Here is a 60,948-nt window from a genome sequence, read left to right on the forward strand (position 1 = left end):
CAAATCTACAAACCAAAAAAAAAAAAAAGAGAAGAAAAGAAATAAGAAAAAAAAAAGGATTAATGATTGCCAGGGACTGGAGAGAACAAGACAGTAGTGACTGATATAGGATACAAGGTTTGTATTGGGAGTTGATGGAAATGTTCTGGAGTTGAATAGTGATAACGGCTATCTAAGCTTATGAAGACACTTTGAATTGTACACTTTAAAATGGTGAATTTTGTGATATGTCAATTATATCTTCGTGAAGTTAGACAATATATGTTGAGAGTGGGCCAGAAGTTAGGAAGAGAGGAATATGTGAGAAAGACTTCAGGGTCTCCTCTATGGAGGAGTGACCTGGACTGTGCCCAAGGGCACAAATCACTTTTCTGACTGTAGTGATGATAGAAGGCCGGACTCTGGCACTGTCCATGGTGCTGACCTCTAGAGCTTTGTAAACCTCCCTGGGCATTAATTTCCAATCAGGGCTTGTATTCTTTATCTCAGTCTGTACTCTTGAACACTGTCCCCAAGACAGTCTCCTAATGATTGTGTGTCTGATGCAATAGCTCACATACTTTTTAATAATTCCCATTGCTCCTTTGCCCTCAGCAGCCTGAGCCCAATTTCATCCAAGAATTAAATCTAAGTTTTATTCCCTGAGTGATGTCCCTTCCCTTAAAGCCAAGCCTGTATGTGTTCCTGGCCTGAACGAAGAAAAGAATGGAGCTGCAGAAACAGGGCAGTCTAGAAGATGGGAGGCTCTAAGTCTCCTTGGCCAGTTTGGGCTGGAAGTTGGTGATGACTCTGATGTCTTTCCATGGCAAGTCAACACTAAGAAGGCTCCTGTCAACACCCATAGTGAGACAAGTATAGGGTGGAAGGAAGGTATGGGGAAATCACCAAGAAAGAATGATAGAGGGGGACTGGGCTTGGTGGTACAAGCCTATAATCCCAGTTACTTGGGAGGCAGAGATCAGGAGGATGGCATTTTGAAGCCAGCCCAGGCAAAAAAGTTAGCAAGACCCCCATCTCAACAAATAAGCCAGGCGTGGTGGCATGCACCAAGCTATGGGGGAGGCAGTACAAGTCTGGTCCTGGATAAAAAGTGTGAGACCCTATCCAAAAAGAAATAACTAAAGCAAAAAAAAAGAAAAAGACTGGGGTGTGGCTCAAGTGGTAGAGCACCTGTTTAGCAAGCACAAGGCCTTGAGTTTAAACCCCAACATCACAAAAAAAGGATGTTAGAGGAATGAGATTTGGGAGACAGTTGGCTTTAGTTGGAACTAAGACTTTTGTCTGTACTGGTTTATGTGTTAGGTAGAATTTAGGACAGAGGGTTGGAGGGACAGCAGAATATAGACACACACTGTTCTCTCCCCCACCTCCCACATCCAAACTGCAGCTTCCTCCCACACCTAGGAGAAAACATAACCAGGTCTTATTCTCACACTTCCCACTCTCTAATGTTTCCATTTTGATCCTTTTCTCTTCCTCCACCTTCCTCCTTCTATCTACCACCTCTCCCACTCAGTCCAGATTTTCATCCCTTCTTTGTTGCCACTCCTCCACCTTATCCTTTCTGCTGTTAAATCTTGTATTTAATAAAACCTATTATTGCTCCCAGGATGACCACAGACCAGATTCATTCTTATTTTTTAGACAGTCTTATTTCTCCTCCCCTCATGTTTCTTAGTCCTATGTAGACCAATTTCCTAAGAACAAAAATCAATGGAAGACATGATTGAGTAACAACAGAAGAAGGGAGTCTGGAATCTTACCCTTCTCCATACATATCCATATCCTTCCCCATAGTTCTTTATTTTCTTTCCTGTCTAGGATCCCTCTAAATCTACTCTCTGTGCTTGTAGGTAGAGAAAGCATTTCCAGATTCTTATGAATTTATGGAAAGAATGTTAACCTTTGCTAAGGTGATGCTTCTAAGTTCACAAATATGGTCGCATTAGTACTTAGGATTCTTGGGTTCCCTTTAATGTCTCTTAAACTGCACTCATTTATCTGGTATCTACCCTCTTTTCTCAACTGTCAGTATTTAGCTCATTCCAGGACTCTATCCACCATCAAATACTCAAGCATTCTTTTGGGAATCATTCATGTAGAAGGCTCTGTGTGTGCTACGTAGTATGCAGCATATTGGATTTGCATTGATGTTACAACACACATGAGTTGAATGAGCCATCCTCATGGAAAAATACCAGCACATGGAAATACTATAAAAAAACTAATTATTCTTGAACCTTCAAAGAGTGCTAGAACTCATATAGGTGACTAAAACCAAGACAATCCAGATGGCACTGACCAGATGAAAGGCACTGAAACTGGAGGAACCAAGGAGATTAGTTGGGTTAAAGCTGAAGAATCTTAGATGGAAGCAAGGAAGAAGAGCATATAGTTAAGGGTGCAGATTCTGGGATCAAGCAGACTTGGTTTGGAATCTTATCTCTGTTACTCATTCTCAGTGTGATCTGAGGTCATTACTTAACCTCTTTAAACCTCAGTTTATTTATGTGTAAAAGGGGAGATAATTGATAGTACTTATTATACGTTTATAAGCATGCAATAGGATAACATATATGAAATGTTTAGTATAGTAGCACTTAGAAAACATTCAATACATGTTTACTACAATGATGACAATGACTACTACAATAACAAAAATGATTACAATTATCACTAGTAAGTGGCTGATAGGTCTAGAAAGATCGGTAGAAGTCGGTTTGTGAGGAAACACCTGAAAACCCATCTAAATGTGAATTCTTTCCTAAAGACAATAATCAGCATGCAAAAATTTTGAAAGTATTTTCAACTGAAGAGGAAGACGTCTTTTAGAAAGTTGCTGTATGTACTGTGCTGCTTAGTATGGATTGAACTGGAGCACAACCTAGAGGCAGGAGCTGAGGTGGAAGCCCAGAGCAACACATCAGGTAGGAGGATAATCTGGCAGTAATTTCAAAGGAAGAACTAATATGCACCAAGTGCAAAGGAGAAGAAATCTATCTAGGTGAGATGATACAGGCAGAACTAGGAGAGCCAGGTATAAATTTGAGTTTGGAGTAAAGAAGGAAAAAGAATGATTATGACAGACAGATCACAGTACCACATGGAGCAGGGATATGGAAGAGAAAGGACCCATGGTTGCTGATAGAGTCTGGCCATGAAAACAATGCTGGGAAGTGTGAATGAGAACTGGTTATCAGGAGTCAAGGAACTGGGTGGTTCTTCGATGGTCCTGGGAATGTCTTTTTTTGTTCACAGGGGAACAGTCCTTCCCACTGCATGGCCCTCTCCTTTCCTCCCCTCCTCCCTTTTCCTCTTCCCTGTCTCTCCTTTCCTCAGTGTTCTGAGGTTTCTTCTTCCCTGAATTCTGCCCCTTACACATTTGGTCAAGTGTAGCCTTCGACAGAGTTGGTGCTGAGCAATCCTAAGATTTTCAACTGCCTTTTTTCCTTTTTACTCTCATGTCATAATACTTCCTTTATTTTTTTAAGTTGAAATTTTATAGCTATTTCTAAAATACAAGGCACACAATAGGAGAAAAATATATTCAGTCAATTCCATCAACCAGATATAAGAATTTATATTTGTTAATATTTTGATCTTTCATTTCCTTCTTTTCCTTTGCCTTTATAACATTGTAACAAAACATTTTGCAATTCTCTTTAAAGCAACAGCATTACATAGTAAAGTAAAATCCCCATATAGCTAAATTTCTTTTTATAATACCAATTTATTACTAACTAATATTCCATAGATACCATATTTTATTTAGCCAAGTTTTACAGTTGTGCATTTATATTGTTCTAGTTTATAAATATAATGTTGTGATGAACATACTCAAGCATGAATTTAAAAATTGGTTTTTATTGTTCTCTTAAAACAGATACCTAGGCAGAGATTGGGAGGATCACAATTCAAGGCCAGCTTGAGCAAAAAGTGAGACTCCATCTCAACAAAATGAGATGAACATGGTAGCCTGTACCTGTCATCCTAGCTACCTGGGAGACTGTAGGTAGGAGGATCTTAGTCAAAGCCTGGCCCCAGGTAAAAAGTGAGACCCTATCTGAAAAACAACCTAAAGCAAAAGGGGTTAGAAGTGTGACTTACAGGAAATTCAAATGGCCAGAAAACACATGAAAAAATGCTCACCATCTCTAGCAATAAAGGAAATGCAAATTAAACCACGCTAAGATTCCACCTCACCCCTGTTAGAATAGCCATCATCAGCAACACCACCAACAACAGGTGTTGGCGAGGATGCGGGGAAAAAGGAACCCTCTTACACTGTTGGTGGGAATGTAGACTAGTACAACCACTCTGGAAAAAAATTTGGAGGCTACTTAAAAAGCTGGACATCGATCTACCATTTGATCCAGCAATACCACTCTTGGGGATATACCCAAAAGACTGTTACTCCAGAGGCACCTGCACATCCATGTTTATTGCGGCACTATTCACAATAGCCAAGTTATGGAAACAGCCAAGATGCCCCAGCACTGACGAATGGATTAAGAAAATGTGGTATCTATACACAATGGAATTTTATGCAGCCATGAAGAAGAACGAAATGTTATCATTCGCTGGTAAATGGATGGAATTGGAGAACATCATTCTGAGTGAGGTTAGCCTGGTCCAAAAGACCAAAAATTGTATGTTCTCCCTCATATGTGGACATTAGATCAAGGGCAAACACAACAAAGGGATTGGACTATGAGCACATGATAAAAGCGAGAGCACACAAGGAAGGGTGAGGATAGGTAAGACACCTAAAAAACTAGCTAGCATTTGTTGCCCTTAACGCAGAGAAACTAAAGCAGATGCCTTAAAGCAACTGAGGCCAATAGGAAAAGGGGAACAGGTACTAGAGAAAAGGTTAGATCAAAAAGAATTAACCTAGAAGGTAACACCCACGCACAGGAAATCAATGTGAGTCAATGCCCTGTATAGCTATCCTTATCTCAACCAGCAAAAACCCTTGTTCCTTCCTATTATTGCTTATACTCTCTCTACAACAAAATTAGAAATAAGGGCAAAATAGTTTCTGCTGGGTATTGGGGCAGGGAGTGGGAGGGGGCAGAGTGGGTGGTAAGGGAGGGGGTGGGGGCAGGGGGGAGAAATGACCCAAGCCTTGTTTGCACATATGAATAATAAAAGAAAAATGAAAAAAAAAAAAAGAAGTGTGACTTACGTGGTAGAGCACTGACCTAACAAGCAAAGGGCCTGAGCTCAAACCCCAGTACAGAGAGAGAGAGAGACAGAGAGAGAAAGAGAGATTTACTGGGTCAGAGATTATAAGCAATTTATAGAGTTAGTACATATTTTCAAATTGTCATCAGAATGATTATACCACAGTGATTTGTCTGTTTTCCTAAACTCTCAATAGTGGTAAGTATTATAAGCTTTAAATATTATTTATCAATGTAATAATTTAAGAAATGAATTGCCCCTTATATATTTTAACTTCAGTTCTTGGATAATTAAAGAATACTAGCTTGAATTACTTTTCTACAGGTAATAAGAAGCTATGAACATTTTTTGAAAGATAAGTTTTAAATCATTCAACATTTCTGAATTTTGGTGGCATCTCCTAGCATCAGGACTTGGTGTCTATTACATCTCTCATAATCATAAATAGTTCTCAGAAACAGATGGAAATTTATTTACACTAACAGGTAAATTGCTGACAGGAGCCGAGAGTACAAACTTGGTACTTGGGAGGGGGTGGAGGTATTGATGGCAAGCTTTTTCACTTGTGAATAATTATTTTGTGAGATTTTTATATCTAGTAAATTATAAACAAACTTTATGTATAGTTTTATTACGAAATAGCACCCTATGTTTCTAGGTGACAAGATTTCCTTGTATTTTTTAAATTTTCAAATCCTTTCCTTTCATTATGATTTATGCATAGTTCATTTAAAGTAAAAATGCCCAAATAACACAAAGGCATCAGAACTAAAGAATGTATCTCTGAGACCTTCCATTTTATGTTTTATCATGGAAGTATTTATACATCCACAAAGCAGGGAGAGTAGTGCATTGAACTGTAATGTACCTATCACTGTTTTGCAGCAATTACTAGCAGTTCACCAATTTTGCTTTGCATTCTTTCACAGAATATTTTAAGGCAAGGCTAAGACATCTGTTCATCCATAGTGCACGTCTCTGACTGATAAAGGCACATAAAAGCATATGGTGGTTGTAGTCTTAATAGGGATGAAGGTTGTAAGATAAAACAACAAAGTTTGCAGTTGGTATTTCAGGAGTCAACAGATCAAATAGGAGGTTAGGGTTGAGGGTGTGGAGTCAGGGATCAAGGACTTTCTCAGAGAGAAGCCAGGCCATTAAGGTGCTGCCCACCCAGTCTAACCTTGATCATGTGACAGGGCAAGGACACAACGCTAAAGACAGAAATGTACAGTCCTCTGTTGGTGTTGCTCACACAATGCCTCCAGAAGTATCTGCCCCACTTCTGCCTATCTCAGGGCTTCCCGGGGTGCTGGCACAACCCAATTCTAACCCTGTTTTATCACATCACTTCCCACTGAAAAGAGTTTGCAGAGGTTCTCAACTGTGCATGGGGGCATTTTTCAAATGGTCCTAGGCTAAGAGTTGGAGAAACCACAGAATAAAAGATAGTGCATCTTTCTGGAGCATCATTTGTACACAAATACTTGAGGATAAATATTAGTCTTATATGAAGACAAGCATAATAATATTTTGGGTATTGTAATTCTGTTTTATATTTCTCCACGGAGGTTGGTAGAGATCTTTTTACAAATATTTGTTCAATTCCCATGTAAGAACATCAGTGCAATTATTTTCTCCCTCCTATTTATCAGGTGGGAATCAGTGAAGAGAGATCTTTTCAAGTTCTACCATCTTCACAGGACAAAATCTCAGGAAAAATTTTCCTGAACAATTAGAGAAAATAATTCTGGGAAAGTGTAACTCAAGGAAATGGGTTTTAAGATTTAAAAACTCAGTTTATGTTTCCAAGTGAATGTCTTCTAGAATTTTCACTTAGTGAACTAAAGAAATGTTTTTCTCCTCTTGTCATCTATTTTTTGTAAAACTTTGATCTTGCCAGAGTTTGACAAACCATAATTCTTAAATTTTTAAATGTTCCCAAAGAGTGTCTACAGATATGTGTATTATAGGAAATTTGTGCAAAAATCTAAACATACAAGTGAGAGTCCAAGGAAAATTTGTTTGTCCTTAGCTTCTTTGAGTTATCCCTGCAGGTGGCCAAGAACAACAAATATTAGAGAAGTATTTACATGAAAAGTGTGACATGCACCAACCATTCCAGCTTCACCATCCCAAGATCATCTGCTTGCTTTTCTTCTCATTTTTACATGAATTTGTATATAACAATTTCTTCTAACACACACCTCTCTTCCTTCAGAAATGAGCCCTATAAAGCCTTTTAAACTCTTGCCACAAAGAAGTATCTATTTATAATCATTAGTCTCTACTTCCTCTCAAGATTTATGCACAAAGATTGATGAGGTTTGCGGTCATGGGTACATACTGACATATTCATTCATTCATTCATTCATTGATGCAGGTAAATTTGTGGACTCTGTGGTTCACAGGCATCATATTGGGCACAGTAGATATGAAAAAGAATTAAACATAAACCCATGCACTAGTCCAGTGGGTAGGAGGTACTTTTTTGCCCATGAATACCTGTGTTGTGTAGGGTGTGGTTAAGGACATAAAACTGTGGGAGTATTGGGGGTATATTTATCTTCACGAAGGTTCTCCTAAGCTGCAATTGGAATAATTATGATCATTCAATCCTGACACTACAAAGAAAAATGATTAGTTTCATGACTTTGTTTTGCATGCTTTCTCTCTAGGCACATGGGGAAAAGCTCATGGAATCACAGAACATCACATGGGTGTCAGAGTTTATCCTCCTAGGGTTCTCACAGACCCAGAAACTCCAGAAATTCCTGTTCCTGGTATTCCTGCTTGTCTATGTCACCACTGTGGTTGGAAACCTCCTTATCATGGTTACAGTGACTTTTGACCCCAGGCTCCACATGCCTATGTACTTTCTGCTCCGAAACCTGGCAGTCATAGACCTCTGCTATTCCACAGTCACCTGCCCAAAGATGCTAGTGGACTTCTTTCATGAGACCAAGATCATCTCCTACCAGGGCTGCATGGTCCAGATCTTCTTCTTCCACCTCCTGGGAGGTGGGACTGTCTTCTTTCTCTCAGTGATGGCCTATGACCGCTACATAGCCATCTCCCAGCCCCTCCACTATGTCACCATCATGAACACTAGACTGTGTGTGGGGCTGATCATGGCTGCCTGGATAGGGGGCTTTGCCCACTCCATTGTTCAGCTGGCTCTGATGCTCCACTGCCTTATTGTGGCCCCAATGTCCTGGATAACTTCTACTGTGATGTCCCCCAAGTGCTGAGACTGGCCTGCACTGACACCTCTGTCTTAGAGTTCCTCATGATCTCCAACAGTGGGATGCTGGTTCTCATCTGGTTCATCCTCCTACTCATCTCTTACACTGTTATCCTGGTGATGCTGAGGTCCCACTCAGGGCAGGCAAGGAGGAAGGCAGCCTCCACCTGCACCACCCACATCATCGTGGTGTCTATGATTTTTGTTCCCTGTATCTATATCTACTCCCGGCCCTACACTCCCTTCCCCTTGGACAAAGCTGTGTCCATCAGCTACACAGTCATGACCCCCATGCTGAACCCCATGATCTACACCCTGAGGAATCAGGAGATGCAGGCAGCCATGAAAAGATTAGCCAACCACCTAATTAGTTGCAGCAGGGAGTGAACTTCAAACAGGCTGACTTTTAAATGACAGATCTTCTCTCTGAACTTGTCGTATGCTAAGTGAAAAGTGGAGCAAAGTCTTTATAAAGTACAATAAATTGGATTACACTAATATTTCTTCAAGACTTACTCCTGAGTCAGGTACTATGTTAGACACTTTCACACTTTTATCTCATACCTTCCCATAAAACTGACAGCAGATAGTTATTACTACTATTGTTATTACACTACCACCAACCACCACAACCACTACTACTACTTATTATTATTATTATTATTATTATTCTTGTATTAGCTCAAAGGTGAATAGCAAGTGAGTAGCAAAAGTTGGTTCCACTGACTCCAAGTTTAGATGCACAGATACGGAAGGTACTTGACACTTAGATTCTTCCACACCCACTTAGAAAACCTAGAGAATTCCTCATCTGTAGATTCATATCTATGTTGAATGGTTACATGTTTCTTTTTTTTTCTTTTTTTATTATATTCGTACAATGTTTGGGTCATTTCTCCTCCCTTCCCTCCGCCCCATCCCTTACCCTCCCATCCCTTCCCTTTCCCTCCCTACCCCCTCGCTACGAGGCAGAAACTATTTTGCCCTTATCTCTAGTTTTGTTGAAGAGAGAGTATAAGCAATAATAGGAAGGAACAAGGGTTTTTGCTAGTTGAGAAAAGGGAGTTTTGCTAGTTGCTATACAGGGAGTTGACTTTCCTCTACACGTGTGTTACCTTCTAAGTTAATTCTTCTCGAACTAACCTTTTCACTAGTTCCTGGTCCCCTTCTCCTATTGCCTCAGTTGCTTTAATGTATCTGCTTTAGTTTCTCTGCATTGAGGGCAACAAATGCTACATAGTTTTTTGGGTGTCTTACCTATCCTCATACCTTCCTTGTGTGTTCTTGATTTATCATGTGCTCAAAGTCCAATCCCCTTGTTGTGTTTGCCCTTGATCTAATGTCCGAATATGAGGGAGAACATATGACTTTTGGTCTTTTGGGCCAGGCTAACCTCACTCAGAATGATGTTCTCCAATTCCATCCATTTACCAGCAAATGATAACATTTCATTCTTCTTCATGGCTGCATAAAATTCCATTGTGTATAAATACCACATTTTCTTAATCCATTTGTCAGCAGTGGGGGCATCTTGGCTGTTTCCATAACTTGGCTATTGTGAATAGTGCTTCAATAAACATGGGTGTGCAGGTGCCTCTGGAGTAACCTGTGTCACATTCTTTTGGGTATATCCCCAAGAGTGGTATTGCTGGATCAGATGGTAGATCAATGGTTAGCTTTTTAAGTGCATCCAAATTTTTTTCCAGAGTGGTTGTACTAGTTTACATTCCCACCAGCAGTGTAAGAGGGTTACTTTTTTCCCCGCACCCTCACCAACATCTGTTGTTGGTGGTGTTGCTAATGATGGCTATTCTAACGGGGGTGAGGTAGAATCTTAGTGTGGTTTTAATTTGCATTTCCTTTATTGCTAGAGATGGTGAGCATTTTTTCATGTGTTTTTGGCCATTTGAATTTCTTCTTTTGAGAAGGTTCTGTTTAGTTCACTTGCCCATTTCTTTATTGGCTCATTAATTTTGGGAGAATTCAGTTTTTTGAGTTCCTTATATATTCTGGTTATCAGTCCTTTGTCTGATGTGTAGCTGGCAAATATTTTCTCCCACTCTGTGGGTGGTCTCTTCAGTTTAGAGACCATTTGTCTTGTTGAGCAGAAGCTTTTTAGTTTTATGAAGTCCCATTTATCTATGCTATCTCTTAGTTGCTGAGCTGCTAGGGTTCCATTGAGAAAGTTCTTACCTATACCTATTAATTCCAAAGTATTTCCTACTCTTTCCTGTACCAACTTTAGAGTTTGTCATCTGATATTAAGATCGTTGGTCCATTTTAAGTTAATATTGGTATAGGGTGATAAACATGGATCTAGTTTCAGTTTTTTGCAGACTGCAAACCAGTTTTCTCAGCAGTTTTTGTTGAAGAGGCTGTCTTTTCTCCATCATGTATTTTTAGCTCCTTTGTCAAAGACAAGCTGGTTATAGTTGTGTGGCTTCATGTCTGGGTCTTCTATTCTGTTCCACTGGCCTTCATGTCTGTTTTTGTGCCAGTAAATGGATACATGTTTCATCTTAACTCCAGGACAGTCACATTTTTTTCTGCTCCTTGTCTTCCCAAATCATTTGCTACTTTGGTGTTTCAGTAATCTTACTTTAGACATTTTCTGTGGGTTTTTCATAATGGCACTTGCCCTTTGCTTTTACTATTTCTCTAACAGATTCTTTTTGGATAATCTTCAAATCATAGTATGAATGTGTCCAACAGAAGTTTACGTACTTGGAGAAATTTAATCCCCAAATTCATCTGTTGATGGTATTTCAGGAGAGGATTTAGAGAGGTATCTAGGGTCATATGAGGTCATGAGGATGGGACCCCCATCATGGCACTGTGGCTTTATAAGGACAAGAAGGTTGATGTGAGCTGACAGGTACAGCTCTTAACCTTGTGATGTCCTCTGCCATGTCGTGATACAACAAGAAGTTCCTCACCCAATGCTGACACCTTGATAATGTTCTACCTAGCCTCAGAACTGTGAGAAATAAATATTGTGACTTTATAGTTTATCCAGCTTGTGGTATTCCATTATGGAAGCAGAAAACAGAATAATACAATGGCCAGTGTAATAGTATTAAGAGGTAGAGCTTTTAAGAACTTCTCAGACCATGGAGGCTCCTTTGTGAATGGATAGCTTGTCCTTTGGCTTTCTGCCAGGTAAGGACTAGCATTCTTTCCCTCCAATTGATCCAGCAATGGGATTTATCTTGGAGGTAGAGAGAAGCCCTCACCAGGAAACTAAGTCTACTGTTCCTGGATTTAGGGTAAAAGCCTCAGCTCCAGCAGGACGTGATGGTCTGGGCTCAACCACCCTGATTGTGGAAAGACAATCAGAGATGAATGCTGGTGAAGGCAGGAAAGAAGCTTTGTTCTCAGTGTGGCATCCCTAAGAACAGAGGTCTCCGGACCTAAGATCTGTCTTCAAACTGCTTGCAGCAGTCTCAGTGTTATGTAGAAAAGAAACAATGGCAAGGGCTACTGGTTCCCATGATAACAGTCCAGGTTATCTTGGTCTGGCCATGGTCTGGTTGATTGTTACTTCAGGCATTATCTCAGAATGGTCATGCAGAGCTTTGTTGGTGCCATGAAGGTCACTGGTCCTTGGGGTTATTTTTCTTCTTTGGTTTTATGAGGTTCATCAATCAGGCCTTTTGTTCCTGATTCCAAGGTACCTAGGTGAAAAATTCAGGAGAACTCTGAAAGAAGGAAAAGAAACAAGATGGAGTCAGAAAAAAATGGAGTTAACCGTTTCAGTGACTGGGCTCCCTTCATTGTCAGAGCCTTGATTATGGACTCCCTGCCTCCAGAATAAATTTCTTTTCTTTGTGAATTACTCAGTCTCAGGTATTATGTTATAGCACATTTCCAATATAATATTTCCATCATTTGTATGGTCTGACTGAGTTGAGGGTGGCATAATACAGTTGGGGAACCAAGGCCAAGGAGGACAGTGCCATGCCTTTTAGATCCCCAAATTTAGGTAGTGAATTCTGTTCCAGGCTTCTGTATTTTTTGTCTTTTTTCCTTGACTTCCCACACTAGAACTACATCTCCTTCAGGGCAGGGACCATGTCTTATTCCTTTTTAAATTCTCCGAATGCCTTGACAGTATCTGACATAGAGAGGCATTTTTACTTTTTTTGCATCCTGTTCTTTCCCTATTTAAATTTCAAAATCTATGTTTTATTATGTCTTTATCTCTATGTATTTATTCTCTTTGCCTCCCTTAATGTATGCATCACTTTGTAAGGTCTCAGTATAATATTGATCCAAAGTTAGATACACAGTGCAGAAGCTTTCTGTTTTACACTACCCCCAAAGCACCCATCCCATGCAAGAAATGAAAGTGGTATTCCCTTTGTGGTTTTATCTAAGCCATTGTGGCAGCTCTGAATTTATCCTTTTTCTAATTCTTCCCCCCTGTTTTTATTTCACCATTTATTCGTATTCACACTCAATGTTTGAAATGAGAGGAACAAAAATTGAATCAGTTTATTATCTGATCTGTGTGATCTCTCACAACAGTTTTGCCCTTTTTGTGTTAAAGCCTTTTAAATACCTAGTGACAGTTTTCACATCCTCCAAACTATCTCTTCTCCAGATTTAACATCTGTTTTCCCTCAATAGTTCCCAGTGCCACAGGTTTCCTGACTCCGCCACCCTGGTCAAATCTTCTGTATTCACTCTTGTGTGACAATCCCCTCCACTCTTAAAATGTGACACTGTATGACACTTCTGTACGGGGGTGTGAGAATTCTTTAGAAAACAATGATTATCTCTTTTGAAATATATATGACAATAGGATGTTTTTTAATCAAATGGCAGTAGTTTACCTGTTGAGGAAATTATTTTCTTACTCAAGTAGAAGACTAGAGAACAAGCAATTTGAAGTTGGTGAATTCAGTTGCTCAAAATTTTAAGACTTTGAGTTGGCTTTTTCACAATTCTTTACCATTCCCTTCATGATGAATCTGGATGCCAAATCTCCAAGTATCATGATTTTAGATTTAAGAAATTTAACAAAAAAGAAAGAGAAAAACTTTTTCATCCTTTAAGCGGGGAGAGGGGGAGAAATTTCCTAGAAACATCTCAGTAGAATCCTCTTTTGGCCCATTTAGCCAGCACTAAATACTCACGCAGTCTGTATAGGGAAATGGAAAGGTAGATGTCTGGGTATTCAACCAGGGCAAAGAGCACTGGGAACAACAAACAGTGTCTGCCATGTAGGAATAAGCCTCTGGCAGCAGGAAGGGATACCATTGACTTGAATAAAAAATCCTGATGATAAGAAAACTCTGTCATGGACAGAGGCCATCAAATCACATGTCTAGTGAGATGACAAATAACATGAAGAAGGTGAGGAGGCCCCGTGGGATCTAAGGTGAGCTGTAGAATACTTATCAAGGCAAAGGGAAATACAATTCCTATCCTCACTCACCAAGGCAGAACTCTGATGCCTATGCCCTAACACAACTGTCAGAGGATTTTATTTAGAGATACTAAAGAACCCAGATAAATAGTTCCAGGCCATTTCTCCAATTGACATTCAGGGAGTTTCTGACAAAACAACTGACCTGATGATTCCAGGAGAGATCTAGGACCTTGCAAGCTTGGCTCATACACACATTGCTTCCAGTGAGTGTTTGAATGGTTTGATTTTAAATACTAAAATTAGCTATAGACCACCAAACAGAAAAATTCCAACATAAAAGATAGACACTGAAACAAAATAAGATTTTTTTTAAAAAATGGAACTCCTGGAAAACAGAGATAATTCAAGAAAAAGAAAATGCTCAAAAGCTGCATGTTTTCTCTCATACATGGAAGATAGATCCAAAGATAAACATATACACAAAAATAAGCATAATCATATACAAACGCAGATGTAGAATATGTTTGTAACAGTGAAACTACTCTATGGAACTCATGGAAAGACGGAAAGTAAAAGAGAATGATAGAGCAACAGTAATATCACATAACACAAGATGTGAAGGTAGAGGATATAAGGATGTGTATTGAAAGCTATTGAACAATGGGGGTGGGGAGGGGCAGTGGGAGGTCAAGGCACAAGGGAGAGCAATCAAGGGGATTAAACAGCCCAAAGTAAAGCACACCCACAATGGACAACATCAACTTAAATAGTAATACTGAACACCAAGACTGTAAAATAAGCACTGTGTGTGTGTGTGTGTGTGTGTGTGTGTGTGTGTGTGTATTTTGGGTAATAGTGAGATTGGGGAGGGTGAAAGAAGGAGATTAAGGTGACAGTATATGGTTAATAGATTTCAAATACCTATATGAAACAGAACTAAAAAACCTCTTGCAATTACTTGAAGTGGGTTGGGGAGGGGCTGAGGGGATATAATGGGGAAATGCAAGTAATGTACAATGTAAATCTGATTGGAATTGTCACTTTGAATCTGCCCCACCATGTAATGAATATCCTAATAAAAATTTTATAAAGAAAAAAAGAAGACAACTTTAAAAATGGTTTACATTGATCTTTATTTTGAAGTAATGTAGATTCACCTGAAGTTGTAAGACATAATAAAAAACTGTCATGAACCCCTTGCCTAGCTTCTCTCCAGTGGTAACTACTACAGGCAGAATGTTTTTCCCTAAACTTCATGTGTTGAAACACAACCCCAATCTGATGAGTTTGGGGGTGAGGCTTTTAGTATGTAGGTCACCTCGTCTAAATAGAAGTAGTGGCTGTATAAAATAGACCCTAGAAAGTCCCTCTTCTTTCACCATGTTAGGGACACAAGGAGAAGTCAGCTGTCTGTAAATCAGGAAGTGCATCTACCTTAAACACTAATCTGCAAGCATCATGCCTTCAGACTTCCCAGCCTCTAGAGCAGTGGGAAATCCATTTCAGTCCAAAGAAAGTAAGAAACATCTTGCAAAACTAGAGTATAATGCCACAAGAAGGATATTAACACTGATACACTCCAGGCATGGAACAAGAAACTTATAAAGCCATACAATAAATATCCAAAAGTTCATGAAACAGAATGAACATGCTATTTTAGGAAGATACAATAAGAGAATGACAAAAAGCTTGAATATTAAATATGTGCTGAGGGGCATGTTGTATTTTAAAGATGGCCACATCAGCATCATCCATTCCATTTGCTCCTCCACACAATATGATTTTCACATTCTTCTCATGTAGAAGTGGGATCTTCTTTTTTCACTTTTGATCTGGAAGGAACTGTCTTAGTTATCACATCATTTTACAGCACATCAAGTTTACAATACCATTAATTCCAGTTTTTATTAACTCCTCATAGTGATGATATATGGATTTCCTTACCAATACTTGTATTAAAGAGAATAATATTCACATGTAAGGAATGCTAGCACTTTATGGATTTTGAGAGTAGAGCTGCATATGGGTGGTGAATTCACTGTGACAGTCTGGTAGAGGAAATGAAAGACAAAGCATGCACATGGCATATTAACCTTCTGCTGTACTCTACACACAATTTCCACTTTGACTTTGCCTGAGTGAAGATCCATTCAGTTTAAAAGAAGAAAGAAAGAAATCTGACCAGTTGCTTGATGACTCCATGATGGGAACTGTCCACTGTGCTGATGAGCAAGGCAGTGGTTGTTGATGTTTTGTCCCTGGAACAGGAGCATCGCTATCATCTGACACTTGTTTCAGATTCTTGGTCTCATCATTCACACACTGAAAGAGAAATTCTGGACTGGTCACTCCAATCTGTCCTTCAACAAGGCCTTCAGGTGATTCTATCAAGGTTCTTTTGAAACTCCAATAGTGTCTATTTCTTTTGATGTTCCCCTTGTCCTTTTGGGTCTTGGCCTTCAAACCCTACATTCCAAAATGTCTACATTTTCAGTGTTCTTGGTACTTTGGGTCTCTAAGGAAGACATCTCAAACAGCATGTGTTTGGAGACATATAGAAACTTTTTAACAACTCCCATTGCTCCATTGCCCCAGTGGTAATCAGCCCAGCTCTTCTTCTTGAACCCTGTTCAATAGGTTCTCCTCAAGGATATTCCCTCTTCTCTAGTGTCCCACAGAGGGTAGTGCACATGAAAGATGGTTAGGGGTTGGCAAGCTGAGGCTGCAGCAAAAGGTCTCTAAGAAGATTAAGATCCAAAGACCTGCTGTTGGCTGAAGAAAGGTGAGAGAACAGGGTTTGTTCACCTGCACATACATCAGCTATCTGAAGGATCTTAAAAATCCTGGGGGAAGGTAGGTGTCAATGAGTTCTGTAGACTTGATGGGAATAAATCTAAAATTGAAGAAGAGATTTGGGAAGTATTGTAGGGGAGAATGTCATGTTCAAAACAGGTACCCTGGTTTGTATGTGAAACAAGCAAATGTTGAATTGGCCCTATGATTTAGAGGGAGGAAGCTGAGAGCAAAGAATAAGAAGAATGAGAACATTCACAAATTCTTAATATAGTCCTACAAAACAAGGTCACAATGGTAATGCATTAAGTTGGCATCATTTGACTAACTAAAAAATCACAGTTGCTGTCATAGGTGGTGGGCCTACATTGTTACTGAAATTGCAACTAGTTAAGAGGGAAACAGGAAAAAATGCTACAATGGATGTGTTTAAAAGTGTTATTGGAACCCAGAGAAATGAAGAATTAATTTACATGGGAGAAATAGGGAAATAAGAAGAGAGAGTTTGTATCTGGATGCTTTTAGGTAAAAACCATATCAAAATGATTTAACGAAACAGGAATTACTTCCAAATATACAGAAATAGCCAAATAAATGGCATGTGAAGAACCTGCACATTCTTTTTTTTCATTTATTCATATGTGCATACAATGTTTGGGTCATTTCTCTACCATCCCCCGCCCCCTCCCTCTACCCCCCATCCCTTCGCTTCTAGGCAGAATCTGTTATGCCCTTGTCTCTAATTTTGTTGAAGAAAGAGTATAAACAATAATAAGAAAGACAAAGCGTTTTTGCTAGTTGAGATAAGGATAGCTATACTGGGAGATTCCTAGCATTGCTTCCATGTATATATGTGTTACATTCTAAGTTGATTCTTCTCGAGCTTACCTTTTCTCTAGTTCCTGATCCCCTTCTCCTATTGGCCTCTGTCGCTTTAAAGTGTCTGCATTAGTTCCTTTGCATTGAGGACATCAAATAGTGTCTTGTTTTTGGGTTTGTTACCGATCCTCATACCTCCCATATGTTCTCTCCCCTTATCATGTGATCAAAGTCCAATAACTTTGCTGTATTTTCCCTTGATCTAAATTCCACATATGAGGGAAAACATACAATTATTGGTCTTCTGAGCCTGGCTATCCTCGCTCAGAATGATGTTCTCCAGTTCCATCAATTTACTTGGCAATGATAAGATTTCATTCTTCTTCATGTCTGAGTAGAATTCCATTATATATAAATACCACATTTTAAGAACCTGCACATTATTTACACAGCTACTGGTCCCTGGGTGACAGCAATACTGCTTAGAATATATATTGAGGTAACACTTTATATTTTTATATGAGAGGGAGTTACAAGCACATGTATGTTGTTCAACCTTGATTCTAACCACCAAGAATTTTGGTAGCTTCTAAGAATCGAGTTTAAGCTGTCGGACTAAATGGTCATCATAGAGTATTAAAGAAATGTGTGGGCATGATAGTACACGCCTATAATCACAGCTACCCAGGAGGCATAGTTAGGACATCTGAGGCCACCCCAGGCAAAAATCATGAGAACCTATCCAAAAATAAACAAAAGGGAAGGAGTCATAGTTCAACTATTAGAATACCTGCATAGCAAGTGCAGGGCCCTGAGTTCATCACTAGTACAGTGAAAACAGAAGTATTTTAAGAGAAAAGGGCACAATCACATCAGCATTCAGAAAGGTTTCATGGGCAGTTTGTGAAATGGGACAGGAGTGGAAGCACAGGAAAGGGAAGGCTGAGAAGAGAGGGTATCCTGTAGAAAAAGGATTGCAATTGGCCAGGGGAGAGAATGGGGAAGTGGGAAGACCACTTACCCCTCACTCTGTCGCTATATCTCTCCCTCCATGTGATTTTCCAACTGGTTGCAGCCCCTTCTCAACCATAACATTCCATGTCCCCTCCTTCACCCATCTGTTTCAGTTCCCTTCCTTGTGATCTTCCTTAACTTCATCCATTCCCATTTATTTTTATTCAACTCCTTCCTTTTTCCTCTACCCTAAGATTCTGACATCTGCTGAATCAGTGTATATTCCAGAAGTGCTGTCGGACTTCCCTTCAATCAATACTTACTTTGATTTTTTTTTGATGAAACAGGGGTTTGAACTCATGGCCTTATGCTTGCCAGGCAGACACTCTACCACTTGAGCCACTCTGCCAGGCCTTTTCTATGTTGGGTATTTTGTGTTGCATATTTGTGCAGGATCTTGTAAACATTTTTCCCGGGCTGGCTTCAAACCTCAATCTTCTTGTTCTCTGCCTACTGAGCAGTTAGGTTTATACTTGTGAGCAACCAGCGCCCCTCTCTAATTTCTTAATCTGATGAATTTCTCTACCTTATCTTCCTCTTGCCTACAAATGTGTCCTGTGGAGCCTCACCAACTAAGGGGCTTATATAGCAGGGTAGCAGGGAGTGGGAGAAACTGAATAGCCCAGGTATCCAGCTGTGTTCAGATGTCCTTGTGCAAGGACTAGTACTCCTGCAGCTGTTCACCAACCCTGCAGTCAACAGTAGATTGTTGGTGAATATTGAGAAGGGCCCTGCTAAGCATAAATGAATTATGAAATTCAGAAGCATATTATTGATTGAATTTGAAGTAAAAAGAGAAACATGAGAGTTCTGTTGAGATTTTAATGTGTTAAGTGTCACATGAAAACTGGTGTAAAACTAAAAGACTAGAGGAAGGGAGGAGGCCTCAGACGAGGAGTCTTCACAAAGGAGTTGGTTGCTGTTTATTATTCCAGGCACCATTCTAGGAACTTCATATATGATATTCTACTTACCCCACATAAATTCAGCAAAGAAACCCTTTTTATCCCCACCTTACAGATGTGGCAACTGAGTACCTATTAAAGTAAGTCAGTTATTCATGGAGAAATCTCAAGGAAATGGAAAACCTGAAATTCTCTCTCAACCCATCCTACTCCAAGTGTCTTCTTAACACTATGGCAATTTTTGAAAGGTAGGGTGCATATTCTTCTGGATGCTTTAAGATAGCTCATGAATATGTACTCCAGCATCCTCTTGTCAACTCTTCAGAGACAAGGTGACAGCCATTGTTGTGGTCTGCACATGAGGATGGCATTTGCAACTAGTGACTTCATGAATCTTTATGTTTCATTTTCTTTAGGTGTATGGAGAAGACATCATGGAACCAGGAAACTTCACAAGGGTGTCAGAGTTTGTCTTCTTGGGGCTCTCACAGACCTGGGAACTCCAGATATTTCTGTTTCTGGTCTTCCTGTTTGTCTATAGCACCACTGTCCTGGGAAACCTCCTCATCATAGTCACAGTGTCCTCAGAGTCCAGGCTCCACACACCCATGTTCTTTCTGCTCAGAAATCTGGCTGTCTTGGACCTCTGTTTCTCCTCAGTCACTGCCCCCAAAATGCTGGTGGACTTCCTCTCTGAGAGGAAGACCATCTCCTACCAGGGATGCTTGGTGCAGGTCTTCTTCTTCCATTTTCTGGGGGGTGCCATGGTCTTTTTCCTCTCAGTCATGGCTTATGATCGCGTCATTGCCATTTCCCGGCCACTCCACTATGTTACCATCATGAACACTCAGCTCTGCATGGGACTGGTGGTGACAGCCTGGGTAGGAGGCTTTGTCCATTCAATTATCCAGTTGTCTCTGATGCTCCCACTGCCTTTCTGTGGCCCCAATGTCCTGGATAACTTCTACTGTGATGTGCCCCAAGTGCTGAGACTGGCCTGCACTGACACCTCCCTCTTAGAGCTCCTCATGATCTCCAACAGTGGGATGCTGGATGTCATCTGGTTCTTTCTCCTTCTGATCTCCTACTTGGTCATCCTGGTGATGCTGAGGTCTCACCCAGGGGAGGCGAGGAGGAAGGCAGCCTCCACCTGTACCACCCACATTATCGTGGTGTCTATGATCTTTGTTCCAAGCATTTACCTCTATGCGCGGCCCTTCACCCCATTCCCCATGGACAAAGCTGTGTCCATCAGTCACACGGTCATGACCCCCATGCTGAACCCCATGATCTACACCTTGAGGAATCAGGAGATACAAACAGCCATGAAGAGATTAACCAAGCATTTAGGGAGTTTCAGCAGGGAATGATTTTCAAACAAGCTGAATTTAGGTGACAAATCTTCTCAGTGAACTTGTGATAACCCTCGTGGAAAGTGGAGCAAAGTCTTTATAATGTACAACAAATCGTATTATACTAACATTTCTTCAAGACCTACTCCTGTGTCAGGTACTGTGTTAGGCACTTTCTCACTTTTATCTCATTCCTTCTCATAAAACTGATACCAGATATTATTATAATTGGCAAAAGTTAGCTCCACTGACTCCAAGTTTAGATGCACAGATCTGGATGTTATTTGACATTTAGACTTCCACACACCCACCTAAAAAAGCTAGAAAATTTCCTCATTTGTAGATTTATATCTATGTTGAATGGTTACCTGTTTCATCTTAACTTCAGGACAGTCATATTCTGCTCTGCTCCTTTTTTCCCACCTCATTTCTTAATGCGATATTTAGAAAGTAGTCTGACTTTTAACATTGTCTAAGTATCTCCAATAATAAATTTCCTAAAATTTACCTCTTATTTTTACTGTTTCCTACCAGATTCTTGGGTAATCTACAAACCATTCCACTTACCTGCTATGGTTTGAATGTGTCTCACAGAAGTTTATGTGCTTGGTGAAATTTAATCCCCAAATTCATCTGTTGATGGTATTTGGAGGAGAGACTTTGGGAGGCGTTAGATGAGGTCAGGATGGTGTGACCCCACGGTGGCATTTGTGGCTTCATAAGAACAAGAAAGGAGTCCTAAGCTGACAGTTCCATCTCTTGGTCATGTGATTCCCTCTACCTTATCATGAAACAGGAAGAAGACCCTCACACAATGCTGGCACCTGGTCTTGTTCTTCAACCTTTGAGCACTGTGAGAAACACATTTCCGTTGCTTATAACCCATGCAGGGTATGGTGTGCCATTGTAGCCATCCACACAGACTGTGAAATATTCTGCAAGACTAAAGTATAATATCACAACCAGGATATCAACCCTGATATAGTCAGAGCATGGAACTAAAAACATTTTTAAAACCTATAATTAATACTCACCAAACTTAGGAGAGGTTTTGCAAAAATGAAGCAAGATCAGAATGCATTTTAGAAATGTACAGTCAAAGAATAACAAAAAAATTGTTGGAAGTAAAAAATATGGGTTTGGCAGCTGGATGTGGTGGTCCACACCTATAATCCCAGTTACCTGGGAAGCAGAGATCAGGCAGTTGAAGCCCAACCCTAGGCAAAAAGCTGGCAAGACCCCATCTCAACAACAAGCTAGGCATGGTGGTGCTTACCTGTGATCTCCAACTATGTGGGAGGTATAAGTAGGAGGATTGCAGTCTGGGCAAAAAGTGAGACCCTTTCTGAAAAATAAGTAAATGAAAGAAGGGGTGGTAAAATGGCTCAAGTGGTATAATCCCTAAATTGAAGTGTGAGGCTTTGAGTTCAAGCTCCAGTGCCACCAAAAAAACAAATGTGCTTTTAGGAATACTGTACTTTTAGAAGATAACCACACTAGCATCTTTTTCCTGATTCTCTTCTCACAATATGACTTCCACATTTGTCCTATGCAAAAGCGGAATCTTCTTTTCCTTCCCTTAAGTCTGGAAGAGAACTATGTCTTATGTAGTACTTCTATAGCACATCAAGTTTACAGTGCCAGTTAATTCCAGTGTTTTTTCAACTCCTCATGAGTATGTATATATGTATATATATATATACATATACATATATTCCTATATATGAATTTTCTTACCACTTCTTGTATTAAACTAAGTAATAATGTACATGTAAAGATTTAAGGAACATTAGCACTTTATGGACTTTGAGAGTAGAACTGGATATGGGTGGTGAATTCACTGTGACAGTCTGGTTGAGGAAGTGAATGACAAAGCATATATGTGGCTTATTAAGCTTCTGCTGTACTCTACACACAATTTCCAATTTGAGTTTGCCTGAGTAAAGATCCATTCAGTTTAAAAGAAGAAAGAAGGAAATCTGACCAGTTGCTTGATGACTCCATGATGGGAACTGTCCACTGTGCTGATGAGCAAGGCAGTGGTTTTGATGTCTGGTCCCTGGAACAGGAGCATCGCTATCATCTGACACTTGTTTCAGATTCTTTTCCTCATCATTGACCCACTGAAAGAGAAAGTCTAGACTGGGCACACCAATCTGTCCCTCAACAAGGCCTGCAGTTGATTCTATCAAGGTTTTCTGAAATTTCAATAGAGTCTATTTCTTTTGAAATTCCTCTTGTCATTTTGGATCTTTGCCTCAAATCCTACATTCCATACATATTAAATTTTCAGTATTCTTGGTAGTTTGGATCTCTAAAGAAGACTTCTCAAATATCATGTGTTTGGAGACATATAGAAACTTTTTAACAACTCCCATTGCTCCATTGCCCCAGTGGTAATCAGCCCAGCTCTTCTTCCCAAGCCCTGTTCAATAGGTTCTCCTCAAGGATATTCCCTCTTCCTCTAGGGTCCCACACAGGCTAGTACACATGAGAGATGGGCAGGGGCTGTCAAGTTGATGCTGCAGCAGAGGGTCTGTAAGAACATTAAGACCTAAGGCCCCACTCTGGCTGAAGGAAGTTGAGAGAACGGGATTTGTTCACCTGCACATAAGTCTGCTATATAAAGAATCTTGAAAAACATGCAAGAAGATGTGAGTAATGAGTGAGAGAGACTTCTTGGGAGTAAGTCTAAAATGTGAGGAAACATTTGGGAAGCGCTGTAGTCAAGATTGTATTATTCTGAATAGGCACCCCAGTTTACATATGAAAACAACTTATCATAGAATTGGCCCAATGATTTAGGGGGAGGATGCTGACAGCAAAGCATAAAAAGGATCAAGAAAATTCTCCATATAGCCACACATAAAAAGGTCACATCATTGCCTTCCCTTAAGTTAAATTGTCAAACATATTTTGTAAGACTACTAAATCACAATTGCTGTCATAGACAGTGGCCTTAAATTGTTATTCAGTTTAAAATCTAGTAAAGAGATGCAATGGAAAAACTGTAAATGCTCTAATGGAGGTATTTATAAAATGCTTTCAGAATCCATGTAGATGAAAATTAATTCTGTGTGAGAGGAATGGGAAAGGAGTCAGCAAAAAGGTGACAATCTTCTATGCTTAGAAAGTAACAAAAGTTATTTCAGGAAACAGGAATTGTTCACAAGGAAATGAAAATAACCAGATAGATGGCTTACGTAGAAACTATGAATTCCTTAGACCGCTGTTGGTTCCTAGTGACACGGATACTGATTAGAAAGGCAGATGGAGATGACATTTACAGCCTCGTATGAAATGCTGAGAGGGAGTGGCATGCACATGTGTAGGGATGGTGTTCGACCCTGATTCTATCCATAGAGCATTTGGGGTAGTTACTAAGAGCTGGAGTTTAAGCTGTGGGCGCTAGACAACTACTAAAGGTATAAGAAGGTGGGGAACCATCAGATCAGTATTCAGAAAGGACTTGTGGGCAGCTCTATGAAAGAGGATGGAAGTGGAAGCATAGGGAAGGGGAGGATGGAAAAAAATTGTCTCCAAAAGAAAACGTATTGCAATAAACTAGAGAAGAGAAAGGGAGATTGAGACAGGACAGGATTGGGGAAGATCATGTATCTCTCTGGACTCTTATTCTCTATCTTTCCCTCTCCATGAGATTGTGCAATTGGCTCGTTCCTTCTGTAACCATCACAAGTCCATGACCCCCTGTTTCATGGGTTCTATTACCTCATATCTCTTTTTTGTAATTTCCTTAACTTCATCTATTCACATTTATTTTTATTTGTTTTATTTCCTTCTACCCTTAGATTTTGTGACATCTGCTAAAATCAATGTCCTTCCAGTATCCAGAAAAATCATTCCTGTATCCTTTCAGAAGAGTCCTTCCAGTGTCCTTCCCTTTCAAACAATATTTATCTTTAATTTCTTAATCTCATGAGTCTCTTCTCCCCATCTCCCTCTTGCCTGCAAGTGTGTCCTGCAGAGCCTCTCTAAGTAAGGAGCTCCTACAGCAGGGAGTGGGAGAAACTGACTAGCCCAGGTATCCAGCTCTGTTCTGACTTCCCTGTGCAAGGACTTGCACATCTGTAGCTTTTCACCCTCCCTGCACTCAACAGCAGATACTCAGGGAGGACTGGCTCTTGAGGATGGCCCTTCTGGGCCATCCATGAAATTCAGACCTGGATTTATGATTAAATTGTGGGATAAAAACAGAAATATGAGAGTTCTGTTAAGATTTTGATGTGTTAAATGCCACGTGAAAACTGGTATAAAACTAAAAGACTAGAGGAAGGGAGGAAGCCTCAGACAAGGAGGCTTTACAACGGAGAGTGGTTGCTGTTTATTATTCCAGGCGCCATGATAGGAATTTCATATATGATATTCTACTTTACACCACATAAATTCAGCCAAGAAACCTTTTTATTCCCACCCTACAGATGTGGAAACTGAGATCCCCAAAAATAAGTCAGTTACTCATGGTGAAATATGAAGGAAATAGCAAGCCTGAAATTCACTCCCAACCCGTCCTATTCCAAGTGTCTTCCCAACAGTATGACAATCCTTCAAAGGCAGGTTGCATATTCTTCTAGATAGTTAAACATACAACGTTAGAGTCCAAGGAAAATTTGTTTGCCTTGAACTTATTTGGATAATCTCAGCAGATGGCCAATGGCAATAAATTCCATTAGAGAAGTAATTATGTGAAAGTGTGACATGCACTAATCATCCCATCTTCATCATCCCAAGTTCATTTGCTTGCTTTTCTTCTCATTTTCGTATGAATGTGTACATAGCAGTTTCTTCTAACACACACCTCTCTTCCTTCTGCAATGAACCCTAGGCAGCCCTTTGAACTCGTGCCACAAAGATGTATCAGTTTACCTATAATCCTTAGTCTGTACTTTACTTCTTCTCAAAAGTTATGCACAGTTTGATGAGGTTTGTAGTCATGAGTACATACTGACATGTTTATTCATTGACTTAAGTAGGTCTGTGAAGGCTGTGGTACACAGGCAGCAAATTGGGCACAGCTAGTATCAAAAAGAATTAAACATAACCCCATGCACTACATCAGTATGGTCAAGAGGGAAGAAAGAATTTACCTATAAATGCCTGGGTTGTGTAGGGTATGGCTATGGACATAAAACTATGGGAGAATTGGGGGTATATTTATTCTCATTTAAGCTGCAATTGGAATGGCTTTGATTAACTCAATTATGACACTCTAAAGAAAGATAGTGAAAGCTTCATGACTTTTGTTTTGCATGCTCTCTCTCTAGGCACATGGGGAAAAGCTCATGGAATCACAGAACATCACATGGGTGTCAGAGTTTATCCTCCTAGGGTTCTCACAGACCCAGGAACTCCAGAAATTCCTGTTCCTGGTATTCCTGCTTGTCTATGTCACCACTGTGGTTGGAAACCTCCTTATCATGGTTACAGTGACTTTTGACCCCAGGCTCCACATGCCTATGTACTTTCTGCTCCGAAACCTGGCAGTCATAGACCTCTGCTGTTCCACAGTCACCTGCCCAAAGATGCTAGTGGACTTCTTTCATGAGACCAAGATCATCTCCTACCAGGGCTGCATGGTCCAGATCTTCTTCTTCCACCTCCTGGGAGGTGGGACTGTCTTCTTTCTCTCAGTGATGGCCTATGACCGCTACATAGCCATCTCCCAGCCCCTCCACTATGTCACCATCATGAACACTAGACTGTGTGTGGGGCTGATCATGGCTGCCTGGATAGGGGGCTTTGCCCACTCCATTGTTCAGCTGGCTCTGATGCTCCCACTGCCTTATTGTGGCCCCAATGTCCTGGATAACTTCTACTGTGATGTCCCCCAAGTGCTGAGACTGGCCTGCACTGACACCTCTGTCTTAGAGTTCCTCATGATCTCCAACAGTGGGATGCTGGTTCTCATCTGGTTCATCCTCCTACTCATCTCTTACACTGTTATCCTGGTGATGCTGAGGTCCCACTCAGGGCAGGCGAGGAGGAAGGCAGCCTCCACCTGCACCACCCACATCATCGTGGTGTCTATGATCTTTGTTCCAAGCATTTACCTCTATGCACGGCCCTTCACCCCATTCCCCATGGACAAAGCTGTGTCCATCAGCCATACAATGATGACCCCCATGCTGAGCCCTATGATCTACACCCTGAGGAACCAGGAGATGCAGGCAGCTATGAGGAGACTCGCCAAGCACCTAGTGAGTTGCAGCAGGGAGTGAACTTCCAAAAAGCTGACTTTAGATGACAAACTTTCTCCATGAACTTGTGATATTCCGCATGAAAAGTGATGTAAAATCTCTATAAAGTACCATAAATTGAATTACACTAATATTTCCTCAAGACTTACTCCTATACCAGGTACTGTGTTAGGCACTTTCACACTTTTATCTCATAAAACTGACAGAATATATTACTATTCTAATAATATTATACATTAGATAGTTTTACAAATGAGAAAATTCAGATCATTGTGACTTCCTCAAAGGTCAGTAGGAAGTGAATGGCAAAAGTTGGTTCCACTTACTTCAAGTATTGAAGTATGGCAATGCTAAAAACAGAGGTCTCCTGACCTAAGATCTATCTTCAAACTGCTTGCAGCAGTCTCAGTGTTATTTATATAGAAAAAAAAACAATGGTAAGAGCTCTGGGTTTCCATGATATCAGTCCAGGTTATCTTGGTCTGGCCATGGTCCGGTTGGTCATTACTTCAGGCATTATCTCAGAATGGCCATGCAGAGTTTTGTTGGTGCCATGAGGGTCACTGGTCCTTGGGGGGTTAGTTTTCTTCCTTGGTGTTATGAGGTTCATCAACCAGGCCTTTTGTTCCTGATTCCAAGGTACCTAGGTGAAAAAAATCTGGAGAACTCAGAATGAAGGAAAAGAAACAAGATGGAGTCAGAAAAAAATGGAGTTAACCGTTTCAGTGACTGGGCTCCCTTCACTGTCAGAGCCTTGATCATGGACTCCCTGCCTCCAGAATAAATTTCTTTTCTTTGTGAATTACTCAGTCTCAGGTATTTTGTTATAGCACATTTCCAATATAATATTTCCATCATTTGAATGGTGTGGCTGTAGAAGAGTGGCATAAGGAGGCCAAGGAAGACAGTGGCATGCCTTTAGGTAGTGCATCCTGTTTCAGGCTCCTGTATTTTTTTTTTCTCCTTGACTTCCCACACTAGAACTACTTCTCCTTCATGGCAGGGGCCATGTCTTATTCCTTTTTAAATTCTCCCAGTGCCTTGACAGTATCTGACATAGAGAGGTGTTTCTACTTTTTCCTGCATCCTGTTCTTTCCCTATTTCAATTTCAGAATTTGTGTTTTAATATGTCTTTATTTCTGGTATTTATTGTCTTTGCCTCCCTTAATGTATGCATTTTAAAGATCTCAGTATAATATTTATCTAAAGTTAGGGTCCCCCCGCCAGCACACATCCCATCCATGAAATAAAAGTCGTATTCTCCTCTTTGGTTCTCTCTAAGCCACTGTGGCAGCTCTGAGTTTATCCTTTCCCTACTTCTTCTTCCCTGTTTCTATTTCACCATTTGTTCATGTTCACACTCAATGTTGAAATGTGAGGAACAGAAATTGATTCAGTATATTATCTGATCTGTGTGATCTCTCACAACAGTTTTCCCTTTTTGTATTAAAGCCTTTTAAATATCTAATGATAGTTTTCACATCCTCCAAACCATCTCTTCTCCAGATTCAACATCTGTTTGCAGTGCCACAAGTTTCCTGACTACACCACCCTGGTCAAAAAATCTGTATTCACTCTTGTGTGACAATCCCCTCCACTCTTAAAATGTGACACTGTATGACACTTCTGTATGGGGCCGTGTGAATTCTTTAGAAAACAATGATTACCTCCTTTCAAATATCTATGTCAATAGGATGCTTTTGAATCAAATGGCAGTGGTTTACATGTTGAGGAAATTATTTTCTTACTCAAGTAGAAGACTAGAGGACCAGCAATTTCAAGTTGGTGAATTCCGTAACTCAAAAATTTTAAGTCTTTGAGTGGCTGTTTTACAAACTTTACCCTTTCCCTCATGATGAATCTGGATGCCAAATCTCCAAGTATCATGATTTTAGATTTAAGAAATTTAACAAAAAAGAAAGAGAAAAACTTTTTCATTCTTCAAGCGGGGAGAGGGGGAGAAATTTCCTAGAAACATCTCAGTAGAATCCTCTTTTGGCCCATTTAGCCAGCACTAAACACTCACGCAGTCTGTATAGGGAAATGGAAAGGTAGATGTCTGGGTATTCAACCAGGGCAAAGAGCACTGGGAACAACAAACAGTGTCTGCCATGTAGGAATAAGCCTCTGGCAGCAGGAAGGGATACCATTGACTTGAATAAAAAATCCTGATGATAAGAAAACTCTGTCATGGACAGAGACCATCAAATCACATGTCTAGTGAGATGACAAGTAACATGAAGAAGGTGAGGAGGCCCCGTGGGATCTAAGGTGAGCTGTAGAATACTTACCCAGGCAAAAGGGAAATACAACTCCTATCCTTCTCACTCACCCTGATGCAGAACTCTGATGCCCTAACACAATAGTCAGAAGGATTTTATTTAGAGATACCAAAGAAACCCAGATAAACAGCCCCAGCCCATTTCTCCAATTGACATTCAGGGAGTTTCTGACCAAACTACTGACTGATGATCCAGGGAGAGATCTAAGACCTTGCAAGCCTGGCTCATACACAGTGCTTCCAGTGAGTGTTTGTGTGGTTTGATTTTAAATACTAAAAGATCTGTTTAGCTCCAGGCCACCAAACAGAACAATTTTAACATAAAAGATAAATATAATAAAACAAAATGAGATTTTTTAAAAAAAAATTGGAATTCCAGGAAACAGACATTTCAAGGAAAAGAAGAAACTCAAAAGTCACATGTTTTCTCTCATACCTGGAAGATAGATCCAAAGATAAACATATACACAAAAACAAGCATGATCATATTAACTCAGATGTAGAACATGTTTGTAACAGTGGAACTACTCTATGGAACTTGGGGAAAGAGGGAAAGGAAAAGAGCAACAGTAATATTGTATAATATAAGATGTGAATATAGAGGATATAGGAGTGTATTGAAAGCTGTTGAAAAATGGGGAGGGGGAGACAGGAGGTCAAGTGGTAAGCGAGAGCAATCATAGGGATTAAGCAGCTCAAAGAAAAGCACACCCACAGTGGACATACATTGTTACACCCTTTTGAACATCAACTTAAATAATAATAACAAAAACTAGGACTATAATATATGCATAGTATGTGGTGGGAGGAGTAATGTTGGGGGGAGGATAAGGAAGGAGATTAAGGTGACAGTATATGGGATATGGACTTCATATACCTATATGAAACAGAATTAAGAAAACCTCTTTCAATTGTTTAGAGTAAGTTGGAGAGGGGCTGAGGGGTAGAGAGGATGGGGAAAATGTAAATAATGTACAATATAAGTCTGTTTGGAATTGTCACTTTGAATCCCCCTACGGTATAAGGAATATATCCTAACAAAAATTTTATAATAAAAAAAGAAGACAACTTTAAAAATGGTTTTCATTAAACTTTTTATTTTGAAGTAATGTAGATTCACCTGAAATTGTAAGAAATATTAAAAAGCTCTCATGAACCATTGCTTGGCTTCTCCCCCATGGTAACTATGATATGATAGGCTGGATGTTTCTTTCCCCTAAAATTCATGTGTTGAAACATAGCCCCAGTCTGATGGGTTTGAGGGTGAGGCTTTTAGTTGGTAAGTCACCTAGTTTACATGTGATTAGTGCTCATATAAAATAGACCCTAAAGAATCCCTCTTCTTTTCACCATGTTAGGGACTTTTTCTGTTTAAAAGTAAAACAGAGAGCTCATCTACCTGAGATACTAATCTACAAAAATCTTCACATTAGACTTCCCAGAGTCTAGTGCAGTCCAAAGAAAGTCCATTTCAGTCCAAAGAAAGTAAAAAACATCTTGCAAAACTAAAATATAATGTCACAAGCAGGATATTAACACTGATACATTCCAGGCATGGAAGAAGAAACTTATAAAGCCATACAATCATATCCAAAAATTCATGAAACAGAATGAACATGCTATTTTAGGAAGATACAATAAGAGAATGACACAAAAACTTGAATATTACATATGTGCTTAGGGGCACACTGTCTTTTAAAGATGGCCACATCAGCATCATCCATTCCACTTACTGCTCCACACAATATGATTTTCACATCTTCTCATGTAGAAGTGGGATCTTCTTTTTTCATCTTTGATCTGGAAGGAACTGTCTTAGTTATCACATCATTTTATAGCACATCAAGTTTACAATGCGAATTAATTCCGGTTTTTATCAACTCCTCATAGTGATAATATATGGGTTCCCTTACCAATTCCTGTATTAAAGAGAATAATAATGCACATGTAAGGAATGCTAGCACTTTATGGATTTGAGAGTAGAACTGGATATGGGTGGTGAATTCACCGTGACAGTCTGGTAGAAGAAATGAAGGACAAAGCATACAAATGGACTATTAACCGTCTGCTATATTTTACACAAATTTCCACTTTGATTTTGCCTGAGTGAAAATCCATTCAGTTTAAAGGAAGAAAGAAGGAAATCTGACCAGTTGCTTGATGACTCCATGATGGGAACTGTCCACTGTGCTGATGAGCAAGGCAGTGGTTGTTGATGTTTTGTCCCTGGAACAGGAGCATCGCTATCATCTGACACTTGTTTCAGATTCTTGGTCTCATCATTCACACACTGAAAGAGAAATTCTGGACTGGTCACTCCAATCTGTCCTTCAACAAGGCCTTCAGGTGATTCTATCAAGGTTCTTATGAAACTCCAATAGCGTCTATTTCTTTTGAAGTTCCCCTTGTCCTTTTGGATCTTGGCCTTCAAATCCTACATTCCAAAATGTCTACATTTTCAGTGTTCTTGGTACTTTGGGTCTCTAAGGAAGACTTCTCAAACAGCATGTGTTTGGAGACATATAGAAACTTTTTAACAACTCCCATTGCTCCATTGCCCCAGTGGTAATCAGCCCAGCTCTTCCCCCTGAGCCCTGTTCAATAGGTTCTCCTCAAGGATATTCCCTCTTCCTCTAGGGTCCCACAGAGGGTAGTGCACATGAGAGATGGGCAGGGGCTGGCAAGCTGAGGCTGCATCAAAGGCTCACTATGAAGATTATGACCTGAAGACCCACTCTTGGCTGAAGGAAGGTGAGAGAACGGGGTTTGTTCACCTGCACATAGGTCAGCTGTATGAAGGATCTTGAAACACCTGAGGAAGGTAGGTGTCAATGAGTTCTGTAGACTTGATGGGTGTAAATCTAAAATTGAAGAAGAGATTTGGGAAGTATTGTAGGGGAGAATGTGATGTTCAAAACAGGTACCCCAGTTTGTATGTGAAACAAGCAAGTGTTGAATTGGCCCTATGATTTAGAGGAGGACGCTGAGAGCAAAGGATAAGAAGAATGAGAACAATCACAAATTCTTAATATAGTCCTACATAACAAGGTCACAATGGTAATGCATTAAGTTGGCATCATTGACTACAAAATCACAGTTGCTGTCATAGATGCTGGACCTACATTGTAACTGAAACTGTGATCTAGTTAATAGGGAAAGAGGAAAAAATACAGTGCTATAATGGAGATGTTTAAAAGTGTTTTGGAACCCAGAGAAATGAAGAATTAATTTATTTGGGAAAAATAGGGAAAGAGCCAGAGAGAAGTTTATATCTGGGTGCTTTTAAGTAAAAACCAAAGCAAAATGATTTAAGGAAACAGAAATTATTTCCAAATATACAGAAATATCCAAATAGCTGGCACGTGAAGAAACTGCACATCCTTTGCACAGCAGTTGGTTCCTGGGTGACAGCAATACTGCTTAGAACATACACTGAGACAACACTTTAAAGCTTTATATGCGAGGGAGTTGTAAGCACCTGTGTGTTGTTCAACCTTGATTCTAACCACCAAGCATTTTAGGTAGCTTCTTAGAGTTGGAGTTTAAGCTGTGGCTGGTTGGTCATCAGAGACTATTAAAAAACGTGTGGGCATGATATTACCCACCTATAATCACAGCAATCCTGGAGGCATAATTAGGAGGTCTGAGGCCACCCCAGGCAAAAATCATGAGAACCTATCCAAAAATAATTGAAAAGGGCTGGGGTCATAGCTCAACTATTATACCTGCCTAGCAAGTGCAGGGCCCTGAGTTCATCACTAGTACAGTGAAAACAGAAGTATTTTAAGAGAAAAGGGCATAATCACATCAGCATTCAGAAAGGTCTCATGGGCAGTTTGTGAAATGGGACAGGAGTGGAAGCACAGGAAAGGGAAGGCTGAGAAGAGAGGGTATCCTGTAGAAAAAGGATTGCAATTGGCCAGGGGAGAGAATGGGGAAGTGGGAAGACCACTTACCCCTCACTCTGTCGCTATATCTCTCCCTCCATGTGATTTTCCAACTGGTTGCAGCCCCTTCTCAACCATAACATTCCATGTCCCCTCCTTCACCCATCTGTTTCAGTTCCCTTCCTTGTGATCTTCCTTAACTTCATCCATTCCCATTTATTTTTATTCAACTCCTTCCTTTTTCCTCTACCCTAAGATTCTGACATCTGCTGAATCAGTGTATATTCCAGAAGTGCTGTCGGACTTCCCTTCAATCAATACTTACTTTGATTTTTTTTTGATGAAACAGGGGTTTGAACTCATGGCCTTATGCTTGCCAGGCAGACACTCTACCACTTGAGCCACTCTGCCAGGCCTTTTCTATGTTGGGTATTTTGTGTTGCATATTTGTGCAGGATCTTGTAAACATTTTTCCCGGGCTGGCTTCAAACCTCAATCTTCTTGTTCTCTGCCTACTGAATAGCTAGGATTATAGATGTGAGCCACCAGCACCCTGCTTTGATTTCTTAATCTAATGAGTTTCTCTACCCTATCTTCCTCTTGCCTCACCAACTAAGGGGCTTATATAGCAGGGGAGCAGGGAGTGGGAGAAACTGAATAGCCCAGGTATCCAGATGTGTTCAGATGTCCTTGTGCAAGGACTAGCACTCCTGCAGCTGTTCACCAACCCTGCAGTCAACAGTAGATCATTGGTGAATAATGAAAAGGGCCCTGCTATGCATAAATGAATTATGAAATTCTGAACCTGGTTTTATGATTGAATTGTGGAGTAAAAAGAGAAACATGAGAATTCTGTTCAGATTTTAATGTATTAAGTGTCACATGAAAACTGGTATACAACTAAAAGACTAGAGGAAGGGAGGAGCCCTAGACAAGGAGTCTTCACAAAGGAGAGTGATTGCTGTTTATTATTCCAGGCACCATTCTAGGAACTTCATATATGATATTCTACTTAACACCACAGAAAATTCAGCAAAGAAGCTATTTTTGTTCCCACTATGCAGATGTGGAAACTGACATTCCAATGAAATATTCAGTTACTCCTGGTGAAATCTCAAGGAAATGGAAAATTTGAAATTCACTGCCAACCCATCCTATTCCAAGTGTCTTCTCAACACTATGACAATTTTTGAAAGGCAGGTTGCATATTCTTCTGGATACTTTAAGATATCTCAAGGATGTATACACTAGAACATACTTGTCATCTCTTCAGAGACATAGTAGCAGCTGTTTTCATGGTCTGCAATGAGGATGGCCATCATATGAACTTGAACAACTCAGTTCTGAGACCCTAAGCACTAAAGTGCACCCAGTGACCATGAATCTTTGTCTGGGGTTCGTTTCCTTTAGGTGTATGGAGAAGACACCATGGAACCAGGGAACTTCACATGGGTGTCAGAGTTTGTCTTCCTGGGGCTCTCACAGACCTCAAACTCTAGATTTTCCTATTTCTGGTCTTCCTGTTTGTCTATAGCACCACTGACCTGGGAAACCTCCTCATCATTGTCACAGTGTCCTCAAATTCCTGGATCCACACACCCATGTTCTTTCTGCTCAGATCTGGCTATCTTAGACCTCTGTTTCTCTTCAGTCAGATGGTGGATTCGTCTATGAAGAAGACCATCTTCTACCAGGGCTGCATGGCCCAGTTTTTCTTCTTCCATTTTCTGGGGGGGTGCCATAGTCTTCTTCCTCTCAGTCATGGCCTGTGATCACCTTGTTTCCATTTCCCGGCCCCTCCACTATGTTACCATCATGAACACTCAGCTCTGCATGGGACTGGTGGTGACAGCCTGGGTAGGAGGCTTCATCCATTCCATTGTTCAGGTGTCTCTGATGCTTCCACTGTCCTTCTGTGGCCCCAATGTCCTGGATAACTTCTACTGTGATGTCCCCCAAGTGCTGAGACTGACCTGCACTGACACCTCCCTCTTAGAGCTCCTCATGATCTCCAACAGTGGGATGCTGGATGTCATCTGGTTCTTTCTCCTTCTGATCTCCTACTTGGTCATCCTGGTGATGCTGAGGTCTCACCCAGGGGAGGCGAGGAGGAAGGCAGCCTCCACCTGTACCACCCACATTATCGTGGTGTCTATGATCTTTGTTCCAAGCATTTACCTCTATGTGCGGCCCTTCACCCCATTCCCCATGGACAAAGCTGAGTCCATCATTCACACGGTCATGACCCCCATGCTGAACTCCATGATCTACACCCTAAGGAACAAGAAGATGCAAAGAGCCATGGAGAGATTAGCCAAGCACTTAGGGAGTTTCAGCAGGGAGTGAACTTCAAACAAGCTAAATTTAAGTGACATATCTTCTCAGTGAACTTGTGATAGCCCACATGAAAAGTGCAGCAAAGTCTTCATAACATAGAATAAATTGTATTATACTAACATTTCTTCAAGACCTGCTCCTGTGTCAGGTACCATGTTAGGCACTTTCTCACTTTTATCTCATTCCAACTCATAAAACTGACAACAGATATTATAATAATAATAATTATTATTACTACTAATTATTATTATATTGGACAGTTTTATATATGAGAAAACTCAGAGCATAGTGACTTGGTCATAGGTGAATAACAAGTGAGTAGCAAAAGTTGGCTCCACTGACTCCAAGTTTAGATGCACAGATATGGAAGGTATTTGACACACTCTCCCACAGCCACCTAGAAAACCTAGAGAATGTCTCATCTATAGGTTTATGTCTATGTTGAATGGTTACCTGTTTCTTCTCTTTTTTTAATTTTGATTTTATTCATATATGCATACAATGTTTGGGCCATTTCTCCCCCCTTTCCCCACCCCCTCCCTTACCCACCCATACCCTCCCCCTCCCCCCCGGCCCCCTCGCTACCCAGCAGAAACTATTTTGCCCTTATCTCTAATTTTGTTGAAGAGAGTATAAACAATAATAGGAAGGAACAAGGGTTTTTGCTAGTTGAGATAAGGATAGCTATACAGAGAGTTGACTCGCATTGATTTCCTGTGTGTGTGTTACCTTCTAGGTTAATTCTTCTTGATCTAACCTTTCCTCTAGTGCCTGGTCCCCTTCTCCTATTGGCCTCAGTTGCTTTAAAGTATCTGCTTTAGTTTCTCTACGTTAAGGGCAACAAATGCTATCTAGTTTTTTGGGTGTCTTACCTATCCTCATACCTCCCTTGTGTGCTCTCGCTTTATCATGTGATCAAAGTCCAATTCCCTTGTTGTATTTGCCCTTGATTTAATGTCTGCATATGAGGGAGAACATACAATTTTTGGTCTTTTGGGCCAGGCTAACCTCACTCAGAATGATGTTCTCCAATTCCATCCATTTACCAGTGAATGATAACATTTCATTCTTCTTCATGGCTGCATAAAATTCCATTGTGTATAGATACCACATTTTCTTAATCCATTCATCAGTGGTGGGGCATCTTGGCTGTTTCCATAACTTGGCTATTGTGAATAGTGCCGCAATAAACATGGATGTGCAGGTGCCTCTGGAGTAACCTGTGTCACAGTCTTTTGGGTATATCCCCAAGAGTGGTATTGCTGGATCAAATGGTAGATCAATGTTTAGCTTTTTAAGTAGCCTCCAAATTTTTTTCCAGAGTGGTTGTACTAGTTTACATTCCCACCAACAGTTTAAGAGGGTTCCTTTTGCCCTGCATCCTCGCCAACACCTGTTGTTAGTGGTGTTGCTAATGATGGCTATTCTATACCTGTTTCTTCTTAACTCCACTACAGTCACATTTTTTTCAGCTCCTTCTTTCCCACCTCATTCCCTAATGTGATATTTAGGAAGTAGTCTGACTTTTAATGTTGTCTAAGTATTTCCTATAATAGCATTACCGGATTCTTGAGTAATCTACAAACCATGCCACTTACCTGCTATGGTTTGAATGTGTCTCACAGAAGTTTATGTGCTTTGTGAAATTTAATCCCCAAATTCATCTGTTGATGGTATTTGGAGGAGAGACTTTGGGAAGGGTTAGATGAGGTCAGGATGGTGTGACCCCACGGTGGCATTTGTGGCTTCATAAGAACAAGAAAGGAGTCCTGAGCTGACAGCGCCATCTCTTGGTCATGTGATTCCCTCTACCTTATCATGAAACAGGAAGAAGACCCTCACACAATGCTGGCACCTGATCTTGTTCTTCAACCTGTGAGTACTGTGAGAAATACATTTCTGTTGCTTATAACCCATGCAGGGTATGGTGTGCCATTGTAGCCATCCACACAGACTGTGAAATATTCTGCAAGACTAAAGTATAATATCACAACCAGGATATCAACTCTGATATAGTCAGAGCATGGAACTAAAAACATTTTTAAAACCTACAATTAATACCCACCAATACTTAGGAGAGGTTTTGCAAAAGTGAAACTAGATAAGAATGCATTTCAGAAATGTACAGTCAGAGAATAACAAAAAAATTGTGGAAGTTAAAAATATGGTTTTGGTGGAAGGGCATGGTGGTCCACACCTATAATCCCAGTTACCTGGGAAGCAGAGATCAGGCAGTTGAAGCCCAACCCTAGGCAAAAAGCTGGGAAGACCCCATCTCAACAAACAAGCTAGGTATGGTGGTGCTTACCTGTGATCTCCAACTATGTGGGAGGTATAAGTAGGAGGATTGCAGTCTGGGCAAAAAGTGAGACCCTTTCTTAAATATAAATAAATAAAAAAGGACTGGACATGTGACTCAAGTGGTATAGTCCCTGAGTAGCAAGTGTGAGGCTCTGAGTTCAAGCTCCAGTGCCACAAAAAAAAAACAAGTATATTTTGGAAACACTATACTTTTAGACAATGGCTGCACCAGCACCTTCTTCCTCATGCTCTTCTCACAATATGACTTCCACATTTGTCCTGTGCAAAGGCAGGAAGAGAACTCTCTTGTAGCATTCTGTAGCACATCAAGTTTACAGTGCCAGTTAATTCCAGTTTTTTCAACTACTCATAATGAGCATGTGTATATATGTATATATATTCTGACATATACTCATACATATGAATTTCCTTACCAGTTCTTGTATTAAACTAAGTAATAATGCACATGTAAGGAATGCTAGCACTTTATAGATTTTGAGAGTAGAACTGCATATGGGTGGTGAATTCACCAGGACAGTCTGGTTGAGGAAATGAAAGACAAAGCATGCATATGGCATATTAACCTTCTGCTGTACTCTACACACAATTTCCACTTTGACTTTGCCTGAGTGAAAATCCATTCAGCTTAAAGGAAGAAAGAAGGAAATCTGACCAGTTGCTTGATGACTACGTGATTGGAACTGTCCACTGTGCTGATGAGCAAATCAGTGGTTGTTGATGTTTTGTCCCTGGAACAGGAGCATCGCTATCATCTGACACTTGTTTCAGATTCTTGGTCTCATCATTCACACTCTGAAAGAGAAATTCTGGACTGGTCACTCCAATATGTCCTTCAACAAAGCCTTCAGGTGATTCTATCAAGGTTCTTATGAAACTCTAATAGCATCTATTTCTTTTGAAGTTCCCCTTGTCCTTTTGGATCTTGGCCTTCAAATCCTACATTCCAAAATGTCTACATTTTCAGTGTTCTTGGTACTTTGGGTCTCTAAGGAAGACTTCTGAAACAGCATATGTTTGGAGACATATAGAAACTTTTTAACAACTCCCATTGCTCCATTGCCCCAGTGGTAATCAGCCCAGCTCTCCCCCCTGAACCCTGTTCAATAGGTTCTCCTCAAGGATATTCCCTCTTCCTCTAGGGTCCCACAGAGGGTAGTACACATGAGAGATGGGCAGGGGCTGGCAAGCTGAGGCTGCAGCAAAGGGTCTCTAAGAAGATTAACATCCAAAGACCTGATGTTCGCCGAAGGAAGGTGAGACAACGGGGTTTGTTCCCGTGTACATACGTCGGCTCTATGAAGGATCTTGAAAAATCTGCAGAAAGAGAGGAGTAAACAGTGAGAGACACTTTTGGGGAGTAAGTGTAAAATTCGAGGAGACATTTGTGTAGCACTGTAGTGGGAAATGTGCTATTCAGAATAGGCACCCCAGTTTACATGTGAAAACAATTTATTATAGAATTGGCCCAATGATTTTGGGGGAGGATGCTGACAGCAAAGCATAAAAAAGATCAGGTAAATTCTCCATATAGCCACACATAAAAAGGTCACATCATTGCCTTCCCTTAAGTTAAACTGTCAGACATATTTTGTAAGACTACTAAATCACAGTTGCTGTCATAGACAGTGACCCTAAATTGTAATTCAGTTCAAAAACTAGTGAACAGATGCAACGGAAAACTGTAAATGCTCTAATGGAGTTTTTATAAAATGCTTTCAGAATCCATGTAGATGAAAATTAATTCTATATGAAAGGAATTGGGAAGGAGTCAGCAAAAAAAACGTGATAATCTTCTATGCTTAAAAAGTAGCAAAAGTACTTCAAGAAACAACAATTATTTACAGGACATGAAAATAACCAGATAGATGGCTTTTGTAGAAACTATGAATTCCTTAGACCACTGTTGGTTCCTAGTGACACGGATACTGATTAGAAAGACAGATGGAGATGACATTTACAGCCTCGTATGAAATGCTGAGAGGGAGTGGCATGCACATGTGTAGGGATGGTGTTCAACCCTGATTCTATCCATAGAGCATTTGGGGTAGTTACTAAGAGCTGGAGTTTAAGCTGTGGGTACTAGACAACTACTAAAGGTATAAGAAGGTGGGGAACCATCAGATCAGCATTCAGAAAGGACTGTGGGCAGCTCTATGAAAGAGGATGGAAGTGGAAGCATAGGGAAGGGGAGGATGGAAAAAAATTGTCTTCAAAGAAAGTGTATTGCAATAAACTAGAGAAGAGAAAGGGAGATTGAGACAGGACAGGATTGGGGAAGATCGTGTATCTCTCTGGACTCTTATTCTCTATCTTTCCCTCTCCATGAGATTGTGCAATTGGCTCGTTCCTTCTGTAACCATCACAAGTCCATGACCCCCTGTTTCTTGGGTTCTATTACCTCATTTCTCTTTTTTGTAATTTCCTTAACTTCATCTATTCACATTTATTTTTACATAACTCTTTCCTTTCCCCTCTACCCTCAGATTTTGTGACATCTGCTAAAATCAGTGTCCTTCCAAAAAACTGTCCTTCCCTTTCAGACAATACTTATCATTAATTTCTTAATCTTATGAGTCTCTCTGCCCCATCTCCCTCTTGCCTGCAAGTATGTCCTGCAGAGTCTCTCCAAGTAAGGAGCTCCTACAGCAGGGAGCGGGAGAAACTGACTAGCCCAGGTATCCAGCTCTGTTCTGACTTCCCTGTGCAAGGACTTGCACATCTGTAGCTTTTCACCCTCCCTGCACTCAACAGCAGATACTCAGGGAGGACTGGCTCTTGAGGATGGCCCTTCTGGGCCATCCATGAAATTCAGACCTGGATTTATGATTAAATTGTGGGATAAAAACAGAAACATGAGAGCTCTGTTAAGATTTTGATGTGTTAAATGTCACATGAAAACTGGTATAAAACTAAAAGACTACAGGAAGGGAGGAAGCCTCAGACAAGGAGGCTTTACAACGTAGAGTGGTTGGTATTTATTATTCCAGGCGCCATGATAGGAATTTCATATATGATATTCTACTTTACACCACATAAATTCAGCCAAGAAACCTTTTTATTCCCACCCTACAGATGTGGAAACTGAGATCCCCAAAAATAAGTCAGTTACTCATGGTGAAATATGAAGGAAATAGCAAGCCTGAAATTCACTCCCAACCCGTCCTATTCCAAGTATCTTCCCAACAGTATGACAATCCTTCAAAGGCAGGTTGCATATTCTTCTAGATAGTTAAACATACAACGTTAGAGTCCAAGGAAAATTTGTTTGCCTTGAACTTATTTGGATAATCTCAGCAGATGGCCAATGGCAATAAATTCCATTAGAGAAGTAATTATGTGAAAGTGTGACATGCACTAATCATCCCATCTTCATCATCCCAAGTTCATTTGCTTGCTTTTCTTCTCATTTTCGTATGAATGTGTATATAGCAGTTTCTTCTAACACACACCTCTCTTCCTTCTGCAATGAACCCTAGGCAGCCCTTTGAACTCGTGCCACAAAGATGTATCAGTTTACCTATAATCCTTAGTCTGTACTTTACTTCCTCTCAAAAGTTATGCACACAGATTGATGAGGTTTATAGTCAAGGGTACATATTGACATGTTCATTCATTGACTCAAGTAGATCTATGAAGACAGCAAATTGGGCACATCGGGTATGAAAAAGAATTAAATATAAACCCATGCACTACAACAGTATTGTCAAGATGACCCCCATGCTGAACCCCATGATCTACACCCTGAGGAACCAGGAGATGCAGGCAGCTATGAGGAGACTCTCCAAGCACCTAGTGAGTTGCAGCAGGGAGTGAACTTCCAAAAAGTTGACTTTAGATGACAAACTTTCTCCATGAACTTGTGATACTCCACATGAAAAGGGAAGTAAAGAGTATGGTACTCTTTATAAAGTAACATAAATTGAATTACAGTAATATTTCCTCAGGACTTACTCCTGTACCAAGTACTGTGTTAGGCACTTTTACTTTTTTATTTCATTCCTTCTCATAAAACTGACAGCAAATATAACTATAATAATAATATTATAATTACTAATCAATAATTAATGTACTAAATTATTACATTAGATAGTTTTACAAATGAGAAAATTCAGAGCATAGTGACTTCCTCAAAGGTCAGTAGCAAGTGAGTGACAAAAGTTGGTTGCGCTTACTTCAAGTATTTATCACAGATCTGAAAGGTATTTGACACTTAGACTTTCCCACAACTGCCTAGAAAACTTGGAAAATTTCCTCATCTGTAGATTCGTATCTATGTTGAATGGTTACTTGTTTCATCTTAACTCTAGGACTGTCCTTTTCTATTCTTCTCCTTGTCTCCCCACATCATATCCTACTGTGATGTTTATGAAGTGGTCTTTTAACATTTTCTATGTATTTTTCCTTTTATTTTTTTCGGTGGGACTTGAGTTTGAACTTAGGGGTTCATACTTGCAAAACAGGCACTTTACTGCTTGAGCCGCTCCTCCAGTCCAGCATTTTCTGTGTATTTTTCATAATAGCCTTTGTCCATTGTTTTCACTCTTTCTCTACCAGATTCTTCTTGGATAATCTTGAAACCCTGCCAATTACCTAACATGGTTTGAATGGGTCCACAGAAGTTTATGTGCTTCGGGAAATTTAATCCCCAAATTCATCTGCTGATGGTATTTCAGGACAGGATTTGGAGAGGTATTTAGGGTCATATGAGGTCATGAGGATGGGACTCCCATCATGGCACTGTGGCTTTATAAGGACAAGAAGGTTGATGTGAGCTGACAGGTACGGCTCTTAACCATGTGATGTCCTCTGCCATGTCGTGATACAACAAGAAGTTCCTCACCCAATGCTGACACCTTGATAACATTCTACCTAGCCTCCAGAACTGTGAGAAATAAATATCGTGACTTTATAATTTACCCAGCTTGTGGTATTCCATTATGGAAGCAGAAAACAGAATAATACAATGGCCAGTGCAATAGTATTAAGAGGTAGAGCTTTTAAGAGCTTTTCAGACCATGGAGGCTCCTTTGTGAATGGATAGCTTGTCCTTTGGCTTTCTGCCAGGTAAGGACTAGCATTCATTCCCTCCAATTGATCCAGCAGCAGGATTCATCTTGGAGGTAGAGAGAAGCCCTCACCAGGAAACTAAGTCTACTGTTCCTGGATTTAGGGTAAAAGCCTCAGCTCCAGCAGGACATGATGGTCTGGGCTCAACCACCCTGATTGTGGAAAGACAATCAGAGATGAATGCTGGTGAAGGCAGGAAAGAAGCTTTGTTCTCAGTGTGGCATCACTAAGAACAGAGGTCTCCTGACCTAAGATCTGTCTTCAAACTGCTTGCAGCAGTCTCAGTGTTATATAGAAAAGAAACAATGGCAAGGGCTACTGGTTCCCATGATAACAGTCCAGGTTATCTTGGTCTGGCCATGGTCTGGTTGATTGTTACTTCAGGCATTATCTCAGAATGGTCATGCAGAGCTTTGTTGGTGCCATGAAGGTCACTGGTCCTTGGGGTTATTTTTCTTCTTTGGTCTTATGAGGTTCATCAATCAGGCCTTTTGTTCCTGATTCTAAGGTACCTAGGTGAAAAATTCAGAACTCTGAAAGAAGGAAAAGAAACAAGATGGAGTCAGAAAAAAACGGAGTTAGCCGTTTCAGTGACTGGGCTCCCTTCATTGTCAGAGCCTTGATTATGGACTCCCTGCCTCCAGAATAAATTTCTTTTCTATGTGAATTAGTCTCAGGTATTATGTTATAGCACATTTCCAATATAATATTTCCATCATTTGAATGGTGTGACTGAGAGGAAGGTGGCATAATACAGTTGGGGAACCAAGGCCAAGGAGGACAGTGCCATGCCTTTTAGGTCCCCAAATTTAGGTAGTGAATTCTGTTCCAGGCTCTTGTATTTTTTGTCTTTCTCCTTGACTTCGCACACTAGAACTGTGTCTCCTTCATGGACAGGACTGTGTCTTATTCCTTCTTATCTTTTTTAAATTCTCCCAGTACCTTGAAAATAACCGACATAGGGGAAGCATTTCTACTTTTTCCTGCATCCTGTTCTTTCCCTATTTAAATTTCAGAATCTATTTTTATTATGGCTTTATCTCTTTGTGTTTATTGTCTTTGCCTTCCTTAAGGTATGTATCATTTTGTAAGACCTCAGTATAATATTGATCTAAAGTTAGGAACCTAATGCAGAAGCTTTTTCTTTGTACTTCCCACTCAGCACACATCCCATCCAAGAAATAAAAGTCGTATTTTCTTCTTGGTTCTGTCTAAGCCATTGTGGCAGCTCTGAGTTTATCCTTTTCCTACTTTTTCCTCTCTGTTTCTATTTCACCATTTGTCCATATGCACACTCATTGTTTGAAATTAAAGGAAAAAGAAATTGAATCAGTATATTATCTGATCTGTGTGATCTGACGACATTTTTACCTTTTCATATTAAAGCCTTTTAAATACCTAATGATAGTTTTCACATCCTCCAAACCATCTCTTCTCCAGATACAGTAACTGTACTCCTTCAATCGTTCACATTGCCACAGGTTTTCTGACTCCAACACCCGATCAAATCTTCTGTATTCACTCTTATATGACAATCCCCCCCCCACACACACACACTTAAAATGTGACACTGTATGACACTTCTGTACTGGTGTGTGTGAATTCTTTAGAAAACAATGATTATCTCCTTTGAAATATCTATGTGAATAGGATGTATTTGAATCAAATGGCAGTGGTTTACCTGCTAAGGAAATTATTTTCTTAATAAGTAGAAGACTAGAGGACCAGTAATTTCAAGTTGGTGAATTCCATAGCTCAAAAATTTTAAGTCTTTGAGTGGCTGTTTTGCAATCTTTACCTTTCCCCTCATGATGAATCTGGCTGCCAAGGCTCTAGGTATCATGTTTTTATATTTAAGCAATTTACCAAAAAGAAAGAGAAAACCTTTTTCTTTTTATTTGGGGTGGGGGAAGAAATTACCTAGAAACATCTCAGTAGCATTCCCATTTGACCCATTTAGCCAGCATTGGGTCATATGGTCACGCAGTCTGTATAGGGAAATGGAAAGGCAGACACCTGTGGATTCAACCAGGAAAAAGAGGATTGGGAATGATAAACAACAGTGTCTGCCATGTAGGAATAAGCCTCTGGCAGCAGGAAGGGATACCATTGACTTGAATAAAAAATTCTGATGCTAAGAAAACTCTTGTCATGGACAGAGGTCATCAAATCACATGTCTAGTGAGATGACAAGTAACATGAAGAAGGTGAGGAGGCCCCGTGGGATCTAAGGTGAGCTGTAGAATACTTACCCAGGCAAAAGGGAAATACAACTCCTATCCTTCTCACTCACCCTAATGCAGAACTCTGATGCCCTAACACAACAGTCAGAAGGATTTTATTTAGAGATACCAAAGAAACCCAGATAAACAGCCCCAGCCCATTTCTCCAGTTGACATTCAGGGAGTTTCTGACCGAACTACTGACTGATGATCCAGGGAGAGATCTAAGACCTTGCAAGCCTGGTTCATACACAGTGCTTCCAGTGAGTGTTTGTGTGGTTTGATTTTAAATACTAAAATGGTCTGTTTAGCTCCAGACCACCAAACAGAACAATTCTAACATAAAAGACAGACATTATAAAACAAAATAAAAGATTTAAAAAAATTAGAAACAGAGACATTTCAAGGAAAAGAAGGAACACAAAAGCCACATGTTTTCTCTCATACCTGGAAGATAGATCCAAAGATAAACATATACACAAAAACAAACATGATCATATTAACTCAGATGTAGACATGTTTGTAACAGTGGAACTACTCTATGGAACTCGGGGAAGGAGGGAAAGGAAAAGAGAATGATACAGCAACTGTGATATTGCCTAACATAAGATGTGAATGTAGAGGATATAAAGGTGTGTATTGAAAGCTGTTGAAAAACAGAGGGAGTGGGTGGTCAAGGGGTAAGGCAGAGCAATCAAAGGCATTAAACAGCCAAAGTAGAGCACACTGCAGTGGACATACTTTGTCACACCCCTTTGACATGAACTTAAATATTAATAGCAAAAACCAGGCCTGTAAAATAGGCACTGTATGTGTGTATTGGGGGGTTACTAGTGAGAGGGGGATGGTGAAGGAAGGAGATTAAGGTGACAGTATATGGTTGATGGACTTCATATACCTATATGAAACAGAACTAAAAAACCTTTTGCAATCACTTGGGGAGGGTTGGGGAGGGGCTGAGGGGATATAATGGGGGAAATGTAAGTAATGTACAATGTAAGTCTGATTGGAATTGTCACTTTGAATCTGCCCCACCATGTAATGAATAGCTTATTAAAAATTTTATAAAGAAAAAAAGAAGACAACTTTAAAAATGGTTTACATTGAACTTTTTGTTTGAAGCAATATGGATTCACATGAAGTTGTAAGAAATAATAAAAAGCTGTCATGAACCCCTTGCCTAGCTTCTCCCCCATGGTAACTACTACAGGCAGAATGTTTTTCCCTAAACTTCATGTGTTGAAACATAACCCTAATCTGATGGGTTTGGGAGTGGGGCTTTTAGTATGTAAGTCACCTAGTCTAAATGGAAGTAGTAGCCATATAAAATAGACCCTAGAAAGTCCCTCTTTGTTCATCATGTTAGGGACACAAGGAAAATCAACTGTCTGTAAATCAAGAAGTGCATCTACCTTAAACACTAATCTGCAAGCATCATGCCTTCAGACTTCTCAGCCTCTAGAGCAGTCCAAAGAAAGTCCATTTCAGTACAAAGAAAGTAAGAAACATCTTGCAAAACTAGAGTATAATGCCACAAGGAGGATATTAACACTGATACACTCCAGGCATGGAACAAGAAATTTATAAAGCCATATAATTAATATCCAAAAATTCATGAACAGAGAACATGCTATTTTAGGAAGATACAATAAGAAATGACTAAAACTTGAATATTAAATATGTGCTGAGGGGCATGTTGTATTTTAAAGATGGCCACATCAGCATCATCCATTCCATTTGCTCCTCCACACAATATGACTTTCACATTCTTCTCATGTAGAAGTGGGATCTTCTCTTTTTCATCTTTGATTTGGAAGGAACTGTCTTAGTTATCACATCATTTTACAGAACATCAAGTTTACAATGCCATTAATTCCAGTTTTTATCAACTAATCATAGTGATGATATATGGATTTCCTTACCAATATTTGTATTAAAAAGAATAATATTCACATGTAAGGAATGCTAGCACTTTATGGATTTTGAGAGTAGAACTGCATATGGGTGGTGAATTCACCATGACAGTCTGGTAGAGGAAATGAAAGACAAAGCATACATATGGCATATTAACCTTCTGCTGTACTCTACACACAATTTCCACTTTGACTTTGCCTGAGTGAAGATCCATTCCGTTTAAAAGAAGAAGGAAGGAGAATTCCATGATGGCGGCTAGAGGGAGGAAGCAGAAAGTGAGCCTCCTATAGTGAAATCTTGGAGAGACGCCGGAGACACACTTTGCAGGCATAATCACTGAGAAAAGGCATAACTTTGACCCCTCCACATCTCCAGCCGGTGCAGAGAATCTCCACTTCACGTTAAATGGAGAAACAAGGATGGCCCCTGGGCTGACAGTCGCCGGCGCCCAGACGGCTTGGGAAGACACGGACCAGGTGAACTTTGCAGTACCGCAGTACTCCCACAGACAAGCCTGGGCCAGAGCAGCATAGCCCCCTGGACAGACTGACCTCCACCCAGGGAAAAAAGAGAAGCTGAGTAATAAGCAATAAGAACAAATAAGAAACGCAGGAAAGAGGGTGGGAAGGGAACCCTTCCCGGGACTGTAAATAAACAAGCCGGGGTTGGGGGGGCCGGAGAGCCTCTGGTGGGAGTGGGGGCATGTGCCCAGCAACCAGGAGTGGGAAAGCTGGTGAGAGTGGCGGAGGGAGGAAAACTCCACAGGAGAGGAGGGAAGACCCACTTCCCACGTGAACTGTAAACAAACATGGCAGCTGGCAAGAGCAGCAGCACTGCCCAGTAACCAGAAGCAGGAAATCTTGTGAAAGTGGCAGTGGGAGGAGAACTGCACAGGAGAGGGGGAAGACCCACCTCCCACATGAACTGTAAATAAACACGCAGGCCTGAGAACATGGGTGTAGTGTCACCTTTCCCAGTGCTTGGAAAGGGGAAAGCTTGTAGCAAAGGCTCACACACAGGAGAAATCTGAGCAAACAAAGCCTGCGGGGCCAGGTGAGTGCTAAGCTCACCCCAGAGATCTGCATAAACAATGCCTCCAGCAATAGCAGGCTGACAACAGCCACAGAAACCATTCTCAGAACTGTCTCCAGACTCTTTTTTTTTTTTTCTTTGTCTCCCTACCTTTGATGAGAGACCAACCGAATTACACCTGCAAGCTGAAAAACTTACTGAAACTGTATTGCATTTGAACTTGGGACACTTGGTGGGGTTATTTTTGTGCGTGTGTGTGTAGTTTTGTTCTACTTTATGTGTCCCCTTTGATGAGACAACTACAGAACAACATCTGAGGCACCATCTCCAGGACTGGAGACTGTGACTTCACTGCATTTGAACTTGGAGGTTTTTTGGTTTTTTTTAATTTTCTATTTTTTCATTTTATTTTAATACATTTTTATAAATAGATTTTTCTTTCATTTACTTATTTTTTATTTTTATTCTTACCTTTATTTTTTTTATTTTTGATTTTCAATCCTCGCTCTGTCTCTCTAATGTCTGTTCAGCTTACTGTCAATTAGTACACTAAAGCTCCCTGTTTATACCTTTGAAATCTTCTTGCCTGACACCTTGTTCTGTTTTCTCCCTCCAGTCTGTGTATTTGTTTTTCCCATTTCTTTAACTTCTTGCTTTCCATCTCAGCTCACTCTTCCATTCTAAATATTACCATTGTTATTATCACAAGCTAGAAAATACTTAATTGCACACAGTACAGGGACAGTAACAACACCAAAGACTATGACTGGAAGACAGAAAAAACAGGGAAAACAGTTTCCCCCAGCAAAAAATTAGTACAGGAACCAGAGGGGAATGAAGAAAACAGGTACTCAGATCCAGACTCCAATAAAATGAAGATAAACTATGCCAAAGGACCCAATGAAGCCCACAAGAATAATTTAAAAGAAGACATACTACAGGTACTCAATGAGAATTTTATAGAGATGATAATGGATAGGGTCAACAAAAATGTACAGGAGACACTCAAGAAATTCCAAGACAACAAAAATAGAGAATTTGAAAAAACAAAAGAAGAAATAAAGGAAAACATAGAAGCACTGTATAAACACCAAAGTGAAACAGAGAACACGATGAATAAACAGATAAATGAACTCAGGACAAAAATAGACAACATTAAAGAGGAAAACAGCCAGGATATGGAAAACCTCAGAAAAAAGAACGAAACAGAACTGCAAAACAAAACGGAAGGCCAATCCAGCAGAATAGAACAAACAGAAGACAGAATCTCAGAACTTGAAGATGAAATGGTAATTAAAGGAAAAACCAAAGAACTATTAATTAAACTACTCAAGACCTGTGAAAAGAAAATGCAAGAACTCACCGCCTCCATCAAAAGACCAAACTTGAGGTGCAAGTGAAGGGAATGCGTAATATATTTAACAAAATAATAACGGAAAATTTCCCAAATCTAGAGAAAGATATACCCATACAGATGCAAGAGGCCTCCAGGACACCAAACAGACCAGATCAAAATAGAACTACCCCACGACATATCATCATTAAAACAACAAGTTCAGAAACTAAGGAAAGAATATTGAAGGCTGTAAGAGAGAAAAAACAAGTAACATACAAAGGTAAACCATCAAAATCACAGCAGACTTCTCAACAGAAACATTAAAAGCAAGAAGAACATGGGGTGAGATCTTCCGGGCACTGAATGAAAATAACTTCAACCCCAGGATGCTCTACCCAGCAAATACCTAAGTGTAAACCTAACAAAAGATGTGAATGACCTCTACAAGGAAAACTATAAACTTCTGAAGAAAGAGCTTGAGGAAGACTATAGAAAGTAGAGAGATCCCTCATGCTCATGGATTGGTAGAATCATTATAGTAAAAATGTCTATACTCCCAAAAGTAATCTACATGTTTAATGCAATTCCCATCAAAATTCCAATGATATTCATTAAAGAGATTTAAAAATCTACCATTAAATTTATATGGAAACACAAGAGGCCACGAATAGCCAAGGCAATATTCAGTCAAAAGAACAATGCTGGAGGTATCACGATACCAGACTTCAAACTATATTACAAAGCAATAATAATAAAAACAGCATGGTACTGGCACAAAAACAGACATGAAGACCAGTGGAACAGAATAGAGGACCCAGATATGAAGCCACACAACTATAACCAGCTTGTCTTTGACAAAGGCGCTAAAAATATACGATGGAGAAAAGACAGCCTCTTCAACAAAAACTGCTGGGAAAACTGGTTAGCAGTCTGCAAAAAACTGAAACTGGATCCATGTTTATCACCCTATACCAATATTAACTCAAAATGGATCAAGGATCTTAATATCAGACCCCAAACTCTAAAGTTGATACAGGAAAGAGTAGGAAATACTCTGGAATTAATAGGTATAAGTAAGAACTTTCTCAATGGAACCCCAGCAGCACAGCAACTAAGAGATAGCATAGATAAATGGGACTTCATAAAACTAAAAAGCTTCTGCTCAACAAAAGAAACAGTCTCTAAACTGGACAGACCACCCACAGAGTGGGAGAAAATATTTGTCAGCTACACTTCAGAGAAAGGACTGATAACCAGAATATATAGGGAACTTAAAAATCTAAATTCTCCCAAAATTAATGAACCAATAAAGAAATGGGCAAGTGAACTAAATAGAACCTTCTCAAAAGAAGAAATTCAAATGGCCAAAAAACACATGAAAAAATGCTCACCATATCTAGCAATAAAGGAAATGCAAATTAAAACCACACTAAGATTCCACCTCACCCCTGTTAGAATAGCCATCATTAGCAACACCACCACCAACAGGTGTAGGTAGGATGCGGGGAAAAAGGAACCCTCTTACACTGTTGGTGGGAATGTAAACTAGTACAACCACTCTGGAAAAAAATTTGGAGGCTATGTAAAAAGCTAGACATTTATCTACCATTTGATCCAGCAATACTACTCTTGGGGATATACCCAAAAGAATGTGACACAGGTTACTCCAGAGGCACCTGCACACCCATGTTTATTGCAGCACTAGTCACAATAGCCAAGTTATGGAAACAGCCAAAATGCCCCACCACTGATGAATGGATTAAGAAAATGTGGTATCTATACACAATGGAATTTTATGCAGCCATGAAGAAGAATGAAATGTTATCATTCGCTGGTAAATGGATGGAATTGGAGAACATCATTCTGAGTGAGGTTAGCCTGGCCCAAAAGACAAAAATCATATGTTCTCCCTCATATGTGGACATTAGATCAAGGGCAAACACAACAAGGGGATTGGACTTTGAGCACAAGATAAAAGCGAGAGCACACAAGAGAGGGATGAGGATAGGTAAGACACCTAAAAAACTAGCTAGCATTTGTTGTCCTTAACGCAGAGAAACTAAAGCAGATACCTTAAAAGCAACTGAGGCCAATAGGAGAAGGGGACCAGGAACTAGAGAAAAGGTTAGATCAAAAAGAATTAACCTAGAAGGTAACACACACGCACAGGAAATCAATGTGAGTCAATGCCCTGTATAGCTATCCTTATCTCTACCAGCAAAAACCCTTGTTCTTGCTGGGTATTGAGGGGGTGAGGGGGAGAGGGAGGGGGCGGAGTGGGTGGTAAGGGAGGGGGTGGGGGCAGGGGGGAGAAATGATCCAAGCCTTGTATGCACATATGAATAATAAAAGAAAAAAAAAAGAAGAAGGAAATCTGACCAGTTGCTTGATGACTCCATGATGGGAACTGTCCACTGTGCTGATGAGCAAAGCAGTGGTTGTTGATGTTTTGTCCTTGGAACAGGAGCATCGCTATCATTTGACACTTGTTTCAGATTCTTGGTCTCATCATTCACACTCTGAAAGAGAAAGTCTGGACTGGTCACTCCAATCTGTCCTTCAACAAGGCCTTCAGGTGATTCTATCAAGGTTCTTCTGAAACTCCAATAGTGTCTATTTCTTTTGAAGTTCCCCTTGTCCTTTTGGATCTTGGCCTTCAAATCCTACATTCCACAAATGTCTACATTTTCAGCGTTCTTGGTACTTTGGGTCTCTAAGGAAGACTTCTCAAACAGCATGTGTTTGGAGACATATAGAAACTTTTTAACAACTCCCATTGCTCCATTGCCCCAGTGGTAATCAGCCCAGCTCTCCTTCCTGAACCCTGTTCAATAGGTTCTCCTCAAGGATATTCCCTCTTCCTCTAGGGTCCCACAGAGGGTAGTGCGCATGAAAGATGGTTAGGGGCTGGCAAGCTGAGGCTGCAGCAAAGGGTCTCTAAGAAGATTCAGACCCAAAGATCTGCTGTTGTCCAAAGAAAGGTGAGAGAACAGGGTTTGTTCACCTGCACATACGTCAGCTATCCGAAGGATCTTGAATTTCCTGGGGGAAGGTAGGTGTCAATGAGTTCTGTAGACTTGATGGGAATAAATCTAAAATTAAAGAAGGGATTTGGGAAGTATTGTAGGGGAGAATGTGATGTTCAAAACAGGGACCCCGGTTTGTATGTGAAACGAGCAAGTGTTGAATTGGCCCTATGATTTAGAGGGAGGACGCTAAGAGCAAAGGATAAGAATGAGAATGAGAACAATCACAAAATTCTTAATATAGTCCCACAAAACAAAGTCACAATGGCAATGCATTAAGTTGGCATCATTTGAGTAACTACAAAATCACAGTTGCTGTCTTAGGTGCTGGGCCTACATTGTTACCAAATCTGTGATCTAGTTGGAAACAGGAAAAAATACAGTGCTATAATGGAGGTGTTTAAAAGTGTTATTGGAACCCAGAGAAACAAAAAAATTAATTTGCATGGGAGAATTGGGGAAATAACAAGAGCGAAGTTTATATCTGGAAGCTTTTAGGTAAAAACCATAGCAAAATGATTTAAGGAAACAGGAATTATTTCCAAATATACAGAAATATCCAAATAGATGGCATGTGAAGAAATGTACATTCTTTACACAGCTATTGGTTCCTGGTGACAGCAATACTGATTAGAACATATACTGAGGCAACACTTTATTTATTTATTTTTATTTTTTATTATTCATATGTGCATACAGTGCTTGGGTCATTTATCCCCCCTGCCCCCACCCCCTCCCTTACAACCCACTCCACCCCCTCCCTTTCCCCCCCACCCCCTCAATAACCGGCAGAAACTATTTTGCCCTTATCTCTTATTTTCTTGAAGAGAGTATAAGCAATAATAGGAAGGAACAAGGGTTTTTGCTAGTTGAGATAAGGATAGCTATACAGGGAGTTGACTCACACTGATTTCCTGTGCATGTGTGTTACCTTCTAGGTTAATTCTTCTTGATCTAGCCTTTTCTCTAGTTCCTGGTCCCCTTCTCCTATTGGCCTCAGTTGCCTTTATGGTATCTGCTTTAGTTTCTCTGTGTTGAGGGCAACAAATGCTAGCTAATTTTTTAGGTGTCTTACCTATCTGAGGCAACACTTTAGATCTTTATATGCGAGGTAGGTGCAAGCACATGTATGCTGTTCAACCTTGATTCTAACCACCGAGAATTTTTGGTAGCTTCTAAGAGTTGGAGTTTAAGCTGTGGGACTAGAAGATCATCAGAGACTATTAAAAAATGTGTGGGCATGATATTACATGCCTATAATCCCAGCTACCCAGACCACCCCAGGCAAAAGTCATGAGAATCTATCCAAAAATAAGTAAAAAGGGCTGGGGTCATAGCTCAACTATTATACCTGCCTAGCAAGTGCAGGGCCCTGAGTTCATCACTAGTACAGTGAAAACAGAAGTATTTTAAGAGAAAAGGGCACAATCACATCAGCATTCAGAAAGGTCTCATAGGCAGTTTGTGAAATGGGACAGGAGTGGAAGCACAGGAAAGGGAAGGCTGAGAAGAGAGGGTATCCTGTAGAAAAAGGATTGCAATTGGCCAGGGGAGAGAATGGGGAAGTGGGAAGACCACTTACCCCTCACTCTGTCGCTATATCTCTCCCTCCATGTGATTTTCCAACTGGTTGCAGCCCATTCTCAACCATAACATTCCATGTCCCCTCCTTCACCCATCTGTTTCAGTTCCCTTCCTTGTGATCTTCCTTAACTTCATCCATTCCCATTTATTTTTATTCAACTCCTTCCTTTTTCCTCTACCCTAAGATTTTCTAACATCTGCTGAATCAGTGTATATTCCAGAAGTGCTGTCGGACTTCCCTTCAATCAATACTCATTTAGGTTTTTTTTTTTTTGGATGAAACAGGGGTTGAACTCATGGCCTTACAGTTACCAGGTAGACACTCTACTGCTTGAGCCACTTTGCCAGGCCTTTTCTACGTTGGGTGTTTTGCAGGATCTTATAAACGTTTTCCCGGGCTGGCTTCGAACCATGATCCTCTTGCTCTCTACCTACTGAGTAGTTAGGTTTATACTTGTGAGCCACCAGCGCCCCTCTCTAATTTCTTAATCTAATGAATTTCTCTACCTTATCTTCCTCTTGCCTACAAATGTGTCCTGTGGAGCCTCACCAACTAAGGGGCTTATATAGCAGGGTAGCAGGGAGTGGGAGAAACTGAATAGCCCAGGTATCCAGCTGTGTTCAGATGTCCTTGTGCAAGGACTAGTACTCCTGCAGCTGTTCACCAACCCTGCAGTCAACAGTAGATCGTTGGTGAATATTGAGAAGGGGCCTGCTAAGCATAAATGAATTATGAAATTCAGAAGCATATTATTGATTGAATTTGAAGTAAAAAGAGAAACATGAGAGTTCTGTTGAGATTTTAATGTGTTAAGTGTCACATGAAAACTGGTGTAAAACTCAAAGACTAGAGGAAGGGAGGAGGCCTCAGACGAGGAGTCTTCACAAAGGAGTTGGTTGCTGTTTATTATTCCAGGCACCATTCTAGGAACTTCATATATGATATTCTACTTACCCCACATAAATTCAGCAAAGAAACCCTTTTTATCCCCACCTTACAGATGTGGCAACTGAGTACCTATTAAAGTAAGTCAGTTATTCATGGAGAAATCTCAAGGAAATGGAAAACCTGAAATTCTCTCTCAACCCATCCTACTCCAAGTGTCTTCTTAACACTATGGCAATTTTTGAAAGGTAGGGTGCATATTCTTCTGGATGCTTTAAGATAGCTCATGAATATGTACTCCAGCATCCTCTTGTCAACTCTTCAGAGACAAGGTGACAGCCATTGTTGTGGTCTGCACATGAGGATGGCATTTGCAACTAGTGACTTCATGAATCTTTATGTTTCATTTTCTTTAGGTGTATGGAGAAGACATCATGGAACCAGGAAACTTCACAAGGGTGTCAGAGTTTGTCTTCTTGGGGCTCTCACAGACCTGGGAACTCCAGATATTTCTGTTTCTGGTCTTCCTGTTTGTCTATAGCACCACTGTCCTGGGAAACCTCCTCATCATAGTCACAGTGTCCTCAGAGTCCAGGCTCCACACACCCATGTTCTTTCTGCTCAGAAATCTGGCTGTCTTGGACCTCTGTTTCTCCTCAGTCACTGCCCCCAAAATGCTGGTGGACTTCCTCTCTGAGAGGAAAACCATCTCCTACCAGGGATGCTTGGTGCAGGTCTTCTTCTTCCATTTTCTGGGGGGTGCCATGGTCTTTTTCCTCTCAGTCATGGCTTATGATCGCCTCATTGCCATTTCCCGGCCCCTCCACTATGTTACCATCATGAACACTCAGCTCTGCATGGGACTGGTGGTGACAGCCTGGGTAGGAGGCTTTGTCCATTCAATTATCCAGTTGTCTCTGATGCTCCCACTGCCTTTCTGTGGCCCCAATGTCCTGGATAACTTCTACTGTGATGTGCCCCAAGTGCTGAGACTGGCCTGCACTGACACCTCCCTCTTAGAGCTCCTCATGATCTCCAACAGTGGGATGCTGGATGTCATCTGGTTCTTTCTCCTTCTGATCTCCTACTTGGTCATCCTGGTGATGCTGAGGTCTCACCCAGGGGAGGCGAGGAGGAAGGCAGCCTTCACCTGTACCACCCACATTATCGTGGTGTCTATGATCTTTGTTCCAAGCATTTACCTCTATGCGCGGCCCTTCACCCCATTCCCCATGGACAAAGCTGTGTCCATCAGTCACACGGTCATGACCCCCATGCTGAACCCCATGATCTACACCCTGAGGAATCAGGAGATGCAGGCTGCCTTGAAGAGATTAAATATGCAGCATCTGGTTTGTAAAAAGGAGTGACCACCGGTATGTCTTTTCTCTTTGTCCTGTTCCTTTTTTGTAACATGGAGCTACTTCTTGCATCCTCTCTATAATGTGCATGCATTCCAGCATCTTCTTTGTAATTGATGGGTTTTCAAACTTAGCAGCTTACTACTCAGTGTTTTATGAAAAAGAAAAGTGTTTTCTTGAGGATGACTCTTATGATAAAGCGTTCTAACTCTCCTGCAACAGTGAGAGATGTTTACTTGTCCCTAAAGAGTCATACCCTCCTTCATTCCTTCCTGATTAATGAACAGTTTCCTTTCCCGATGACATTTCCCCTGGAACAGCACTTCTATTTTCCCTATATTGTCACTCTTCTCAGTATCTCTGTTTGGTTTGAGTCCAGAGTTTTGGAAGGAGCTTGGTATTTGTGGTCTTAGTTCTCATATTTGGAGCTCTGGCCTTTCACTTACCAAACTGATGACCTCTGCTGATCTACCTCAACTCTCTTGAATACTTCTTCTTCCTTACCAATCTGGCATCAAATAATACCAATCCACAAGATACAAATAAAAAGTGGATGAGAAAAAAAATTGGAAATCATAGACCTATGTCAGAATTATTATTATCCTTGACATTTATTCTTCTGTTAGTTGAGTCATGAATGTAGGGAAGAAATTACTCGGTGTAGTTAGGGAGGCACAGAGAGGGTTTGGACTGAATTCCAGAGGGTCATGCAACATGCCCAAGAACAAAACACCTGATAGACAGTGAGTATAAATTTGGAGCCATGTCTGTTAGAGTTTAACTACTTCCTGCTATCCCCTACCCTTCCCTACTTTCAGACTCAATATTTCTTTTTTTTTAATTTTTATTTTATTCGTCTGTGCATACAATGTTTGGGTCATTTCTCCCCTCTTCCCCCAACCGCTCCCTTACCCCACCACCCACTCCTTCCCTCTCCCCCCAACTCCCTCGCTACCCAGCAGAAACTATTTTGCCCTTATCTCTAATTTTGTTGAAGAGAGAGTATAAGCAATAATAGGAACAAGGGTTTTTGCTAGTTGAGATAAGGATAGCTATACAGGGAGTTGACTCACATTAATTTACTGTGCATGTGTGTTACCTTCTAGGTTAATTCTTCTTGAACTAATCTTTTCTCTAGCTCCTGGTCCCCTTCTCCTATTGGCCTCAGTTGCTTTTAAGGTATCTGCTTTAGTTTCTCTGTGTGAGGGCAACAAATGCTAGCCAATTTTTTGGTGTCTTACCTATCCTCACCCCTCCCTTGTGTGCTCTTGCTTTATCATGTGCTCAAAGTCCAATCCCCTTGTTGTGTTTGCCCTTGATCTAATGTCCACTTATGAGGGAGAACATACGATTTTTGGTCTTTTGGGACAGGCTAACCTCACTCAGAATGATGTTCTCCAATTCCATGCATTTACAGGCGAATGATAACATTTCGTTCTTCTTCATGGCTGCATAAAATTCCATTGTGTATAAATACCACATTTTCTTAATCCATTCGTCAGTAGTGGGGCATCTTGGCTGTTTCCATAACTTGGCTATTGTGAATAGTGCTGCAATAAACATGGGTGTGCAGGTGCCTCTGGAGTAACCTGTGTCACAGTCTTTTGGGTGTATCCCCAAGAGTGGTATTGCTGGATCAAATGGTAGATCAATGTTTAGCTTTTTAAGTAGCCTCCAAATTTTTTTCCAGAGTGGTTGTACTAGTTTACATTCCCACCAACAGTGTAAGAGGGTTCCTTTTTCCCCGCATCCTACCTACACCTGTTGGTGGTGGTGTTGCTAATGATGGCTATTCTAACAGGGGTGAGGTGGAATCTTAGTGTGGTTTTAATTTGCATTTCCTTTATTGCTAGAGATGGTGAGCATTTTTTCATGTGTTTTTTGGCCATTTGAATTTCTTCTTTTGAGAAGGTTCTATTTAGTTCACTTGCCCATTTCTTTATTGGTTCATTAATTTTGGGAGAATTTAGATTTTGCCCTATATATTCTGGTTATCAGTCCTTTCTCTGAAGTGTAGCTGGCAAACATTTTCTCCCACTCTGTGGGTGGTCTGTCCAGTTTAGAGACCGTTTCTTTTGTTGAGCAGAAGCTTTTTAGTTTTATGAAGTCCCATTTATCTATGCTATCTCTTAGTTGCTGTGCTGCAATTGAGAACTTTCCATTGAGAAAGTTCTTACTTATACCTATTAATTCCAGAGTATTTCCTACTTTTTCCTGTATCAACTTCAGAGTTTGGGGTCTGATATTAAGATCCTTGATCCATTTTGAGTTAATATTGGTATAGGGTGATAAACATGGATCCAGTTTCAGTTTTTTGCAGACTGCTAACCAGTTTTCCCAGCACTTTTTGTTGAAGAGGCTGTCTTTTCTCCATCGTATATTTTTAGCGCCTTTGTCAAAGACAAGCTGGTTATAGTTGTGTGGCTTCATATCTGGGTCCTCTATTCTGTTCCACTGGTCTTCATGTCTGTTTTTGTGCCAGTACCATGCTGTTTTTATTATTATTGCTTTGTAATATAGTTTGAAGTCAGGTATTGTGGTACCTCCTGCATTGTTCTTTTGACTGAATATTGCCTTGGCTATTCGTGGCCTCTTGTGTTTCCATATAAATTTAATGGTAGATTTTTAAATCTCTTTAATGAATATCATTGGAATTTTGATGGGAATTACATTAAACATGTAGATTACTTTTGGGAGTATAGACATTTTTACTATAATGATTCTACCAATCCATGAGCATGAGGGATCTCTCTACTTTCTATAGTCTTCCTCAAGCTCTTTCTTCAGAAGTTTATAGTTTTCCTTGTAGAGGTCATTCACATCTTTTGTTAGGTTTACACTTAGGTATTTGATTTTTTTTTTGAGGCTATTGTAAATGGAATTGTTTTCATATATTCTTTTTCAGTTTGTTCATTATCACTGTATAGAAATGCTAATGATTTTTCTGTGTTATTTTATATCCTGCTACCTTGCTATAGCTATTGATGGTGTCTAGGAGCTTCTGATAGAGTTTTTTGGGTCTTTAACGTATAGGATCATGTCGTCTGCAAATAGGGATATTCTGACAGTTTCTTTACCTATTTGTATTCCTTTTATTCCTTCTTCTTGCCTAATTGCTCTGGCTAGGAATTCCAGTACTATGTTGAATAGGAGTGGAGATAGTGGGCATCCTTGTCTGGGTCCTGATTTTAGAGGGAATGGTTTCAGTTTTTCTCTGCTAAGTATAATGCTGGCTGTAGGTTTGTCATATATAGCTTTTATAATATTGAGATACTTTGCTTCTATTCCTAGTTTTCTTAGAGCTTTTATCATGAAATGGTGTTGGATCTTATGAAAGGCTTTTTCTGCATCTATTGAGATGATCAAGTGGTTCTTATCAAAGGATTTTTCTGCATCTATTGAGATGATCAAGTGGTTTATTACATTTTTTGATTTTTGTATGTTGAACCACCCCTGCATTCCTGGGATGAAGCCTACTTGGTCGTGGCGAATGATCTTTTTGATGTGTTGTTGAATTCGGTTTGCCATTATTTTGTTGAGGATTTTTGCGTCAATGTTCATTAAGGAGATTGGCCTATAGTTCTCCTTTTTGGAGGTGTCTTTGCCTGGTTTTGGGATAAGTGTAATACTGGCTTCATAAAATGTGTTAGGCAGTTTTCCTTCCCTTTCTATTTCATGGAACAGTTTAAGGAGGGTTGGTATCAGTTCTTCTTTAAAGGTCTGATAGAATTCAGCAGAGAATCCATCAGGTCCTCGACTTTTCTTTTTGGGGAGACTCTTGATTGCTGCTTCAATTTCATTTTGTGTTATAGGTCTACTCAGGTGATTAATTTCCTCTTGGTTCAGTTTTGGATGATCATATGTTTCTAGAAATCTGTCCATTTCTTTAAGATTTTCGAATTTATTTGAATATAGATTCTCGAAGTAGTCTCTGATGATTTCCTGGACTTCGATGGTGTTTGTTGTTATCTCCCCTTTTGCATACTTGGTTCTACTAATTTGGGTTTTTTCTCTCCTCATTTTAGTCAGGTTTGCCAGGGGTCTGTCAATCTTGTTTATTTTTTTCAAAGAACCAACTTTTTGTTTCATTAATTCTTCGTATGGCTTTTTTTTTGGTTTCTATTTCATTGATTTCAGCTCTTATTTTTATTATTTCTCTCCTTCTATTTGTTTTGGGATTTGCTTGTTCTTGTTTTCTAGGAGTTTGAGATGTATCATTAGGTCATTGATTTGGGATCTTTCAGTCTTTTTAATATATGCACTCATGGCTATAAACTTTCCTCTCAGGACTGCTTTTGCTGTGTCCCATAGGTTCCAGTAGGTTGTATTTTCATTTTCATTGACTTCCAGGAACTTTTTAATTTCCTCTTTTATTTCATCAATGACCCATTGTTCATTAAGTAATGAGTTATTAAGTTTCCAACTGTTTGCATGTTTTTTGTCTTTACGTTTGTTGTTGAGTTCTAGTTTTATTGCATTGTGATCAGATAGTATGCATGGTATAATTTCTATTTTCTTATATTTGCTGAGGCTTGCTTTGTGCCCTAGGATATGATCTATTTTGGAGAAGGTTCCATGGGCTGCTGAGAAGAATGAATATTGTGTAGAAGTTGGATGAAATGTTCTGTAGACATCAAGTAGGTCCATTTGAGCTATTGAATATTTTAGATCTTGGATTTCTTTATTGATTTTTTGTTTAGATGACCTATCTATTGATGATAATGGGGTGTTAAAGTCTCCCACAACCACTGTGTTGGAGTTAATATGTGCTTTTAGGTCCTTCAGGGTG

The 60,948-nt window shown here is 40.2% G+C and overlaps 4 protein-coding genes and 1 pseudogene across 4 annotated transcripts; all 5 read left to right on the forward strand.

The window, feature by feature from the left end:
- The first annotated feature begins 7,883 nt into the window (after positions 1 to 7,883).
- Positions 7,884 to 8,818, forward strand: LOC109700233 (olfactory receptor 4D1). The gene is given in 2 exon segments (XM_020185306.2): positions 7,884 to 8,370; positions 8,373 to 8,818. Coding segments are annotated over 2 exon segments (933 nt in total).
- A 10,952-nt stretch (positions 8,819 to 19,770) lies between these two features.
- LOC109700235 (olfactory receptor 4D2-like) lies at positions 19,771 to 20,706 on the forward strand. Its single transcript, XM_020185308.2, has one exon. The coding sequence runs from the start codon at positions 19,771 to 19,773 to the stop codon at positions 20,704 to 20,706; it is 936 nt and encodes a 311-aa protein (XP_020040897.2).
- A 5,282-nt stretch (positions 20,707 to 25,988) lies between these two features.
- LOC109700237 (olfactory receptor 4D1-like) lies at positions 25,989 to 26,924 on the forward strand. The gene has a single exon (XM_020185310.2). It carries the CDS (start codon positions 25,989 to 25,991, stop codon positions 26,922 to 26,924), a length of 936 nt encoding a protein of 311 aa, XP_020040899.2.
- Positions 26,925 to 34,500: 7,576 nt separating this feature from the next.
- On the forward strand, positions 34,501 to 41,544 carry LOC109700238 (olfactory receptor 4D2-like; annotated as a pseudogene).
- Positions 41,545 to 55,232: 13,688 nt separating this feature from the next.
- Positions 55,233 to 56,168, forward strand: LOC109700236 (olfactory receptor 4D2). Its single transcript, XM_020185309.2, has one exon. The coding sequence runs from the start codon at positions 55,233 to 55,235 to the stop codon at positions 56,166 to 56,168; it is 936 nt and encodes a 311-aa protein (XP_020040898.2).
- Positions 56,169 to 60,948: the final 4,780 nt, after the last annotated feature.

This window comes from Castor canadensis, chromosome 11 (assembly GCF_047511655.1).
Source record: "Castor canadensis chromosome 11, mCasCan1.hap1v2, whole genome shotgun sequence".
Taxonomy (NCBI): Eukaryota; Metazoa; Chordata; class Mammalia; order Rodentia; family Castoridae; genus Castor; species Castor canadensis.

What these genes read in the sequence shown, in the direction of transcription:
- LOC109700236 (XM_020185309.2), top strand. Translation starts at nt 55,233, where the DNA reads ATGGAACCAGGAAACTTCACAAGGGTGTCAGAGTTTGTCTTCTTGGGG.
- LOC109700237 (XM_020185310.2), top strand. Translation starts at nt 25,989, where the DNA reads ATGGAATCACAGAACATCACATGGGTGTCAGAGTTTATCCTCCTAGGG.
- LOC109700235 (XM_020185308.2), top strand. Translation starts at nt 19,771, where the DNA reads ATGGAACCAGGAAACTTCACAAGGGTGTCAGAGTTTGTCTTCTTGGGG.